Raw genomic sequence first — 72,089 nt, 5'->3', positions numbered from 1 at the left:
AGTATGAATCCGGTGCACCATGGATTTCACTAGGTTAATCATTCATAATAAAATAACCATTTTCTAGAGACTTAGGGGTCCCACACCCAAGTTGTTATCTCGAACTCCTTGTAAATTCGTGCTAATGGCCAAGAGATTAATCGTGACAAGTTGTTTCATCCTGATGATCAAATATCTAATTACTTTAAAATAACAGAGAAGCAATCTCCACTATTATTTTTAAACAACAATGTCTATAAAGAGGGGCAACTATAGACACCCTAATTTTTATTAGGCCTTTATAAAAGGACTTGGCATAATAAAGCTAACTTTAAGTCTGATTGGAGTCTCGGTTTATTTTATTGAGTCCTTTTTGAAATTCGATTCCCGTTTTTAGAATCCCAATTATTTCAAAAAATAGTTTTTCTATTTTGAGTTATGGTATTCTGGGAAATTTTTGAGTCCTTTATTATAAAAAAAAATTTTATTTTCAAAATTAATCTTTTCTTAATCCAAGGTGTCGACACCCCAATTTTAACCAGGCTACCCCGAGAAGACCCGTTACATAAAGTTGACTTCATGCCCCAGAAGTTGGAAGACCTTTCTGAGAAACCCAATCGAGTCCTGATTTGTTTTCAATGAGTCTCGTTGTTTTCACCGAATCCTGATTTTCATTTTCAATGAGTCTTGTTGTTTTTGCAGAATCCCGGTTTGGTTTTGTTGAGTCCCGATGTGTCTACTGAGTCCCATGTTGTCTTCCAAGAACCTCGGAGTTTTAATCGAGTCCCGGTGTGTCTACCGAGTCCTAATTTGTCTTCCAGGAACCTCAGAGTTTCAATCGAGTCTCGGTGTGTCTACTGAGTCCCGATTGGTCTGTCATGAGTCTCGGAGTTTCAGTTGAGTCTCAGTATGTTTTACCAACTCCCGGTTTGTCTACTGAGTCCTGGTTTGTCTTCGTCGAGTCCTATTTTGTCTTCAATGAGTCCCAATCCATTTTTGCCGAGTCTCGATGCCTCTACCGAGTTTCATTTCTTTTTCAGTGAGTCCGTTTGTTTTTACCGAGTCTTAGTGCCTTTGCCGAGTTTCGGTTCATTTTTAGTGAGTCCGGTCGTCATCGCCGAGTCTCGGTTCGTCTCCAGTGAGTCTATTTATTTTTACCGAGTCTCGGTGTCTCTACCGAGTTTCGATTCATTTTTAGTAAGTCTAGTCATTTTTACCTAGTTTTGGTTCATTTTCAGCAAGTCTGGTTGTTTTTACCGAGTCCCGGCGCATTTTGACCGAATTCCTCCGCATTTTAGGAAAATTGAGCCCGGGTCCTTCAATTTTCGGAAAATCAAGTTTCAATGTTTGGTCGAGTCTCTTTTTTCAGAGGATAGGGTCAATGAAAAAATACAAAATAAAAAAATGATAATACAAAAAAAAAGGGAAAATGCATCAAAATACAAAAATCCTTTTAGTATTAGTATATTATTATTATTATTATTATTATTATTATTACTATTATTATTAGTATATTATAACTATTACTATTAGTATTATCATTTTAGGGTAATATTATTACTATTATTATTATTATTACAAAACAAACAAACAAAAAACAAACAAAACACCAAAAACAAAACAAAAAAAACAAAAACGACCTTTAAAGGCCGTCGTTTCACGCACACAGAAGGGGGGCGCGGCACTGTTCACTCTCTTCTCCCCAGTGCCCTTTCGATTTTCTGGCAAATCTTCCCCCTTGTATCTCACTCTCCCTCTCTCTGGTATTGCCCTCTGGCTGCGAGCACCACAATCCCTCTCACTCTCATCCTCGCCCAGACCTTCACAGCTCCACCCAGCCAAGCCACACCAGATCCCGCCAGCTGCACCTGCAACTCCGACCACCACCGCAGCAACCCTCCACCACCAACAGCAGCCACTTCACGACCATCTGCACGACCCCAGCCGAGCCTCTCGCATAAACCCACAACAGCAACCCACTCCCCAACCGTGACCACCACACCAGAGGCCGTCCTCGCCCAGACCTCCATAGCTCCACCCGAGAGCTCCATCACAGCACCAGACCGCCATTAAAACTCCAGCAACCCGAACCTCTACCAAAAAGGGTCCCGAGCAGCAACCTCTCCTCTCCATCTCTCCCCTCCCTCTTTCACCATCTCCACCGCACAGCCAAACCTCCCAGCTTTCTCATACCTCCACCAACAGCTCCCCATCTCTCGACCTCACCCTGCAAGCACTCGGACCACCCTCAACCTCTCCAGCTGAGCCACCCACAGCCTCGCAGCAGAACCTCTCACCTCTCCCATGAAACACCAACCCTATTGCCAAAGCCCTCTCCACAGACCTCCCCCATTCTCCATTTCTCTTTGGCAGTACACAGATCGTGAGCCTCCTGAGTTCTGCTCCTCACCGAGGCCACCAGCTCCAACTCCCAGCTCAGCCACTCACCACCATCACCGGCCACCCGCAGCTCTTCATCTGCTCCCTCTCACTCACTCTCGCGGCCTCTCTTCTCACCACCTCTCGGTCCTAACCCACAGCTGCATACCAGAGCCACTCCACGACTCTCATCTCCCATTCTCTTTCCCTTCATTCTCCATCACCATCGACCTCCCTCACTCTCACACCTCGGATCCATCTCTCTTTCCCTCTCCCTGGTTTTTCCAGATCCACCACCTGCAAGCCCAGCAACAGCCCCCTCTGGCAACCCACACTGGCGTCCCCTTCGGTACTCACAGCATTCTTGGTGGGCTCTCCTTCTCTCCCTTTACATTTCATGGGGATGCAAGGAGGTTCTGCTCCTTATGTTGTTAGATGGTGTTGCATGTTAGGTGTTTATCAAATTGTTGTAATGAAGTTCCTGTGTTTGTGGATGATGTTCGCATGTTAGGTATTTGTCAAAACGTTTTGGTGAAGTGTGTTGGTGGTTTGTGTTTGCATGTGAGATGTTTGTGAAAATGCTTTAATGGAGTGAAGGTGTTGGTAGTTTGTGTTTGCATGTGAGATGTTTGTGAAAATTCTTTAATGTTGTGAATATGTTGGTAGTTTGTGTTTGCATGTGAGATGTTTGCGAAAATGTCTTAATGAAGTAGGTGTGATTTGATTGTGGTTACTAAAGCCCAAGACACTGCTGGCCTTCTGCAATATCAATAGAAGGTTTGGCTTCTTAAGGGCTTATATAGGCTAAATTAATGCAATGGTTGTGCCACCACAACCAAATATCATCACCATGCCTTGGTTCATCACACACCAGACACACTTCTCACACATCATGCACCCACCGTTCACACACATTTACACCCACTGTTCACACACTTTTTCACACACCTTCACATGCTAATTTACTAAGTTTTGCTAACATTTAATTTCCTACACTCTAACATTTAAATTCTAGTATACTAACTTTTAAATTCATGTATACTAACTTTTAATTTTCTGTATACTAACTTTTAAATTCCTATATACTAACTTCTAATTTTCTGTATACTAACATTTAATTTCCTGTATACTAATCTTTACTTTCTTGTATACTAACGTTTATTTTTTTCCACTTTAACTCGCATACTAACACGTGCTAACTTGCATACTAACATTTACTTACTTGTATATTATTTCCTTTACACACATTAATGCACACACATGTTACACATGTTGTATATATGCATGCATTCACATACACCCATGTCCACATGCACGCATATACACACATGCAATTTCACATGCATTCACATACACTTATACGCACATACATACACATACACATGCATTCACATATGCATGCATATACATGCACGTAACTCCACTCATTCACACAGTAACATACATGCATGCATGCATTCATGTACACTCATACACACATGCATGCATGCACTCACACCCGAGCACACATGCACGTGCACACGCATGTAATGCATATAATCAGATACTCATACACCTGCATGCTTGCAACCCACCTCATGCATTCCGATGTCACCCATGACATCATCACGCGGGTCATTGTCCATTCATGCATGCATGGCATGAGTATCCTAGTCCAGGCCTTACATCATGTCATTTTTCATGCACGCATGCATACACATGCCCATGTGTGCACCCATCCATCACATATATGCACGACCATTCGTGTCTCACACGCATACACATATTCATGCATCAGTGTCATTGTTCATTCATGAACGTAGGCACGTGCACATGCATGCAATGCACATAGTCACATGCTCATTCCCATCCATGCACACGTACACTTGAGCATTCCGATATCACCCATGACATTATCATCTAGGTTTTTGTCCATTCATGATGGTATGCATGTGCATGCTCATTCACACACCGCAGGTGTCGTTGTTCATTCATGCATGCATGCATATGCATGGTCATTCACACACCATGCATGTGCGTTCCTTCTTATCCATGAATACATATTTTCATGCGTCATGTCATCATCTAGGTCATTACTCATGCATGCACGCACGCATGTGCATACCCATTCACACACCACGCACATGCATGCTCACTCGTGCCTCACATGCTTACGCATATTCATGCGTCCGTGTCATTGTTCATCCATGCATGTAGGCACATGCACATGCTCATTCTTGCATGTACTCATTCATACACGTGCACGGTCATGCACATACTCATTCATGCATGCACGCACATTCATGCATGTACTCATTCACACGCGTGCACATTCATCCACGTACACATCATGCACACGCATACATTCGTGCGCGTGCTCGTTCATGCATGCACACACATTCATGCAGATACATTTGTACACGTGCACATCCCCGCATGCACACATATTCATGCACATGCTCATTCATGCGTGCATGCACATTCGGGCACATGCTCATTCATGCATGCACGCGCGTTCATACACGTGCTTATCCATGCATACACACGATCATGCATTCGTGATTAGACATGCATTATGCATCATTCATGCATGCTAACAAACACTTGAACATACACAGCCTACGTGTTAGGCAACGCGTGTTCATTCATGGTTCGACCAAGACCTTAAATTGGTTTTCCCCCGTATTGGTCAACATTTGACCAGTTCATTGTTCCCGGAACCGGTTCACACTGGTTTTCTCCATTTCTCTTGTATATTATTATTTAGATATCCAAAAAATTCATAAAAAATCAAAAAATTCTCAAAAAATCCAAAAAATATTTTCATACTTTGATTTTCATGGTTTTATTTTATGCTATTTTGAAGTTCTGGAAAAATCACAAAAAATCATAAAAAATGTTTTCACACTAAGAAAAAATCACAAAAATGTTTTTTAGGCACATAAAATCATTTTCATCCCGAACAAACTGCCAAAAACTCCCGGAATGGTATTTTCCTCCTTAGAAAAACCCACGGATTTTAAAACTCCCAAAAACGTATTTTGTACCCTATTTTCTTGATTTTTCATCCCGATGATTGTAACCAAGGGCATAGACTCTTCAAAGTATTGGATTGCCCTGGTTATGAGGGAATACCTATGTAGTATTCATTCTTTTGATTTTTGAAAGGGAGTAATTTTGACGGGCTTATTAGATTTATTTTGAGGATAATTTTTGATTAATCTGGTACCGATCGTAAGAACGGGCGCATAGGGGGTGCTAATACCTTCCCTTCGCGTAACTGTACTCTCGAGCCTGATTCTGGTGATGCAGGCTGATTCTACCACTAATAGGGTAATAATCAAATGTTCTAACAACACTCCAAAATGTTAGTGGCGACTCCATCACACATGTTTTCCACGAAAAAATCACTTTTTCAAAATTACACATCCATTTTTCCCAGTTCGCAGCCATACACCCATTTTTGCCAGAGAGTGGTTCTCTAGGCAAGGTCTGGGACGTCACGACACAAGGGTTATAAAGTGAACCGTGTATGTTCAAAGTCAAATCCAAATGCTAGTTATTTCCATTTTTCAAAATAAGTCCCATTGTTGGGGTTGCCACTCGAATCCCGACATTGCAAGGAAGAATTCCAAGTCATTACTAAGTCCTTTTTAAATTTAGTTGAGGTCCCATAATTTCAAGATAAAATGGTATTTTCAAAAATTGAGTCCTTTTTAATTTTCATTCTTTTAACTCTGGGGTAAATTTCAAGATTAAGTCTTGTTTTGTTCTAAATTTTTAATTAGGTCTTTTAAATTTTTAATTAGATTTTAAATTAAGTAGGCCCCTTTAATTTCAAAACCGGGTACTGTGGTCAGTCTTAAAACTACTTAATGTTGACATTGAGAATTTTGGTCAAAATTGAAAACATGCAGGATATTACATTTTATTAAAAAATGAAGGGACAAATGTCCAAGAGGTGTTATACAATGGAATTTTCGCAAAAGAGTACACGTACCAAAAATAATACATACATGAGATACAACTGAGCAAATACAGAGATAGAAAAGCAGGTACAAACATATGTTGTAGGGGAAGCAATCCGAGGGTACATGCATACAGAAAATAATAAATACCTAAAAATTACAAAAAAAAAAAATAAGATCCCATGCCCTCCATTCTTGAGGTGCCACCTGGACAAAATTCCAAACCCTCTAATCTCGTGCTGTCATCTAGAGGCTCCAAGCTTACCTGCGCACAAAGAGGAAAAATGCAAGGTAGTTAGCAACAGAAATGCCAAAATAAATAATAGAAAAAGCAATCACACGTGCATAATAAAATCAGTTACAGATCACTCCCTGCTAGCGCAGGGAATAAGGTGAGGAAATCGGTTAGAAGGAGGAAAATTGGTGCCAATTAAGACCGACATACTCCCTATAAACAGGGAGTCCAGCACTATACATAGGACAGACAATTAGGGCATCAAAAACTCTGCAAGAGAGAATACAAGAAGAGGAGTATTAGAAATATCCTACCAAATTGAGAGGAGTAAATTAGAGAAGGGGGTTTCTGCAGGATTGGAGAGAAAAAATCAGAGAGAGTTTTGGCAGAAGAGAGTTAGCAGTATCCTATTAAATTGGGAGCTTTAGAGTTTAGAAAGCTCTGATTTACAGAGCAACATTCATAGGCAAAGGTGCAAATAGATCAATAGAGAGGTACTCCTTAGTGCCTTCCTGTGTAGAACCCGGAACACGAGTTCAGGGACTCCCACCCAGAAACCCAGACCAGACATTCGAGAAGGGGAAGACCGAAGGAGAAAAGACTTGAGGTTATATTTATTAGTCCTTTCCCCCCTTCATTTGTATACTTCATGCGTAGTTTCAGTTGACTATGATCAAGTACAGGTATTTCCTCTTAGGATTCAGGTTCATATTCGAACCTGAACTTAGAGCACCCTTGATATATACCAAGCCCCCCAACCCGAACCCGAACTTGGGTTTGGATCTTTCGAAACCCAGGAGCTGAAGCCCCGAACTAGGTCTTAAACCCAAACCCTGTCTTAACCCGAAGCTCGAACCCATGGATTCCAAAATTTAAACCCAAAGTACCCCACCAAGTCCATGTTATTTTAAAAAATGTAACCAAAAATATTTTATCTTGTGAAAGTAAGATCAATAATTCGTAGCAAAAATAAATTTAATTTATATACTATATATAGAAGTATGATTAATGTAAATGAATTGTGGAAACAATCTTTATATCTAAAAAGTAACACGAAACAAAATAAATTTGTGTACTATACAGAAGTATGAATAGTATAAATCCTTTTGTGATAAAAATATCTTTATCTTTTGAACATAAGACTAAAAATATTTCTAAAACAAGTAAATTTCTATAATCTATATAGCAAGTAAGTTCAATCAAATTTAAATAAATTTACATTTAGAACATTTAGATGTTAATATTTGAACCTAAAAGAATTTTTTTTTTAAAAATAAACTAACATTATATATATACAAATCTATATTTATATTAATACTATAGAAGTGCAAATAAAATAAATATTTTGTGGAATAATATCCTTATATTTTAAAAGCAAGAAAAAAAAAACATTATAAAAAGAAAGAAAGTCAACCAAAATTAGGTTTAGTTATATTTATAAAATCTATTTTAGATAAGGTTGAATGCATGTTTGAACCTAAAGGGAAGGACACTACATATCATTTATAAAGTATGAATAGTGAAAATCATTGTTTAGATAAAAAATTATTTTTGATGAAGTATTTCTAAAAAATTTTAGTTCAATAAGAATTAGATAAATTTACATATAATTTTTTTTTTCAAAAAAGTTAAGATTTGAACATAAAAAATATATATATTTTCTTAAATCAATTAAATAAATAGAATGGTATTATCAATACAAAATGAAAAGGTATATCTCAAAATAAAATAAATAAATCCTTTGTGCATCTTCTAAAATTATTATGAAGCATCTAACATCATTTAACCTCCCCTTTGGGATACTTACAAAAAGTGCTTATATCATTTAGCACTTAAAATAAGCACTTGTATGAAAAAAAGTGGCGCGCAAAATCACCTTTTTGATAACTATTTAAGTGAATTTTGAGAAATAATAAAGATAACTTTTTGGCCACGTATAAGTGGCAGTATAAGTGGCACTATTCATAGGCGGAGTTGATTTTATAAATATAATAAAACTTACTGATTATGCTATAATTTAAAAATATATTAGAGGATAATTATAGATTATTTTATCACGTATTATAATATATTAAATGTTAATGAAACATTATTCAATTCTAGAATGAAGAAAAAGAACCATTTATTAATTTAAATTAATATTAAAAATTTTAAAAACTAATTTGATTAATAAAATTATTTTGACATAAATTAATATGATAATCATATGTAATAAATATAAATTAAGAATAAGATTACTTTAATCAAAAAAATAATATTACATTATTCTTACTTAATGAAAGTATTTAAATGTTAATTTAAAATAATAGTTAACATAATTATTAATTAAATTATTAATTAAAATTTGATCATATACTATTTTATTATACATTATAACTTATAAATTATTAATAAAATATAATTAAATTCTGAAATGAATGAAAAGGGCCATATATAAATTTAAATTAACACTAAATAAAATAAAATATTTAATTTGATTATTAATACTATTTTTAATATAAATTGAAGTGGTAATAATATGTTATAAATATGCATTAATAACAAGATTATTGTAATCAATAAATAGTATTATAATATTTTTGTTAATGGAAAATATTTAAATTTTAATTATAAAATTAATATAATTATTATTTAATTTTTATTTATAAAATATTAATATTTTATGTTAAATATATTTAAAAATACATATTCTGGATTGAAAAAAACTATTTATTAGTTTAAATTAACATTCAATAAATTAAAAATAAAATTTAATTAATTTTAATATTTTTATCATAATTTAATATGATAACAATATGTTATAAATATACATTAATAATATTATTATATTATTTTTAATAGAGAATATTTAAATTTTAGTTATAAATAATTAAAATAATTATTAATGAAATTTTTGATTAAAAATAGTAATATTTATAATTTAAAATTTGTTTAAAAATAATCATATAACACCCTATAATAAAAGTAAGTATTCAAATACCACTTATTTCAAATACAATCAAACACCACTTATAGCTTTCAATACTTTTCTAGTTCTGCATTGTGATGACCCAAAAATATATATACAATTAAAGCATAATAATAATAATGATAAAATAATAAAAATGGTCATTAAGTTAATATCAATACAGAAGTGTTTTCTATAGGATCCTTGATTTCATGTTTGATGCTTAAGAAAGACTTTATCTTAGCGAGTGCTCAGAGATCATTGCGGTTCAGTCGCTCCCTGGAGGTCGGCCTAGTCAAAATGGAATTTTATAGGATAAATAGGTTAGACACTGTTTGTATACGTAAATAAGTACATATACATAAAATAGTATTTTGATAGACATAATTTGTAAAAATACATGGTAGTATAATAATAATAATAATATAGGTATCCAATGTGGGGCCCACAAGATTATGTGGGGTCCACATGAGTCTCGAAATCGTGTGGAATTCATATGAGTCTCGAAATTATATAGGACTCATAAAATCGTGTAAACACTATTGGAGTTACGTAGAACCCACTTGAATCTCGAAGTTGTGTGAGACCCACATGAGTTTTCAAAATTCGAATTTAATTCTTTTAAAAAAATTATATACTAAAACATGACTTAAAAATATTAACAATGATAATAATAATAATAATAATAATAATAATAATTTAATTTTTTTAAAAAAACTTAATTAATTAATTAAAAATTAATTAATTAAGTATTTAATTAAAAATTAATTAAATGAGAGTGGTAACAAACACTCTCACATGACTTTCATCCTTATCACATACCTAACTCATCTCATATCCATTCTTTAATTTAAAAAAAAAATTATAATTTTACTCCTCTCTTTATATTTTTACAAATTTTATTTTTTTCTTCAAAATTTTTCTATAAATAGGAAGCTCTTAACCTTCATTTTTCATAAAAATTATCAAAAGAAGAGAAAGATTAATGAGTGAAAGAATTAATAGTGGAGGGAGAATTTTTGAGTAAGTTTTCACTCACCCACTTTTTCCAATCTCATTTCTTAGAGATAGTTATTGTATTCGTAATATAAGGTAAAAGGAGAGGTAAGTAAATTTGATTATGTTAAATTTTTATTAAAATTCATACTCGAGTTTATTTGTAAGTAAATTTCGATTATGTTAATTAGTTTCATAAAATTCTCTCGAGTTTATTTTTACGCATATTTAATTATACTAGTTTTATCTTTAATATACTTACATTTATTTTTGAGTTAAGAAATGTTTTAAACCCCTCGGGTATTTTACAGCATTAATTTTTATTTACGAAAATATTTTTAACACGAAAATTGTGTGGCATAAGTTTATTTATACGTTACATATTTCATGAAAATATGAGTAAATGAGTTGATTTTTTTTATGTTGCATATTTCACGAAAATATAAGTAAAAATGAGATTTTCATGAAATTATTTTAATTATAGAAATTATATAATAAAAATATTTTTAAAACTCCTTATGGCTCAAATGATACAGAAAATTACGAATGTTCGGTACTGCAACTTAAAGTTTAAATGGATCAGAGTGCACACACACTGTTTACAGAGTGATTTTATATGATAGTAGATTTCTTCTGAGTGCACACGTGGGTCGAATCAGCTTTAATAGGAAAAATCTCACTTAATAATGATATACATTGATTTAGTTTGACTGACCAGTCAGTTAAGTCTAGTCTTCGGACTGCACAAACCAGTCATAGGGGTAAATATGACTTACGATTAACAGGTCTAAGAGTGATTTTTACAGTATATGTATATACATATTTATTTACATGTACAAAATTATTGATGATTTGAAGGTAAAGTATAAATTTATATGAACATGACCATTATTGTGCTTAAATGATGATCTAAAGAAAACGTATAAGAAAAAGTGTATATATGTATATAATTAAAAATTATAATTACAATTTTTAAAATTAAAAGTTTAATTTAACAGTTATAGTATATGATTATAAAATTTTACTGTTGTAGTTGATGGCGAAAATTTTTACATATAAATTTTTAAATTTACATTTATTTTAAAAACATTTTTGAAGTTATAGTATTAAATATTTTTTTACGAAATTATAAAAACTCCTTTTGGTCATATACTAATAATAATCTTATTTACTTACTGAGCGTCGTCTCATCTTAATCATTATTTTACATTTCAAATCATTTTGAAGAGTGTATTAGAAATCTTACGTAACAAATGCATGAGCGAGAATAGAAAGAGTTGAGTAGAATAAAAAAATTAACATAATACAATTTAAAATATATTTGTAGATTTTTTAATTTTAGAAATTTGCATTTTAATAGTTGAGACATATATTTGTAATAAAACTAATTAGTACTTTAATAATAAAAATAATTTAAATTTATCTGTGTCCGCTGAAAAATTTATATGCAGGAACCTACTTGGGTTCAGGCCATTACATGCACTTACTAAATTCAACACTTTTTTTTTTTTTGAAAAGTATTTCTATGTAAGTTGTGCCAAAAGATTCTTTAGATAAATAATAATATAACTTCCAAAAGATAAATATTAGAAATAAAATTACACATTAGAATTATCCTCCAAATTAAAAAAAAATTATTTAAAATTATGGAAACTCTAAATCGATCATTAAGTAGACAAAGAATAACAATTAAAAGATTTTAGATAGCATATCACCACTAGAAATTGCAAGAAACATATTAATAATTTCAAGTGAAGAAGGAATATGTTGAAATTTTTTACAAAATAAAAATAATGAAAATATGTTTTATCTAAAATGTTATATCAACATTAAAACTTAATATTTCATAATAGCATCTCATCCCTATATTTGTATTTTATAATTTTTAAAAATATACTTTTTATAAGTAAGTTTGGATATTCTTTTTCGATAACCAAATAAATTTGAATATTTATACTTTAATATCTAAATTTTAATAATATATTGTTAATTTATTTAAAAATATTGTATATAAATTTTATTAAGAATTATAAATTATTTTAGACAATATTATTCATATGCAATCCAATGCATCACGTGATAACTAGGAGCAAGTAAAATGATACGAAAAAAAAAAAAAAATTTGTTGCGAAAGTAAAAAATAAAAATATGTTTTTTAAAAGTAAAAGCCCTTTCAAGAATAGGACTCTTACATTTGATTTTGGGGGATATGTGGTTGTGGTCAAAAGAGCTTGAACTTGACTCAACAATTGGAGTTTGTGATTGGAGTTGCGTAGTCACTAAGTAACAATGAATACTAAAATCATTGGAGTCGAAATGCACCCCTAATTTTAGTTTTAAAAAACTTCAATTCTTAAACATAAATTTTAATTTATTCCTATGGGGAGACCTTGTCATGCATAAGTTATGAACTTTAAATACGAAAAATCAAAGAGCATAAGAACAAGATATCCTAGCCAAGCCTATATTCTTTTTTTTTTTTTTTTTTATTATTATTATATAGAAACTCTAGCCACTAACGAGTCCTTCGGACCCACTGGTGTGGTACCAAACTTACGAATCAGCGACTTTCACACATAGGTCTTGTTAATCAGGGTAAAGTTCGAATGCGGACACGGTTTTAGTGCATCAGTTGGACGTTCGCCCAATCCGACCCTCAGAACACATCTCCATTACCATCTACAATTTCCGTTGGCTCACAGAAAACTTTCATCATTCATGGTTTCCGCTAACTCACAGAGAGAATCATCACCATACACAGTCTCCGTTAGCTTACAGAGTAAACTCTCATCATCCACATGTACCGCTGATTTCGTGAGTGTATTTGTGTTTAATTGAGCCTATTCCTATAACTTTTCATTAAACCTTAAAATGTATTAGTCCAAAAAAAAAATAATCATCAAATCATAGGCCTAATAATTTTTAATGAATTCAAAATTAAACCTAAAATTTTTTACAAAGGAAATTAATGGCAAAGTATTTTTAATGTGATTTTTAAAGAAAATCACTTTCTAAATAAATTATTATAATTTATATTAAAAATAATTTTACACTTTAATAAATTTTTTTACACTTTTATTCAATTATTTTCTTAAACTTCATCTCACAATATGATTAAAATTTTTTAATAAATGCATTATTGTATTACTCACCTTTCTTGAAAGTTCCGACCAGCTTTTTTTTTTTTTTCTAAAAAAAAAAACATCTATTCCCTCTCAAAGAAAAAAAAAAGAAAAACATCTATTGAATGCCCGCTCCATTCAATTTAGATTATATAAACTCTATGTTTGGAAAGACCTTAACTTTGAATTTATGTTGAATTAGGATAAAATGTAACATAAAATTATATTAAAATTTGTCCAAATCTAGCTAAATCTAAATCTAAGGCACAAAATCTATACTTCAAATACTACAAAACCTAAATTATCTCTTAACTCCTATCTCACTCATTTCAACCTGAATTACAAACATAGAAGTTTTATTACGGTATGTTTGATATTGTTATTGTTTTCTATTTTTTGTTTTAAATTTTTATTTCTCTACAATGAAAAAATATATTATAAAAGTGCATTTGTTTATGTTGTCAATTTTTTGTTTTTGTTGCCGATTTTCAACTGTTTGTCAAAACATTCGAACTAGATTTTATAAATAATTTTTTTGGATTAAATTATTTATTTTATACACTTTTAAATTAAAATAAAAATTAAATAATCATATGAATTTAAATATAATTGAAATATATATATATAAATTCCAAAAAATAATAATAAAACCAATTACAGATACTTTTACTATTTTTCAATTATCATATTTAATAAAATTTTTGTTGTAAAGTAAATTTTTAAAATTAAAAAATTAAATAAAATAATTATAATAAATTTTATTTTTATTATAGTAATTTTTAACGTGCATTATTTATAATTTTATTATTTTAATCATATTTTTATAATATTGTTTGATTTAAAGATGAAAATGAACATTTTTTAAAATTTGTATTAGTTTTATAAATATTAACAAAATAGATTACTAGACTAGATTTTTTTTATTTTTGATTTTTATTTCTCTAATTTTTGATAATAATACCAAACAATCAATTAATTTTTAGCTTCTTGGGTGACATAGCAATTAGGGGTGAGCATTAGATCGGTTCGGTTTAACTGAATTAACCAAAAAGTTTTGGTTAAGAAAATTCATTAACCATACCAACCAAAATTTTATATTTAACAGATCAAATCAAATTTTGGTTAAATCGATTAACCGATTTTAACTGATATAATATGTAAAAAATAAATAAATTATTAGTATATATATAATATATAAAATATTTTAATATATAATATATATAATTATTTATTATTAATTTAAAGCGAATCAATCGGACTCAAAAACTGAACTGAAAATCAACAAATAAAATTTAATGAAAATAAAAATTCGAATTCAACCAAATAAATTTTTAATAGAATCGAATTGACTGAATTTATTATTTTATTCGGTTAAATTTGGTTTTAACGGAATATTGCTCACCCCAACAACTGTACTTGTTTGAGGTGTAGTTTGAATTTCATGAGCTCAACGCGCGCACTGGAGCCCATCATCTCAGCACAGGCCCATAAAATATATTGTGCAGATATGGGCGTTTGCATTGCCCGCGTCTCTTTCTACTAAACAGCTTACCACCTGCAGCAAAGGCCATGGGGCAATTTCAGCACTTCCTGACGCTCACACTGACACCTCCTGCTAAACCCATGCCCATGCCTGTGCAAATGCCTTCTTCTTCTTCTTCTTCTTCTTCTTCTTCTTTCTTTCACCCTCGCTTTAGGCTGCTCTCGAAATCACCTTTTGCTTCCCATCCACTCGCCACACGGGCCAACAAGTTTCTTTCTCCTTCTCTCGAATCTCTCCCGGGCGCTCGATCCCGTTTCGTCTGCATGATGAATGGATCAGGTAACACCTCCCTTTTTCTTCAGTCCCAATTCATGGTTTGGCTGATTTCGTTTGTATAGTGATAAAGTTTCTGTTGGAAATATAACAAACAGTTGGTGTGCAAAGAGTTGAATTATCCTAGTGTCTTTTAAACAACATTTCCTCCGGACTTAACTCATCTAACGTATACAGGGCGTTGACCATAATTCTTATTATAATATTTGTTTTGATCGGTGGCAAATAGTTTTTGGTGTAGCCATGGTTGCTGCCTCGTCTGCAGAAGCCTGCATTGTTTGCTTACAATTTTAGAGTCATAAAAAAAATTGCACTGATTTTAGATCTTGAATTAAGAAAAATAGTAGCAAAATTTGCAGGGAAGAAGCAAGAATTTTGTTGGGCGAGGCAAAAAAAAAATAAAAATCAAAATCAAAAGAACCAATACAAGAGCAGCAACAACGATAACAACCAAGAGTTACCTCCACTAGGCGTGGGATCCAGTGCATGAATCCTTTGCTGCCAATTTGGACAATCTTGGGCAAAATCCTCTGACAATGAAGGGCTGTTATTGGCAATCTCATTCCAAGATTTGCTCGGTCTACCCCTCCTCTTCCTCAATGTCTTAAATTTCAACTTTGACTAAAATTTTGAAGCTCCAGAAGTATGAAAATTTCAATTTTATTTTCAATTCAAAAAAAAAAAAAACAATGGAAATTAGTAGTAAAACATGCAATTCTTTTTACAACCTCAAAAATGGTTAATAGACATAAAATGTAAGTTTTATGACTAATATATTACAAATTAAATATGTCTATGTTGTGTATGAGGTGCAATAGTTGTATGATAATATGTGTATTAAACATATTCAGTTACTATAAAATGAAATTCGTATATCAATCAAATATTATTTATTATACAAATTGAAGATAATTTAGACATGAATGGTTAGATATATGTTGTTGTAAGTTTAATTTTCGTATAATTTTAAAAGCCCTTGTAATAATATTTTGTTTCAATAATAAAAAAAAAAGATAAATTAAGAGAGAATTTTCACTTGCATCTAGTCTCACATTTGAATACCGAGGAAATTTCATGCTATAGTAATAATTTCGACAAGTTTTGCTAAAATTTCGAGATTTTGAAAAGTTTTGGATGATCTGTTGAAATTTTTAAGGAAATTATGCAAGACAAAAATTGACTGCCATTTCGATTTCAAGGGCGATGGAAAGTAGAAATTTCGATCAAAATTTCGACAATTTCGATGAAATTTTTAAGACCATGCTCCTCTTATTGCTAGTAACATTAAATAGATCACTCCTCTTGTGCATTATTTGGCCAACTATGGCAGGAGCCCAACCATCTCTCCATTATCTTATGTTCATGCTATGACTAACTTACGACAAACATGTCCATTCCTTAATTTATCTTTCATGTGGCATTTGGTTTGCATCACTTAAGATTCCATCCTACTTTGTAATTCTTGTTATCTTAATACACATGATATAAGTTTCTTGGGAATATGGTTCCCATGTTTGGTTGAAAGCATGTTATTGATTGATTCTTGAGCATGTTATATTTTCATGTTTAGTTTATTCCCGGAATGATGATAAAATAACTTTCTATTCCTAAATATCCTTAAGTTGGACAAGTGATACTTCAGAAAAAATGCTTCTAAATAGTACTTTTACAAAAAATTCAATGTATAAAATAAAGTTCTAAAAATTTACCCACGTTGTAATATCAAACGCAATGGCTAAAATAATATTATAAATTTGTATATAATTCAAAGGCTAATTTTATAGGGTGACTATTTTTTCAAACACAATAATAAAGATATTGATAATGACAACTAGGTATTGTTGTATTTTAAAAATATGATTGGGATTCAGGCACTTCGATGACAAGGAGACAATGGATCTTACTTCTTTGTTTAAGATTTTAATTCTTATCAATTCTCTTTTAGTTAGGACAGGAGGATTTGGTCCGTTGACAATTTTGTTGTTTTCTTTTGCAAAGCTGTCTTTAACTTTCTTGTTCAAGATCCTAATTTAAGTTACTTCTCTTTTGAAATTTGAAAGGTTAATGCTTCCTCAAAGATTCAGTCTTGTTGGTAGTGAAAAATTTGTACCAATGGCCTATTCTAGATTTAGAGATTTAATAAGTATTTGTTGAGTTTTGCATCAAATAATACCATAACAAGGAGACCACTAACCATCTTTTACTTGTATTTCATTATTTGATGGAATCTTTGGAATTTGTCATTTTGTTATTTTGGAAAGCATTTGGTTGACTTTGAAGACTATGTCAATTATCCATTTCATAGGCTTTGGGAGAGAGAGAGAGAAGAAGAGTAAACAAACCCTTCCCCAAAAATCCAGCATGTAGTGGTGGCATACTGATTCCGAGGCATTAAGAGTTGCAATCAAAGATCTCCATTTCTGTAATTTGTTTAAAATTGAGAGGTCAGCATTTTGAGAGGCAATTAAATGTATATATTTTGTTGTTTTTGGAGAAGTAAGAAGGAAAAGGTTTTGTGGCAATGTATTTGTTTTGCTATTCTTTGGGTGTTTTAAAATGAAAATAAAAAATAAAAAAATGAGAGTATCTTTCAGTATAAGATACCCCTCATTTGCTTTGTGAAGACATTGTGTTCGTATTTTTTATTTTTTATTTTGAGAAGGGTGGGGGGTGTTGTAGAGTGCTTTTGGCCCTCTTTTTTCTTATTTGAAGGATGCCCTGTCCTCCACAAATACATCTTCTTTTTCCATCAAAAAATAAATAGACACCTCCTTCGTAATGAGTAACGGAGTAACAACAATAAACAGAGAGCATCTATTGTATGATGAACCTTTCAGTGACTTTAGTTGAAAGTAAACATTAATGGTTATGAGAACCTTCATGTATGACTTATAGGGTATTAAAGATCTCCCAAATTTGCAAAGCCTCTATGGAATATGAACAAAGTGATGATGCCTATCTCCTTTTGATTTGAAATGTGTAGCCCTCCCCATTTCCCCATTTCCCTATCTCTTTTTTCTTATTTGAAGGATGCCCTGTCCTCCACAAATACATCTTCTTTTTCCATCAAAAAATAAATAGACACCTCCTTCGTAATGAGTAACGGAATAACAACAATAAACAGAGAGCATCTATTGTATGATGAACCTTTCAGTGACTTTAGTTGAAAGTAAACATTAATGGTCATGAGAACCTTCATGTATGACTTATAGGGTATTAAAGATCTCCCAAATTTGCAAAGCCTCTATGGAATATGAACAAAGTGATGATGCCTATCTCCTTTTGATTTGAAATGTGTAGCCCTCCCCATTTCCCTATTTCTTTTTTCTTATTTGAAGGATGCCTTGTCCTCCACAAATACATCTTCGTTTTCCATAAAAAAATAAATAGACACCTCCTTCGTAATGAGTAACGGAATAACAACAATAAACAGAGAGCATCTATTGTATGATGAACCTTTCAGTGACTTTAATTGAAAGTAAACATTAATGGTTATGAGAACCTTCATGTATGACTTATAGGGTATTAAAGATCTCCCAAATTTGCAAAGCCTCTATGGAATATGAGCAAAGTGATGATGCCTATCTCCTTTTTATTTGAAATGTATAGCCCTCCCCATTTCCGTACTTATAGCGTGGCTTTTTGCATTGCCTCTTATTATGTCTAAGCTTAAGCAATCTTACATTAGCATCAGTGACATCTTTTGCAATTATGGAGCAACCCTAATAGTTAATATTTATGGGAACAATATTTATAATTTGGTGTTGAATTATCAAATTTTCATTTTCACATTCATTAGTGAAATGCTTACAGATATATTTTATTTGAAATAAAAAAATGCTTTGTTTATGTCTTTCCAAGAAATTTCTATGTGAATATGATTTCTATATGTTAGGACCATGGGAGTCTTTGTGTCAGCTTGATATACATGAGTGATCACCAACTTGATCCAAAAGCTTAAGCCATTAGGTCTTGGGCCCAACTATGTATATAAGCACCCCATTGTCTACTTATTTTTCCAATGTTGGACAAACTCACAAGTCACAAGTGGAATTCTCAACAATCTCCCCTTCACTTGTGAGTTCCAACTACTCTCCATAATAAGTGAATAAGTCATTGAAAAAGTGTCTATGTGGAGTGCCTTGAAATGGACGCACTATCCCTCTCTCCCTTTTCCTCCCTCAATTCTTGGCCTTTTTTGGTTTGTGATCGATCACGGGTTTTGTTCGACCCATGAGAAGAGGAAGCTGTCATTGGACTATCAAAATCGAAGGAAAATCCTTCCGTATGCCTTTAGAGAGGGTAGGGAAGGGAGGATTCATTTTGTTGGTTGAAACAAAATCAATTATGCAATTGATGGGTTAGGGTTTCTTTGACAGCAGCTCAATGGCTTGCAGATGATTTGTCTTTGGGGTTTGGGTGGGTGGGGAGTTTTTCCCGTAAAATAAATATAGGAGGGTTCATTACCGGATGATGTTTAGATTGATAAGGAAGGGTAAGGTGCTAGGAATTGAGGTTGAGGTGGAATCGAAAAAGTCTCTCAGTTTTTGTCCCAAGTGGTGCTCACATGGTTTTAAATCGCGGTAGCGGGTAGCATATAGTAACGGTAATGGGTATAATGGGAAGCAGGAGTAGTGGATGTTTTATAATGGGAAGCGGGTGTAACGGTCGTAAATTTTTTTCAAGCACACACAACCTTATGCATATTATGATATTAGTGTATTTGCGTGTTTTAAGCTTTTAACCCTTCTTAGAAAGAGTTTGGTGTATTTTGGATCTTTTAGTTCAACTAACTAAGTTGTTTGGTAAGGGCAAGAAGCTTACATTTGTTTTAAACCACCATTGACAAAAATATTACGTGTGTGTGCGTGTATTTATACTCCTCATTGTTCTTATGCGTGATAAACTCTTATGTGTGCTAACTTAATTAATAAAACTAAACACATTATGCAAAGTATAAACTAAACACATTATGCAAAATATAGAACATAACAAGTAATCAAAATAAAATATTTTCCTAACAAGTTAGTGTTTTCAAATTGTTAATTAATGCATCTATTGTGAGTATTTAAAAAATAGTAAAATTTTTATCATTATCGTCCTCATTATAATATTTTCCCCCTTCGCCATAGTATATTGAGAATGATTAATGAAAAAAAGGATGGGGGAGGGGGGTGAGGGGAACAAAAGTGAGAAGAAAAAGTTAAAAAAATAAAATAAAAATGGCGTAACAGTCTTGTAGTGATTACGAAACAGCTGTAGCAGTCTTTATGTAACAGTTGCAGTCTGTAAAACAGTTTGTAGTGATTACGAAACGGCTATAGCAGCCTTTATGTAACAGTTGCGGTCCGTAACAGCCGCTATGGTTGTGATTTTTCTTCCCACTGATTTCACGGTGTGTAACGGTATTGGGAACCCAAAAAACTGTTACGTAACGGCATTATGTAACGGTAACGGTTGTTATTTAAAACCATGGGTGCTCATGATGAAGGCTGGCGGAGTTTTGCAAAAGCACTTTGTCTGTTGCTGGATTCAGGTAATGAATATGTTGTACGGTGAATGGAACTACTGTTACAGGGCAGCGAGCATCTTGGTTTTGGAAGGAAGTCATGTCACTGGAGACTGAGCATTTTTTTTGCAAAGTGGTGAGAATCTGCAGAAGAAGACAATCAGAGTTGATGTTAGACAATTGAGATGCCAAGCTGAAGAGATTGGTATGCGTCCTACAGCAGAGACGGCTAGGTTTTCGCAAGAGGCTATCCAAGGTTTGAAGCTGGGATGGTCTGGGCCTGGGTTTCTGACTCTCACTACAGTGTTAATTTTGGCCATTTGTTGGTTATCTGATTTCTTCTGGTTTAGCCCTGGATTGGGCTCAACTATCAGCCCAGTCGGGAGACATGGTCCTTTGTGCGGGAGATAAGTTAGAGTTAAATGGTCCTCCAATTCAGGTCCAAAATTCTAACCTATGTAACCAAGGTACTCTGCCCTATCTTAAGTTGAGGAAGGGTTCTCCAAAGCAGTCCAGTCCATCTTGGGCTTGGCAAGATTGTCCTGTCAACAATCAGGCCCAAAGCTCTCGTTAGAATTTTTTTTGGCAGCTGCCTATGGACTCATATCCTTCTCTGAAGCAGGCTCAATTCCCATCTTCTGTTTTGCAGTTAAGAGTTTTGCAGTTAGAGAAATAGCAGTTGGCTACTTCCTCTTCACAGGGAAGAGATATCAATCCAGCTAGTCTTTGAGGACAGGAGTCGAAAAATAATCAAACAATTCGGGGAATATGGTTGATGTTTCTGTATCTTTAGTGACTTAGGGATGGCTGTTGAAAAGGCAGGATTTTATGAAGGACCAAGAAGCTTGTCTGGATGAAATTCAGGGGAAAATTGATGTTTTAGGGGAGAAATCTTTTTATAGGAAACCAAAACTGGTAAGTCCAGGGCCCAAGAGGTTTATGCCACTGGAAGGTGGTGCAATTGGGCGTTGAAATGACAAAAAATCTGAAAAAATAAAATAAAATTCAAGGGTATTCTGGTGGGATAGGTCAAAAGATTTTGAGAGATACAATAGGAAATTTATGGGGAAGATCCAAATGCGCGGAAGGGTGCTAGTGCTACAAGTAAGAAGGTTAGCAAAGGTAGGGAGAATAAATGGGGCATCTCCCGGATAATGACAATGAAGTCGTTAGTCGTTAGTGAGTTTGATTATGATGGGATTATGGGATGTTGTTTTTGGATGAGATTCAAGAACAATTTGGATATGGTTCTGACTCATCTAATATACTTGCTGATATATGTGCCGCCATCTCTGATGGAAGTATTGAAGGGGATTTCTATTTTTGAGAAGGATGGAATGGATAAAAACCAAGATTGTAAGGGTGAAATTCTGCCTGTCCTGTGAAGGAGGTTTTGGGGGAGGATTTAGGAGCTCAAAGATTGATGGATAAGATGGGTTTATGGGTGTTTGATCCTATTGAGGAAACAAAGTTCGACTCAATGGTGGTAAAGGTAAGGCAAAGAAGGGCCAGAGGGAACTAGCAAATTTTAAGTGCTTGATGAAATACAATGGAAAGGGTTTAAAGAGGGGTTTTCTTGGTTAACTCTTGTCAGATTTTTACTTTTCTTTCTCTTTATTTTTCGTTTTAATTTTTTGGATTACTTCCTGTCCTCACTTAGGTTGTAATTCTCTTATTTCTTAATTAATACATCTTCTTTTCATATTAATAAAAAAATCATTGAAAGAGTTCTCCAACTTATGTTCATAGCGAACAAACACTTTGTTGCCATGTTCACTTGTGACTCCATTTCTTTTGAGTCTCCATTTTTCTCTCCTCTCCCATTTCTTTGCCCCTAGCTTATGTCTTAGTGCAAGCAAGCCTTTTTCAGATACAATGCTGTTTCCTTTCCTAATAATTTTTTTTTTGTGTGTCCTTTATGTTGTACATAATTAATCTAACAATTATGATTAATTATATGAAAACATTTCTCCAAACACTCATTAATTACTTGGCAGTAATATGAACTATCCACATGGATCCAAGTTGGTCACTCAATATTTATTAATTATTGAACTGTTAATCGACTAAAATTAATTATTTATTAGCTTCTATAGGGTCAACTGTAATATGTTCTTTAGATATGATTTCACAGCTGGAACTTGGGAAACCAGAGGAAAAACAGAAACCAAAGAAGCATGTGAATGGGATATTTTGGATCCTGCTTCTTAATCTTGGTATATATGTGGCAGATCACTTGTTTCAGGTACCAAACTATTTTGCCTTGTTTTCAGATGGTTCAACAGATAAAGAAAAAAATATTTCTGACAAAAAAGAAGAGAAGGAAACAAAGAAAACTTTTTGGGTTTACTATTTCTTTTGTGGGGTTTGGGGGGGTGGGGTCCCTTATATCAAATCAATCAATGAGCGTCTTGGTGGAATTTATTATGATGAGAAATAGATTAGGCCTGGGGAGCTGATACCCAAAACAAGAAGGAGAATGTCTTCACTAGATAGAGAAAGAGTCTGGTTTAAAATCCACCCCAAGATTTTTTATAATTTTTTTTTGAGGCCGTCAAACTGACTCTGTATTTTATGCTTTGGTTTTTTATTCACAGTTTCGGGGCATCAAAATCCTATATTTGTATCATAATTGGCCTGCATGGTACCAATTTGTGACAGCAACATTCTGCCATGCTAATTGGTGAGGAACGGCAGCTGAGTACTGTTTAAAGCTTGCACATGGAATTTCACTTCAGATATGAATATGTAATAGTTTATGGGTTAAGGAGTCACTTTATCCACTTACGTTATTGATTAGCATTTTATTTTCTTGCCGTATATCCTTTACAGGAACCATCTTTCCAGCAATCTTTTCTTCTTGTATATATTTGGTAAGGGATCCAATTTAGAGCTTATTTATTGACAAGATTTCATCTGATATAAATAGATCTTAAACTTAATTGTATCCTTCTCTGTTTTTCTTAGGAAAGCTTGTTGAAGAGGAGGAAGGAAACTTTGCTTTGTGGATTTCTTATATTCTAACAGGCGCTGGAGCAAACCTTGTTTCATGGCTGGTCCTACCAAGAAATGCTGTTTCTGTTGGAGCCTCTGGCGCCGTTTTTGGATTGTTTGCAGTTAGTGTCCTTGTTAAGGTAATATAATTGTACAATACAGTTACCAAATAACACTTTCACCCTAGCAGACTGCAAATTGGTATGAACACTCCAAAACATTGTATATTTTCGTTCCAAGATGCTGAATCTGGCAACCCAAAGTGTCAATTCAATATTTTTTCACATGACATGCATTTTTTAGTAGAAGCAGTGAATTTTTGCATTATAATTCTATTTTTAGTCATTATTGATCTATTCACAAAAGAAAATCTCTTCTTGACATGGAAGCAAGTCAACATTATCTTTGAAAGACACAAATGCCTACACATATTTCACCAATATATCTATATGATTATACCTATGATGTACAACATTTTAGAGCATGTGTTGCACTGCAAAGCTCATTCCCAGTACTGCAAATCCCATTTCCATTCCACAAAAGAAAACATTTGGCTCTTGGTAACATTATGTAACTTATAAACCTCATTGTGAATCCAATCTGCACTAACTATTCCAACCCTTTTGACATATTCAGATGTCTTGGGACTGGAGGAAGATTCTTGAAGTGCTTATATTAGGCCAATTTGTTATAGAGAAGGTACGCAAGTCAAGATTTCTCATAATTAAGCTACATTCTGACTCATGAGACAAAAGCAAAAGCATGTGGCTGTTTTTTCTTTACCCTGCAGATGCTTGCTTGGCAACATTGCTACTGTATGTCAGCTTTATTACAATTTATGGGCATCTTTGTTGGAAAACAAGGCCATGAGCCTTCTTACTTTGTTGCATCTTGCATGAGATAATTCATTGTTGAATTCTGTCCTAGTCACAAAATATTTGTGTATCTTGTTACAATCATTCTCAACTTTATTTTGATTAACATAGATTTCCAATTTAGCTCAATAAGATCTTCAGATGTTTGTGGCATGTGTATCTATGTGAATATAGGTGTACTCGTGTTTTTTCACCCCTCCCTCATCTGATGCAGGACCAATTGAAAAAAGAGAAAACAACAGGAAAATAAAAGAAAATAAAGAGAAATTAAATGAGAAAATGAATAAAAAATTAAAGGGAAAAGGGAAAGTGAGGTAAAAACACAATTAGGGTTCTTAATTTCAATGACACAAGCCATCCCAACTTTTACATGAGGGAACTTTTGTATGAGCTTTTCTCCCAAAAACTAAATCAGGAAACAATATAAAATACCTAAAAACTCAGTACAAAATAGATCCAACAACAAAATCCTAGATTGCACTTACGCCTATGATAAACACAAAAATTTTGTTGAGGATGTTCTCGTCATTTCCTTTAGGATGAGGAAAACTTGCCTTTGATGAGGAAAGGCAGATCTATTGTTCCAAGATATTTGGATCAACTCATCCATAGTCAAAAGTAGGGCGATCAATCAATTTCTAGTTAGGTTCTCTATTCCAAAACTGAGTTCTTAAATGATATCCAAAACTCTATTGAAATGAACTCTCCCACAATGAACCTCTTTGCTGAAAAGCTCCACTGATCCTAAACTCCACTTCCTTCTACTTTGGGATATGCCTGCAATATCCTTCACTAGAGATCTGTTGAACAGAGAGGAATAATAGAAAGAAAAAATGGGCAGAGAAATAGAAAGAAAAGAAAGGAAGGAGTTAGAGAGAGAGAGAACAGAGGAGAAAGAAGAATATACGAGGTGGAAACACACATAACTTCTCAATCTCAAATTCAAAAATTGCCTTTACATAAATACACACTAATTTATATGAAAGATTGAAATATAAGAAATTTACAAATAAAACTTGAAGGACATGTCTATTGAAAAACCAACCCCACATACACATATGCCTAACTAATAGTTGAACTAAACTTAGCAATCCTTTGACCCCCTTCTTTGAGGTCAGCCTCCAAATCAGGTCAAAATGATCCATTCAACAATTGCTTCCCATTATATACCGAGATGATACTCATGTGCTTCCATGCCTTAAGAGTCTACTAGAGTGGCTACTATACACTTTATGAGATTAATACAACCATTGGGATCCTCTTGTTCACACTCCTCATTGGAGTTAGGAAGGTCCAAGGGCTTATATATGTAATTATTGCCATTGTTTTAGAATTCCTGATCTTCAAGCTCCACGGTTAGGGTATAGTGATTAGTGAGGGTATTGTGCAGCTGTGTACTTTAGCATGACAATGATGACAATGGATGGATTAATTGGCAGATAAATGATAGGAGCTGGTCTTATTTCCATAGAAGTGGAGGGGCGGTGGTGTCAAAATATTGTGTGAATGGCCGAATGATTTGGCCTTGAGTTCTGTATATTATATATAGACTTTACAAGAATGCTGTACATGGAAAGTAAATAAGTTCTAGCATGATTCTAGCCCTATACATGTAACTATAATCTATGCTAATTGGACAAAATAAGGAAATAATTGTGGGCTGAAGTAAGGAAAGAAATCTTTTGCTTTGCTGTTTGCTGTTCCGTTGACAGCCCCCCTCAAATTGATGCGGGTTGATAAAAAAGCATCAATTTGCTACTTAGGAAGCAATGTCGATGACGAGTGAGAGCCTTGGTGAAGATATCCACAATTTGTAATTTAGTGGAAATATGTGAAAGAGTGATAACACAAGCTTCAAATGTTTCACGGATAGAGTGACAATCGACTTCAATATGCTTCGTGTGCTCATGATAGACAGGATTGGCCGTGATCTGCTTAGCACTCGTATTATCGGCATGTAGAGGTGTAGGATCGGCCTCAAAAAAATCTAGCTTAGCAAGCAAACCTTGAAGCCAAATAATTTCAGAACAAGCAAGAGACATCTCTCGGTATTCAGATTCCGTCGATGACTTAAAAACTCTATCTTACTTCTTACTCTTCCAAGAGATCAATGCATCACCTAAGAACACACACCAACCAATGATGGAGCGACGTTTATCTGCACAACTAGCCCAATCAACATCACTATAAACAGCAAGGTGAGTAGAATTGCCTGCAGGGAAGAATAAACCACAGGCAGAAGTGCCTTGAACATAGTGTATGATCCAATGGACAACAGCCAAATGAAGATGACGAGGAGTCTGAAGAAACTGGCTGACTTACTGTATAGCAAAAGAATATCTAGTCTAGTAATGGTGAGATATACAGGACTACCCACCAACTTCCAGTATAAACTGGGATCAGCAAGTAAGTCACCCTCCTCCTTGCGAAGCTTGACATTTAATTCCATGGGAGTATCAACAAAAGTGCCCTTCTGAAGGCCAGCTGTGGCCACCAAGTCACTCAGCCATAAAAATACCGAAAGAACAGAGAACAAGAAAATTCCAGAAGAGAGAAAAAAAAAAAAACCACAACAGCCACAAAAACGAGAGACGCCTTCGAAACCGAAAAGACAAAAAATCGAAGGGGAAAAAAAACTTAGCAATCGGCTGGCTCTGATACCATGTCAAAGTATTGTGTGAATGGCCGAATGATTTGGCCTTGAGTTCTGTATATTATATATAGACTTTAAAAGAATGCTATACATGGAAAGTAAATAAGTTCTAGCATGATTCTAGCTCTATACATGTAAACTATAATCTATGCTAATAGTACAAAATAATGAATTGAGAAATAAGGAAATAATTAAGGGCTAAAGTAAGGAAAGAAATCTTTTGCTTTGCTGTTTGCTTTTCCGTTGACAGGTGGTGGATACTTCAACTACCTACTCAAGCAGATAGAACGGGGTTATAAGAGTTCCTAGATGCAACAAGAACAAACGAAGTTTGTGAACCCCTTCTTGTCCTATCAAAATACACTCCAATTCTCTCACAAGTATACTAAAAACATGCATGAGCCCACAACAAAGAATTTTTGAAACCATCTTGTTGAACATAGGTAGTCTTCAAAAAGTGGCGAGTCTAGGACCTTTGATTAGTAGTGACTGTCCTATGCATGGTCCATTTCTTGAACTCCCTTTTTTCTTTTTCTAAATAGTGGCAACTTGAGTAGGTTCATTTAAAATAAAATAATAATATTAAATAAATAAACATTGCTTACACGCAGACACTGCAACATCGTCATAGGCATATTCATCACCTATTGGCTTGTCTATAAAATCAAAAACTCTAAGTTCACTAACCTTGAGAGGACCCATTACTATTTTCATGATTTGCAATGTAGATCTGCCATTACTTGGTCCTTCTCCCAAGGTTGCTACGGTTAGAATCCTAAGGACGTGGAAGATTCAATTGTTGTTGAATTGCCCCGTGTCATGAGCCAAGCTTGTTCAGGGCATTATGCTTGTCTATGACCACTTATCTTGTGTGCATAGGATGGGTTACCATCATATAAATAGTAGTATAGGTTTTATGCTTTGTGTAGGTGTAATAATTAGTGTAAAAGGGGAGCATAACTCCTCGAACAATTTGATGTTTCTTAGTTCCGAAGCTAAAATAGCATATAAAGCTCTTTAGGAGAGGGTGGGTGTTCATCAGTATTATAAAACTCACTAGTTTTTATAAATGTATTTAGCCTACTTGCCTCCCTCGCTAAACACATGTTGATTAGGAAGGTGTTGTTAATGAATTACATTGCTTCAATGTTTACCACTTGCCATTTGCTTTCATGAATTACTTACTACTTCTGCTTACTTTTTATTCAACTACCGTGGATGCATTTTTGTCGTAAAATGTGGTAATCGTTGGCTGGCTCATTAAGTAAGACTAAGAGTGCTTCTGTTGGCTCCTCATGACCTTCACGGCGTGCGAAATATCCAACTTGTGAAATTTTTTATTAGAGCTTGGTTACTTGCTACGTGAATTCAATTGCCTTTGCTGTGAGATTGTGTTAAGCATTGGTAAAAGACTATGCAACCAATACCGAGAGAACTGAAGCGCTGGAGGTACATGTTGATGCAGCCAACAATGTGACCATAGAGATGGTCAAACTTGCTAAACATGTTGATGCTTTGGAGGGATCATAGAAACATCAATAGAGTTCTATGGTGGAGAAGTCAGAGGACCTCCACCATACGGTAGAAACTTTACAGATTCAAATGGTGGAGCTGATTGTAAAAATAAATCTGATGGTTCTTGCTATGGGAAACTCCAATACTATGGAGTATAGAAGAACCAAGGTGCCAGAACTCAGAATGTTTAGGGGTGCCCATGATGGTAAGGAGTCGAAGAACTTATTAGATATTGAGCAATACTTTTGCGCGATGAGCACCGACTTAGAGTAGGTGAAAGTAACCATGGAAACTGTTATTTGTGACTTTTATACTTTTGTTTTGATAAGCAAAGAAGGAAGGAGGAAAAACATGAAGGGGGCAGCACAACAGGATTTGTCGACGAGGAGCCTATGCTCGTTTACAAGGGAACAACAGAGGTTCGTCGACGAAGGTTCTGAAGCTCGTCGACGAACAATTACCGAGAGTAGAAAACTTTCAGATTTCTGGCATCGTTGACGAGAGCCCTGTATTCGTTGACGAAGGGTCTTCTTGGTCTCGTCGACGAGGCCATGTGTTTGTTGACGAGAGGCGCCTGGGCTGCGGCAATTTTTCTGAATTTTGAATTTTTTGAACGTTGGGTGGTTGGGCAAACGGGGGGAAACTTCCGTGGAACTTCTATATATGTCATATGGGCATATTTTGAGAGTAGAGATGATCATTAGAGAAGTGTATTGAGTACATTTTGATTTCCTTAGTGAAATTTGTGTGCCATTGCTTTCGTGGATGTAGGCTTTGCCGAACCACGTAAATTTTTGTGTTGATCTTGTTCTGATTGTGTGTGTTATTTACGTTTACTTTTTGTTGTTTATTCCGCTGCGTATCTTTATTATACAATCCATATCGCAACAAATTGGTATCAAAGCAAAGTTGTTATGGCATCGGTATCATCTTCTGCAAGATTTGACATTGTCAAATTTGATGGAACTGAAAACTTCGGTTTATGGTAGAGGAGAGTGAAAGATATTCTAGTGTAATAAGGAATGACTAAAGTATTGCTTGATACTCAACCGGAAGAAATGGATGAGACAACATGGGTAGATTTGAAAGAAAACGCAGTGTCGACAATACGCTTGTGTTTGGCCGACGAAGTTCTCTATCAGGTGATGGAGGAGGATTCTCCAACGGCTATCTAGCGAAAGTTAGAAAGTCGGTACATGTCTAAATCCCTCAATAACAAACTTTTTCTTAAGTAGCGTTCATATTGGCTTAAGATGGTAGAAGGATCTAGTCTAGATCAACACATCAATGCGTTTAATCAAATCATAAGTGATCTTATGAGAGTTGATGTGAATTTTGATGATGATGATAAGACTTTGATGCTGTTAAATTCTTTGCCCTCAACTCATACCTATGAAAATCTTGTGACCACTCTTATGTGGGGAAAAGAAACACTTGATTTGGAAAAAGTAACAAGTGCCTTGTTAAATTTTCATCAAAGGTTGAAAATATGTGATGAAGTAGAAGGACCTGTGGTAAAGGGCATTAATGAGCGAGGCAAAGGAAAGTTTAAAAATGGGTCTAATCAGAAATTCCGAAATCAATCCAAGAAGAAGAAAGAAATCCGGTGTTATAAATGCGGTAAAAAGGGGCATGTGAAACCGGAGTGTCCAGATTAGAAGAAGGGAAATGCTAATAAGCATGAGGGGATTTCTAAATCTGTAAATGTTGTTCAAGAAGAGGATTCAATGGATGGTGATGTTCTATCAGTTTCAGCGGAGTCGGATAATCTAACAAACTCTTAGATACTTGACTCGGTATGTTCTTATCACATGACTCCAAACAAGGAGTGGTTCAGCACTTACAGGTTAGTAAATTCTGTATCAGTTCTTATGGGTAATGATACTTCTTGCAAGATCGTTGGCATAGGAAATGTAAAGATAAAGATGTTTAATGGTGCTGTAAGAACATTGTGTAATGTAAAACATATACCTGAGTTGAGAAAAAGTTTGATATCTCTTGTTACTTTGGATTGTAATGACTTTAATTACGAGTCCAAAGGTGGAGTCTTGACGGTATGGAAAGGTAATCTGACTGTGATGAAAGGGCAGAAGCTGGATGGGAATATTTACACGTTGCAGGGAACTACCGTTGCAGGTGGAGTTGCAGTCGTGGATACTGAATCAGATGAGACCGTCTTGTGGCATATGCGTCTTGGGCATATGGGAGAACATGGCATGAAAGAACTGTACAAGAGAAAATTATTGAAAGGTTTAAAATCATGTCAGTTGGAATTTTGCAGATTTTGTATTCTTGGAAAACAGAACAAGACAAAATTCAGTTCAGCTACTCACAAGACGAAAGGAATTCTTGACTATGTACATTCAGATGTTTGGTGCCTAGTAAGAGTTGCATCAAAGGGTGGACATGTGTACTATGTGAGTTTCATTGATGATTACTCACGAAAAGTTTGGATTTACTTCATGCGTCACAAATCTAGTACGTTTGCCAAATTTAAGATTTGGAAGGCTGAAGTGGAAAACCTGACAGGGAGGAGAATTAAATATTTAAGGTCGGATAATGGGACCGAGTACGCTGATTCTCGGTTTATGGAGTTTTGCGTAGAGCAGTGCATTAAGAGATATTTTACAGTTCGCCGGACACCTCAGCAAAATAGTGTGGCAGAACGGATGAATTGGACTCTTGTTGATAGTGCTCGGTGTCTCAGATTGAATGCACGACTACCGAAGAACTTCTGGGCCAAGGCAGTTAGTATGGCTTGTTTTCTGGTTAACCGATCACTAAGGGCATTACTAGTGGGTAAAGTGGCGGAAGAGGTTTGGACAGGAAATGCAATAGACTACTCCGAATTGAAGGTATTCGGGTGTCCAGCCTATGTGCACGTGTCTAGTGAAGAGAGGTCTAAACTTGACCCGAAATCTCGTCATTGCATCTTCTTGGGATATCCAGAGGGTATGAAGGGGTATAAGCTGTGGGATCTAGTGGCAAACAAGGTGATTATCAGTAGAGATGTAGTCTTTGATGAAAAGGCTATGGCGAAGCATACTCAAGAGTTTGATGAACAGAAACAAGAGTCAGAAAGTTGGGGCAGTGATGAACATGTTGTGCAGGTGGAGTTGGAAGCTCAGAGCAACGAAAATGATCATGGTCCCATGGTTGCAGGGAGCTCTAGCTCGGGAAACTAGCAAGTCGATGATATTCCTATATAGAGATTCAGATGCACTATCAGGCCTCCATCAAGGTATGGTTTTGATGAGTTAGTATCTTATGCTTTCCTTACTTGTTGCAACAATTCAACTTCTTTTTGAGAGGCAGTGCATGGCCAGGAGAAAGTTAGGTGGATGGGAGCGATGATTGAAGAGATGGAATCATTACATAAGAACCTAACTTGGGATTTAGTGGAGATTTCAGATGGGAAGAGACCGATAGGTTGCAAATGGGTGTATAGTAAGAAGGAGGCAATTTCAGAAAGGGAAGGAGAGAAATTCAAGTCACGGTTGGTGGCAAAAGGATACTCACAAAAGAAGGGGATAGATTATGATGAGATCTTTTCTCCAGTGATTCGACATACTTCTATCAGAGTTGTGTTGGGGTTGGTAGCTTATTACGATCTTCATTTGGAACAAATGAATGTGAAGACAACGTTTTTTCACGGTGACTTAGAAGAACAAATCTACATGGTACAGCCAGAGGAATTCATTGAACTAGGAAAAGAAAATTTTGTTTGCTGGTTGAAGAAATCTCTTTATGGGCTGAAACAGTTTCCAAGGCAATGGTATAAAAAGTTTGATTCATACATGATGAAGATTGGTTACAAACGGTGTGAGTATGATTGCTGCGTTTATGTGAATAAACTTGAGGATGATTCTCTTGCTTTCTTGTTATTGTACGTCGATGACATGTTGATAGCTGCAAGAGATTTAACTGAGGTGAATTAGTTAAAGGACCTGTTGCATAAGGAATTTGACATGAAGGATCTTGGTTCAGCCAAGAAAATACTTGGGATGGAGATTCGCCGAGATAGGACTGTAGAGAGATTATGGCTATCTCAAGGCAGTTATGTTCAGAAGGTGTTAGAGAGGTTTAGCATGGCTGATGCAAGACCGGTGTATATACCTCTAGCGAATCATTTCAAGTTGTCTACTACAGATTGCCCAAGTTCGGATGAAAAAATTCGAGACATGTCAAAGGTCCCCTATGCTAGTGCTGTGGGGAGTTTAATGTATGTCATGGTATGTACGAGACCAGATTTGGCACATGCGGTAAGCGTGGTGAGCAAGTTCCTCTCTAATCCAGGAAGGTAGCATTGGGAAGCCGTCAAATGGATACTTAGATACTTGTGGGGTACATCGGGGATATGGCATCATGTTCAGCAAGCAACAGGGTTGTCCTTCAGTTATGGGGTTTGTTTATGCAGATTATGCTGGAGATATGGATGACAGAAGGTCTACAACAGGATATGTGTTTACCCTTGTAGGAGGACTGGTATGTTGGAGATCCATGGTACAATCTCTGGTTGCATTGTCCACGACTGAGACGGAGTATATGGCAGTTGCTGAAGCTGCAAATGAAGCCTTATGGCTTACTGGTTTAGTCAGAGAGCTGGGGTTACAGCAAGATGGTGTGGTGCTGTATTATGATAGTCAGAGTGTCTTTACTTGGCGAAAAATCAGGTATACCATGCTAGGACCAAGCACATCGATGTGAGGTTCCACAGGGTTCGGGAATTGATTGCTTCGGGTGAACTTGTGTTGGAGAAAGTTCACATATCTGATAATGCAGTAGGTATTCTGACCAAATCAGTTACTTCAGAGAAGTTCAAGCATTGCTTGGACTTACTCCATGTCTCCAAGTGATAGAAGGGAGATATACCTAACCAAGCGTTTTTAAAGTTCAAAGTGAGGCAGTTCATGTTTTTTTGAGATTCTCCTAAGGGGCGTATAATCGCCAAGGTGGAGATTGCTATTTGTGGCTCTTATACTTCTGTTCTGATAAGCAAAGAAGGAAGGAGGAAAAACATGAAGGGGGCGGCACAGCAGGATTCATCGACGAGGAGCCTATGCTCGTCAACGAGGGAACAGCAAAGGTTCGTCGACGAAGGTTCTAGAGCTCATCGACAAACAATTACCGAGAATAGAAAACTTTCAAATTTCTGGCATCGTCGATGAGAGCCCTATATTCGTCGACGAAGGGTCTTCTTGGTCTCGTCGAAGAGGCCCTATGTTCGTCTACGAGAGGCGCTTGGGCTGCGGCAGTTTTTTTTGAATTTTGAATTTTTTGAACGTTGGGTGGTTGGGCAAACGGGGGGAACCTCTGTGGAACTTCTATATATGTCATCTGGGCATATTTTGAGAGTAGAGATGATCATTAGAGAAGTGTATTGTGTACATTTTGATTTTCTTAGTGAAATTTGTGTGCCATTGCTTCCGTGGATGTAGGCTTTGCCGAACCACGTAAATCTTTGCGTTGATCTTGTTTTGATCGTGTGTGTTATTTATATTTACTTTTTGTTGTTTATTCCGTTGTGTATCTTCATTATACGATCCATAGCACAATAGAAACAATGTTTTTGGGTGGCGACGCTAAGTTGTGGTGGTGTACAAAATACGACGAAATTGAGAATGGACGTTTTGTAGTTGATTGTTGGGTGGACTTGAAGATAGAGCTCTAGGCTCAATTCATTTTTGAGAATGTTGAATGCGATGCTTGACGTAAACTAAGATACTTTAAGCACAATGGTTCAATTAGGGAGTATGTGAAACAATTTTCTGCTTTGATTTTGGATATACTAGACATGTCAAAGAAAGACAAGTTGTTCTATTTTCTTAAGAGGTTGAAATCGTGGGCTAGGATAGAACTTTTTTGGCAAAGAGTTCAAGACTTGCCTTTTACACAAGTTGTCGTGGAATGCTTGACTAACTTTGTTGGAAAGAGTTCCACAACATCCAAAGAGAGTGGCATGGGTGGAAATAGCGAAAAGTCTCTTAAGAAGTGCAAACCCAAAAGTGGAGAAGTTGACTCCAATGCATCAACTTTGAAAGAAGTTTTGTTATCTCAATCATTCGACACATTCAATGGTAGGGGTAAGGTGGCATACTTTATATGTTAAGGCTCTTGCAGGGTTGCCAAGTGCCCTCACAAGTCATCACTCAATCCCTTGCAAGCTTCCATTGTGGAGGGGGCACTACAAAATAAGGATGAGGAGGAAACTCTGAGGATGCGTGTAATGTGATTAGTTAATGCGTTGGAGAGGCAGATGAAAAAGAAAAGTTACCTTGGCTAAAGGGTTAATGTTTATGGATCTACGAATTAATAAGAAGTGCGCACGTGCTATATCGGGGCCCCATAGTTTTGTTTCACAAGAAGAAGCATAGAGACTCAACTTATCCTTAAAGAAGGATTGAGGACACATGAAAGCAGTTAACTCCACAACTTAGCCTACTTTAACCATAGCCAAGAGAATGTGAAGCTTTGACATTGGGTGGGACATGTAAATTTCACGGCCATGTTGATTGCCAAGTGATTCTTGGGATGGAATTCTTGAGGGAGACTAAGGTGGTACCGATGTTGTTTTCTAATTCCCTTTGTTTGATGGGAGACCACCCTTGCATGGTGCAAGTTGTTGCGAGAAAAAAGAGATGATGAAAAGTTCCTTTCTGCCATGCAACTCAAGAAAGGATTTAAGATGATTAAGGAGGGATGAGCAGACATATCTTGCCACACTAGTGGTAGATGAAGAAGTAGGCCAAGGGCATGTGCCTACTACCATGCTTGCTGTGTTGGATGAGTATAAAATTATCATGCTAGACAAGTCACCTCATAGCTTCCCTCCATGAGCATATGAAATTGGGTTGTTACTAAGAGTGAAGCTACTTGCAAAAGGGTTATATCGTATGGTGTCTCTAGAGTTTGCTAAGTTAAGGAAACAACTTGATGAACTGTTGGAAGCGGGTTATATATGTCCTTCCAAAGCATCATTGAAAGTATTGGTGTTGTTTTAGAGGAAACATGATGGGAGCACGCGAGTGTGTGTGGACTACTGTGAGCTTAACAAGGTGACTGTGTGCAACAAGTACCCTATTCCACTAATTGTTGATTTATTTGATTAGTTAACTCATGCAAATTACTTCACCAAACTTGACCTGCAATCAGGCTACCATCAGGTGAGGAAAGCAGATGGGGATGTATCAAAGATGACTTGTGTGACACGTATGGGGCATATGAATTCGTGGTGATGTTATTCAGTTGATTAATGCGCCAACTACATTTTTCACCTTGAAGAACTGTGTATCTCTTGAGTACCTTGACAAGTTTGTTGTAGTACATGTGGGTAACATTGTTGTCGATAGTTCCACTTTGGAGAAACATAAAAAGCATCTATGAAAGGTGTTTGAAGGTTGAAGGGGAAAAGTCTTTATGTGGAGAAAGATAAATGCTCTTTTGCTCAGCGGAGCATCAAATTCCTTGGTCATGTGATTGAGCAAGGTCAAATTTAGATGGATGTAGAGAAGGTGAGAGCTATTCAAGATTAGAAGATCCATACGACAATGAAGAGTTGTATTCCTTTCTTGGACTTGCTAACCATTATAGAAAGTTTGTGGAGGGGTATTCCAGGTGAATTGCTTCTTTGACAGAATTGTTGAAGAAGGATTATGGGAGGAACTAGACAAAGAAGTGCCAAGGGGTCTTTGACAACTTGAAGGATTCCATCATGAGATGTTTAGTACTTGCTTTTTCTAACATCATTAAACCCTTCAAGTTACAGACAGATGCATCATACTATGCTGCCAGGGGATTCATGTTATAAGATGGGGATCCTATTGTATATGAGAATCGTAAGCTTAGTAAAGGTAAATAGAAGTACTTTACTCAAGAGAAGATGTTAGTGGTGATACATTGTCTTGTACGTGGCGGCATTACCTACTTGAGTCGAAGTTTGTGGTGAAAATAGATAACTTGATTGTTAGTCACTTTTTTATGCAACCAAAGTTATCACCCAAGCAGGGTAGTTGTAGTTTGTGGCAAGAAATCTTGACAAAGTTTGATTTCTTATTTGAGCTCAACTTGGGGCGGATGAAACAAGTTGTAGATTCACTAAGTTGGAAGGCCAAGCTTGGGGCCTTACAAATGGTAACACACTTGACAATAAGTAAGATTACCATAACAGTACAAGAGCGCATTAAAGAGAATTTTGGCAAAGATCCAATTGCCCAAAACCTTACAAAGTTAGTGGATGTGGGCAAAGTGCACCCAGTTTTGGCTAGAACACGGATTGCTGATGACACATGGTCATCGTCTCTTTGTGCCTTGAGGTTTTGGGCAACTGGATCTTTGGCAAGGTTCTCCTTAATGTGTTCTCATATTTTGTGGTAATCTTACTTATTGTGAAGTGTGTTACCATGTGTAAAGCTGTAAGTTTGGCCTTCCTGCTTAGTGCATCTGCAACTTGGTTTATCTGCCTTGCCTTGTGCTCAAATAAGAGATCAAACTCCGCTAGGAATTCTTGCTAACAACCCTACTTGGGTGATAACTTTGGTTGTGAAAAGAAGTGACTGATAGTCAAGTTTTCTAGTTTTTACCACAAACTTTGACTAAGTAGGAAATGCTGCCACACACGAAAGATATCACCACTAGCATCTCTTTCTTTTGAATTGTGTACCTTCGTTCGGTTTCATTAAGCTTATAGCTCTCGTATGCATGAGGATGCCCATTTTGTAACAAAATTTCCCCAAAGCCATAGTCTAATGCATCTATCTATACCTCGAAGGGTTTCATGATGGCCGGAAGAGCAAGTACCTGATCTCTCATCATGGCATCCTTCAAGTTGTTAAAGGCTCTCTAGCACTACTTTGTCCAATTCCACCCATGACCCTTCTTCCGAAATTTTGCCACGGAGTAGTTCTTCTCAAGAACCTCTTCGCGAACTTTCTGTATTGAAAAGTCAAAGAAAGCAACGCAGCTCGTTCACTGTCATTGGGATCTTCTATAGTCTCAAATAGCTCTTAACTTCTCCATATTCATCCGAATATGTCCTTGCTTGATCACGTGACAAGGAATTTGATGCTCCGTTGAGCGAAAAAAAAACACCTCTCTTCACATATAGACTATTCTCCTTCAATTTGATGCTCCACTGAACCAAAAAAACACCACTCTAATTTCTTTAGAGTGGAATTGTAGACAATAATGTCATTTAAGTATACCTCGACAAACTTGTGGAGGTATTTATGAAATACTAGGTTCATCAAGATGCAGAATGTCATCAGCGCATTCGTCAACCTGAATGGCATCACCTAAAATTCATGTCCTATACCTTGTCACACAAGTTATCTTCGGTACATCCCCATGTGCTATTCTCACCTAATAGTAGCCTAACTGCAAGTTAAGTATGGTGAAATATTTATTATAACGTAGCTGATAAAGTAAATCAACAATTAGCTGAATAAGGTACTTGTTGTGCGTAGCCACCTTGTTGAGGGTGTCGTAATCCACACACATCCGCATGCTCCCACCATGATTCCTCTAAAAGAACACTGGTACTCCGAATGGTGCTTTGGAAGGACTTATATAGCCCGCTTCCAATAGTTTATCAAGTTATTTCCTTAACTCTATTAATTTTGGAGGCACCATCCGATTGGCCTTCAACAAATGATTTCACTCATAACAACTCAATTTTATGCTCCACACCCCATCGTGGAGGCTAATTGTGAGGTAGCTTGTTTGGGATCACAACTTTGTACTCATCCAACATGATGGTAGTAGGCATTGCTTTTGCTCTATGTCTTCATCTACCACCAACGTGGCAAGATATGTCTATTCACCCTTCAATCCTTTCTTGAGCTACATAGTAGAAAGGAACTTCTCATCGTTTCCTTTCTTCACAACGGTTTGTGCTATGCAAGAGATGCCTCCCATTAGACGAAGGTAATTGGCAAACGACATTGGTACCGCCGTAGTCTCCCTCAAGAATTCCATTCCAATAATCACTTGGAAATCATCCAATGACACAAATATGAAATTTATATGTCTTGCCTACTGTTCAAGCTTTACAGTCACTTGCTTGGTTAATCCCACAGTAAGCTAAGCTACAAAGTTAACCAAATTTATGCATCTTGAATCCTTCTCAAAGGTCAATTTCAATCTATACGCCTCTTCCTGTGAAACAAAATTTTGAGTAGCCTCAGTGTCAACTATAGCATGGGTGCTTGTCCCATTGATTCATTAGTCTACAAACATTAACCCTTTAGATTGGGTAACTTCTACCTCTTTTGCCTACCTCTCCAACACATTAACAAACCTGCATTGCACTCATCCTCAGGGTGCCCCCTATGCAATGGAAGCTTGTTAGGCAATGAGAAATGACTTGTGAGGGCACTTAGCAACTCTGTAAGGGCCTCAACATAAGAAGCATGTCATCTTACCCTTACCATTGAGTGTATTTAATTATCATGATGATGAAGCTTCTTTTGGGTTTGCCCTTGAAAGAATTTTCGTTGTTTCCATGCTCGCCACTCTCTGTGGATGTTGTGGAACTCTCTCTAGCATTGTCAGTAAAGTGCTTTGCAATAGCCTATGCAGGGTAAGCAAGTCTAAAACTCTTTTTTGATGAAGTTATGTCCTTCCCCACTGTTTTAACTCAAGAAACTAGAACAACTTGTTTTTATTTTAACATGCCCCGAATATCCAACATCAAAGAAAAAAACTTCACATACTCCTTGATTGAACCATTGAGTTTAAGGATTCTTAGTTTATGTCAACCATTATACTAAACATTCTTAGGAAAGAATTGGACAATTGGGCCTTGAGCTCTGTCTTCAAGTCCACCCAACAAACAACTACACAATGTCCATTCTTAATTTCATCGTACTTGGTACACCACCACAGCTTAGCATCACCAACCAAGTACATTGTTGACGTGGTTGCTTTCACTTATTTTCAGTTTGTCCTCATCGCACCAAAGTATTGTTTCATATCAAATAAAAAATTTTCCAACTCCTTAGCATCATGACACCCCCAATCGTTCTGGGTTTTAGCATCTTTGTTCCTCTATAGTCTATAGTATTAGAGTTCCCCTCAGCAAGAACCATCAAGTTCATCTTTGCAATCTACTCCCTCATCTGAGCGTGTAAATTTTTTACCATCACATGGAGGTCATGGTTTTAAATAGCATCTGCAATCGTTACATAAAGCCATTGCATAACGGTTTTTTGGGTCCCCGATACCATTATGCCCTCATAAATTGGTGGGAAGAAAAATCACACCCATAACGACTGTTGTGGACTTCTTCTATTACATAATGGCTGTTATATTACCGTTACAAGACCCTTATGGCAATTTTTTTTTTTTTTACTTTTTCTTCTCATTTTTATTTTTCCCTTTTCATAACTTGTTCTCAATAAGCTATGTGGAGGGGGGTGGGGGGTTATAATGAGAATTATAATGATACAAACACTATTTTGTTAAAATATTTATTTTGATAATAATTTAATTTTTCTTTTCTATATTTTTCAATTCCAAGCTTCCTTTCTTTCCTAGTTTTTACCTTGTTCAAGTTATTACTTGTTAGTAACTTAGTACATTATTTATTTAATGATAAATTTTTTGATTATATATCATAGTGTTAAAGTGTAGGTTATAGTTGCACAATAGAACTTGTTAGTCTAAAATTATTAGATTTTTATTAATTTAACAAATATAATAGTAGAATTTTTTTTTTTAAATTACTATGTTGTTTATATGTTGTATGTGTCTAATAGATTAGTAATGTGTATAATGAATTATGTCTTATTACTTAATTAATCAAGCATGTGATTAGTGAAAAATTGAAGAAATATATATATATAATTTTTCTATCAATAGTGATTTAAAACAAACGTAAAATTTTCCCCTTACTAAACAATGTTAGTAAGTTGAACTAAAGGATCCAAAATACTACAGAACTCTTTTTAAGAAGAGTTTAGAGCTTAAAACATGCAAATTTACCAATATACATAAGGTTGTGTGTGTGCTTGAAAAAAATTCATGGCCATTACACCCACTGACCATTATGTAACATCCGCTACTCCTGCGCCCCACTACACTCGTGATTGTTGCGTTACGCTACTTGCAACCACTATTTAATACCATCGTGGAAGTCCTCTGGCATCTCCACCATAGAACTCTATTGATGTTTTTGTGATCCCTCCAAAGCATCAACACATTCAACATGTTTGACCATTTCCATGGCCACATTGTTGGTTGTATTAGCTTGCGCCTTTAGCGCTTCAATTCTCTTGATATTGGTTGGCATGTTCTCTTACCAATGCTTAACACAATTCAACAATAAAGGCAACTGAATGCACATAGCAAGTAACCAAGCTCTAGTACCAACTGAAGGGCCAAATATTTCATACCTTGTGAAGGGCCATACAACACTAGCTAAGTCACTTTTGCTTAACTAGTCAGTCAAAGATTACTGTGGTTTATCGTAGAAACACATTCACAGCAATTGAATGAAAAGTAAGCGGAAGCAGTAAGCAATTCACAAAAGCAAATTGCAAACAAGCCATAAATATTGAAGCAACATAATTCATTAACAACACCTTTGTAAGCAATGTGCATTTGGCGAGGGGGGCAAGTAGGCTAAACATGGTTGACAGATGCTAGTGAGCTTTACAAGACTAACGAACACTTACCCTCCCCTATAAAGAGCTTTATATACTATTTTAGCTCTGACACTAGGAAACATCAAATTGTCTGAGGAGTCGTACACCCCTTTACACTTTAAGTCTCTTACCTACTCAAAACATAAAACCTATACTACTATTTACATGATGGTAACCCATACCATGCACACAAGTGGTCAGAGCCAGGAGTAATACCTTGAACAAGTTTGGCTCGTGACAACAGGGGCTGTTTTCAGAATGTTTGGGTTCGAGATCAAGATGATAGATGGATGGCCGAGTAGGGGAAGGATATGGGTGAGGATAGCAAGGATGCAAGAGGGGTGTATGACTCCTCGAACAATTTGATGCAAGGATTGAATCAAAGCTCTGATACTAATTGATGCAAGACTGATTGGCAAAAGAGAAAATGATGACGGGGAAAAGAGGGAGAGAGGGAGAGAGAGAGAGAGAGAGAGTTAAGGGGAAAAGGGAAAGGTAGGCAAAACACAGTTATGGTTTTCAGTAATGCAAGCTATTCCAAACATTACAAGATGCAGCCTTCATATAGATTTTTCTCCTAAGAACTAAATAAGGAAACAAAATTAGGAAATATTATCATATCCCTGAAAACTAAATATTACAGAATAAAGTCCAACTAATAATCCTAAATTATGCCTGCGCCATTAAGCATGACAAACCTGCTGAGCCTGCTCCCCATCACTCCCAACCCCCAAAAAATTATGAACAGGAAAGGGCTAAACGGTAAAATATATTTTACTATGGCTTTGGTATGCATGTCTGAAACATGTCACGGAGTTTAAGATAGATAATGTCGTTGATTTATAACATAGGGTATACATCACCTTTGATCAGCTGGCTTTAGTTTCATCATTTTTGACACTAATGCATGAATTGCTCAGAGGGACAAGAGTTAGGCCGCCAGCTTCTAAAAGCATGCCATTTTGAACATTACCGACTACCAGCTCAGTCTGTTGACTATGCAGATTTTATTTTATTTTTCCTGTATAAGTGAACACAGGGTTGCTTTGAACATATGATTGAACCAGTGCTGATTGCTTTCTCATGGTCATCTTGAGCTCATTAGGTGATGGAAGCAGCCCAAGCATCAACTGGATTGTCAGCCCCTTTTGCCTTGCAGAGTGTAAATCACATTGCGCATCTCTCTGGAGCTCTTATTGGGGTAGTTTTGGTATGGCTTCTCAGCAGAATTCCTTCTCAACCCTCGGACCAAGAAATCTCAACAATACATAGAAAAACAAAGAAATTTTAGACACATTTAGGTTTATTTATTGAAGCAACGAGTCTATATTGAAGGATCTGCTATTTTATTTGCATGCAATGTGTAACTTGTTCAAATTTCTACCTAATGTGTAAATTGTTCAAATCTTGTATCTCAAGGTATAAGTGGCTCCATAAAATGGCCTACTTAGAGTTTCTGATAAACTTGTAATCAAGTGGAAGTTGCAAAGGCGATGATGAAACAGAGACGAGTTTATGACTTTCATTTGAATTCTTAAGAGGTGGTGATACCCATCTGAAAGGGCGACGAGTGGGTTTTTTTAATCATTCTCTCCCTAAACAAGGTAACTGTAGTCAGTTATGACACCAAGGTAAACATATTTCAGATGATTTCCGAAGGAATTTGCACCTAAATTGCCGGACTGATGCAGAATATCTGCATAAGGTAGCTTCTGAGATGCAATACTAGGGCGGGCCATTTTCTTCCATTTCTGAGATGCAATTCAAGGTAGTTTCCGCTGGTTTGGATTTTATATTTTTTTTCGTTCTTTGTATTCTTGATTTTTAGTAGGCTAGAATGGATTAGGAGTGAAATGGAATAGAAAATTATATGACAAATATATAAGATTATAAAGACAAATCATTAGTTTATTTATCACAAGCAGCTGCTAGTTCATGCTTTGATGGTCCAAAATATTCTTCATTTAGGACTTGTTTAGTTGTAAAAAACATCTTTTGTTTTTCATTTTTCAGTTTTCCAAAGAAATATAAGGTTTTTAACCTTTTTTTTTTAAGTTTCTTGAGATTCATATTTAAAAAGTAGAAAAAAATTTGTTTGAATGTGCAAAATATTTTTACTTTAAATTTTTAGATTTCAAAATAATTACAAAAAAGACAATTTGCTTTTTAATTTTACAAAATTTATATAAGGAAATATTTGAGATCATGGATTTTGTACCTTCAATTTGAATATGTGAATTTAGAAGAACTCTAAAATTAATCAATGCAAATTAAAATCCAAAATTCTAATTATATGCTTTTTAATATGTAATGTAAGAGTTTGAAATGTAAACATTTAACATTTTTTTAATTGGTTGTATAAATATAAAAAATTTAAAAATTAGATGACATTTTTTTGTAATTATTTAAAAATTATAAATAGAAAATAAAACTATTTTTGCAATCAAATAGCGTCAACTATGTTTATGTAGTTGATTTATTTTATGTATATGTAAAAATAAAAAATTTGTTAACTTTTTACAGATTTTTGAAAATTAAAATAAAAAATAAAAGCCGCTTTCCTCAAAACAGGCCTAGTTTTTTCATTCTTGGTGATTAGTAATGATTCTCCCAGTTTCAACCTAATGTTTTGCTTCGAAGAGCAAAAGGATACGGCTGTGATGAGTTGCCTTTTGGACTATTGCATCCTTTGATCTTGCAAAATGACAATTATCAAAACCAAATTTATAGTGCTCAAATTACACAGCCAAGAGAGAGCTAGTTAAGTAGTACACATTACAAGATGAAATAATACAAATAGAACCACTATAGCTGTACAGGCACCCGCGCAAATCAGTAATCAAAAATTCTGGGCTCTTAAGTGCTAAGCATTTATGAAAATATCTTCCCACCTGCTCCGCTGTGTTCAATCTGCAGAGAGATTAATAACACAGGTTTATAACTGCATATTTTCTGTTCAGTACCAATGCAGTGTGACATATTGGGTGGGTCAACATTGCACAATCAGAAAATCCACTAAGAAATGGGGGGGCTCGCATTAAAATCTCGCAACAAATGAACTCCTTTTGACTATCTACATCATCTGTATACCAACCCCCATCTTTTCTTTAGTGAAATATAACGCAGCAGTTCTTTCCTTCAATTCAAGAACACCACCGTACACGAATTTGCAAGTTGACCACACATGGTAAGCTTTCCCTGTGCTTGCTTCTGGCAAATGATAGGCAATCTTGCCCCAAATCTACAGGTTTGAGTTATAAGATGCATGGATTTAGTAGCTGTCCACGGGCACTCTGACAAAAAATCAGCATCCTTCAACACTATCCGCCTTCTTTTAAGAGTACCTGGCCCTTTTTGGTCATTTACATTTTCACTCTGTAAATGTAACAAATTGGAATAAGAGGCAGCCATTCTTTGCTTCTGATAGATTTTCTCTAAGTTCTCCACTGGTGCCTGATCACCCATCACTCTTCCATTAGTCATTTCCAGAGCTTTTCCAGCGCCCAGCACTCTATTTGCATCTTTTGTTAATCCGATGGTGTGCCAGGCTTCAGCAATGAGCAAGATAGTGGATTTCTCAGGTTGAATCTTAAATTCTTCCATTGTTTTGAGCATTTCTTCTGCTTTCCATGGCTTCTTTGCTTCTGCATACCCCCAAATTAGCGTCTCAAATGTCTTCAAATTGGGAGAGATTCCATACTCGCACATTCTATCAAAGACCCTCATTGCAAATTCCATTCTGCCAGCACTGCACCATCCACTGATGACAGTTGTGTAGATCACAACATTGGGATGGAAACTTGATTCAATCATTGTATTCAGGAGTTCTTCAGCTTTCTCAGGCTCTTGTGCACATACATAACCTTTAGCAAGAATGCTGTACGCATGAGCATCAGGTTCTATACCAGCCTTAACCATGTCATCAAAAATTTCTCTACATTTGTCCATGAATCCTGCAGCACTCCAAGCATTCATGATGGTGCTAAATGTTATCACATCTGGTTTGATTCCAAATTCTCCCATCAATTTCAGAACCTGCCAGATTGATACAAAGAGTATGTTTCCTGATTAGAGGAAAACAAATCACTTGAGAACACAATGTGGATTCTCAATGATTAGATTATTAGAGATTTTAAATTCTCTTTTTTTTTTCTTTAACCTTGAGAATCTTAATGAGTGATATTAGAGTGGTTCTTAAAGATTTTAGTTTTTCTTTCTATCTTCTCCAGAACCATATGGAACAATAAAAAAGTGCAAACTACACCACAAGCCCCTGAAGTTTTACTGCATAGCAGATCACTCCCTAAAGTTTTAATTGCAACTTTTTGATCCTTAAGGTTCTACTTTCAGCTTTGATTGATCCAAACTAGCCTAAAAAACTACCACAATTAAGCAGTAAGATTTATCTTGGTCAGGTAGCGGAGCAGGTGGATGTTAACGGTCAAAAAAGGGATTTGAAAGAAAAGGATATTAAAGGCAAGGAGAAAAAGCAATGCCAGATATGTCAGGATGAAAATGATGTCGATAGCAAGTTTGCACGTGATGATGGTCTGTTATTGGATGAAAATCAGGAACAGCGGCGGTATATGTCATCTGATTTACTTGGGGATCTATCGTATCTGCTACCATCTACATTCTATGATGCAGGGCAAGGGAATTTGTATACTTTGGGGAAATGACCTTGGAAAAGGGCAGTAAGTTGTGGACAAGATGGGGTTACGGTTGTCTGTTCCTGAAGGAAATGACGTTCGTCAAGGGCGTTGCTGTAAAGGTGAAGAAAGGCCAGCAGGAATTAGCAAACTTAGTCTTTTATTAATTATGATGGCAGTGGATTAAAGAAGGGTTTTCTTAGTTTGGTTCTGTTATTTTTTCCCCCTTCTCTCTGTTTTTTTTTTTTTTTCTTTATTTGGCTTTTTTTTTTTTTTTTTTATAAAGAATTTCTTGTCCTCTCCCTTATATTGTAATTTCTCTTTTCTTCCTTAATATATTTCTTTTTTATATTAGAAAAGAAACTACCACAGTTAAAAACTTCAGGGAATAAAGTGCAACTCAATGAAACTTCAGGGGCTTATGGTTGTAATTTACCCATACAAAAATGATATGGTGTCAACAGGAAAAAGTTAAATATGCTTACTTATAACCAAGAAAGCAGATATTGCCTAGATTCAAAACTGTGTTCAGAAAGGTATTTATAACCAAAAAGTTCTATGAAAATATTAATGATTAAATAAATCCATATTAAGTTCAAAACAAAAATGTAAATTATTCTACAAAAAAGAGAGAATATATTATCATTCTTAGCACAATAATGTCAAGACTTAGTGGTGCATGCATGGTCACGAATTGCCACATGGGTGGGATTTGTTCACTCGTTAGATTACCACTTTACCTAAAAACTTAAGCTATTATGTTGTGGGCTAAAGATGTATATCAAGCCTTAACACTCCATTGCACATGCAGTCCGACAGCAAGTGGAGAGATAAACACACGATAGATAATAGCCATTACAAGGAATACAATATTTTTTTTAAAACACCACATAATAAATGTGGGCGACAAGACTATAAACCAGGGCCTCCTGATAGCCAGTTCTGATACCATGTCAGATTCCATTTTACCTAAAAGCTTTAACTATTAGGTTGAGAGCTAACAATGGAAATCAAGCCTTAACAGCTCTAAAGCATCAATGAATGAATACTCATTCTCCAGTAAAAACACAAGCATTTCCTGCACCATTGGATTTAATGGAGCGACATTTTCCTTGGAAAGTATGGACTTTACTAAATAAGATTTTAATGATTTAAAGTGAAGATTGTAAAACCATCATGAAAGGTGAGAACCCGGGATCCAAGATGAGAGACAATTTTCTCTAGCCTCCAGCAGAAATACACCCTCCCATTTTACGGTTTAGAAATGAGCAAGCAATAATTTTTTTCTTGTTACTCTACCAGCAGTGGTAAGGCTGTGTAAACAAATATTGACTAATATAGATGTATTAGTTCTTGTTAAAGCTTGATATACATTGTTGGCCCACAACCTAACAGTTTAAGCTTTTAGAAAAAATGGTAATCTAACATGGTATCAGAACTGGTTACCAGGAGGTCCTCGGATCTAGTTTTGTTGCCCGCAATTTAAAAAGAAAAAATATTGTATTCCTTATTATGGGTGTTATTTATCATGTGTTTATCTCTCCACATGCTGTCGGGCTGCACGTGCGGGGGAGTGTTAAACCTTGATATACATTGTTGGCCCACAACCTAACAGCTTAAGCTTTTAGGTAAAGTGTTAATCTAACAGTTCTTCCACAAGCTAAGCAAAAAAACAAGCAGAAAGCATCCAAAAAGACAGCACTCCTGTTCTCATAAAAGAAAGCTAAGACCAAATGAGATTCCCCAAAATCCATGGCTCATGTGCCACTTAAGGCGAAAACTGACAAGATTCTGCTCCTGTTAACATATTAGCAAGTGTTTAATAAACAATCACATATCAGAATTCTGTGAACATGCATATTAGCAAGTGTTTAATAAACAATCAGATCAGGATTCTGAGAGCAGCCATTAAGACACAACCCAGTAGCCACATCAATGGGGATTGGATATGTGTGCAGACAATAATAAAAAACCAAGAAACGGATTTATTACAGTTCATGCTATTCCAGCATAGTTAGTGTCCATTCTGCTGTAGCATCCTAGATCTTTTAAGTTATTTACAGGTATCTGAGTCATTTTTTCTATTTCATTCATTTATTGTCTATAGCTGGGTACAGTTTGAATAGAGGGTTGTACTTTATTGTTGCTAGGGCTTCGAGGGACTGATATAATAGTAAATAGAAGCTTATGAATCATTCAACTCAACTTGACATTTATTAAATTTTAAGTGTTTTGGCTCTTAAATTTCCTGAAGAACTTAGGTTATGTTTGCTTCGTGGAATATCAATTCCTAGGAACAATGATCTCACACTCTTTAGTATAAAGATAACTAACAAAGAAAAAAAAAATTATCATAAAGCAAAATGACAATGCAAAAAGATATGTTATTCCAACAAGCATAGAATAGGAGGAATAGATATTCCCATGGTGAAACTTTTGAATAATAATTCCTTGTCTATTTCATGCTGCAGATTAATAAAAAATCTTTGTATTATTATTTGCTTTGAGAATAATCCTCGTCTATTTCATGCTATGAATTAATAAAATTTTTTGCATTGTTATTTGCTTTGGGAATAATCATTCTTTGTTTATTTCATTCTGTGGATTACTAAAAATTTTCATATTGTCATTTGCTGTGGGAATAATAATTCCTTGTCTATTCCATGCTATGGATTAATAAAATAAAAATTAATGCCATTTGCTTTATGATGATGACACTTTCTTTTGCAAACTACAAAATTCCTATACCATAACCACTTTATTCCTAAGAATAGACATACTCAAAACTAAATGTAAAATTAGATTTTCCGGGTTACAAACCCAAGAAAACTAGGCTTGGATGATAATCAAAGTAAACCCCTGTCTCGCAGCACTTATGACCATGGTTTTAAATAACGGTAATAGTCTGCATAACAGTAACAGTCGCAGGGTAATGATCATGCCCATCGTGGATAACGGGTAATGGCCACCGCATCCTTGAATTCATTTTTTTGCATTAGCAAACTTCTTAATAACATATATATTTACTTGTTTTGATCCTAAAATCCTATATACTAATGCTTTGAATAATTTTTAGCAAATTTTAATCAATTTAAATGTAACATATCCTTCAAGTATTGGATGTCATCTCAGTTGTTTTAGTTGCTATTGACAAGAAGCAGCATGCATATGCTACTTTTCACTATTTTACTGATTATAAGTGAAATTCAAACTAAGAAATCATAAATATAAAGAAATATAAAATATATAATGCCATTTTTTGTACTCTACTAGTCTTTAATGGAATTTTTGTTATCGAAAAAATAAAATATAGAATGTTCATATGTTAAACAAGAAAAAAATGCATACAATAGAGTGCATTTGAGTCTCCAACTAGGTGTAAGAAAAACAAAAAATAAAATAAAATTGAAAGAACTTAAAATACAAACATATGTAATTCAATAAAGAGAAAAAGTTCGGTTTATTTTTAAAAAAGTTTTTTTATTGAAAAAATACAAACTAAAAATGTCAAGGGAAATAAACAAAAAAAAATGAATTTTCATTTTATAAAAAAAAAAATACCAACTAAATAAACCAACTTAAGATTGAGTTTTTAAGCTTCAATAAAGGGAAAAGAGGGGGGCCGGGGGGTGGGGAAGACGAAAAACCTATTCTTTAGTCAATCATAGTTAGTTTGTGACTGTAACCGTCTGTGATGGCCCATAACATTCCATAATGGCTATTACACTACCGTAATGGACTATAACAGCCGTTATGGTTGTGAATTAGCATACCTCTAAGATATGCCTTGAAATGATCTTGAAAGTCATCGATGCTATTACATAACATCCAAAATGACCGCTAGGCCCTGATTTTTTAAAACTATGATCATGACTGCTTCAGTTGACGATTGAAGTAAATTATTGTCTCACTCTACTCTTGACTGCATCAAGCGGTATTATAAAGGCTAAATATGGTTCCCAACTTTGCATTAAAATAGAATGCAAAAGCTAAGAGATTGAATTGAAGGTGGAAGACCTAGACTCTAGAAAGTGAATTTTTAACCCTTGGACATTAAGCAGGAACAAGTCGTTTGTATTAATATTAAGAGTCAAAGTCCAAAAGAATGAGGCTGATAGCCTTAAAAGGTCTCCTTACCCATAATCTGTAATAAGTCATTTGCATTAATTATGTTAAGAGTCAAAGTCCAATGAAGGCCATGATCTTAAAGGGAACCTTAGCCGTCCAAATAACATTAATTTATGGAAAAGAAGAGGAAATTAAAGGTTTTATTAGATGTAGAAAGAAATAATTAATAGGACAAAGCGCCCGAAGAATCCCCTAATCAAACCCTAGAATTCTAGGAAAGAAAAATATCCAAAACATTTAGTAAAACAATGAGTTCATCAACCTCTCTTTCCTCGAGATTCCTTAGGAAGTAGAAATTCCAAGTGAGAGCACCCTCTATGAAGAATAAAAAGAAGAGATTAGAGAATTATCAATTGAAGATAATCTGAATGAGGCATCAAGGCCTCTAAGGTGACACCCCCCCCCCCCCTCTCCCCCAAAATTCTTCCTGAAACTAAATCAAATAGCCATAACTTGTTTAAGAAGCCCCTCAACACTATACTTATTTCTAGTGACCTTGCACAAAAGAAAATTCATCTCTAATGGGAATCTCCATAAACATTTCCCGACTAAAGAAATGTTCTAAGAAACCACATTTCCAAGCCCCAAATTCCGTTCGAGACTTAGGTCTCCTAACCACATCCTAACTAACATAGTGAGCCCTCTTATTTTCTCGTGTGCTAGACCATAAGAAGTCTTTTATAAGTGTCTTCAAAACACTCACTACCCTCATAGCAACTCTAGAAAGGGATAAAAAATAAATAAATAAATATGGGTATTAGAAAACGAAACAATGATAAGTGTTATACAGCCCCTAGAAATATATGTGCCCTCTTCCACCTTCCAATCTCTCACCACTCCCAACCACTAGATACTAAAAGCCAATTGAGGCAAGATTACTCCCTAGAGTAAGGTCTAAGGAAGACAGAGGCCAAGCAAAACACTTGCATCCAACTAAAGCCTTGAAACCATCCAAAATATCGTGATCCATATTAATACAAGTCACCCAACTCTTTGCCAATGTTGATCTTCACTCACAAAATCTTCTAAAAAATTTTCACCTATATACTTTTTAGAATTTCCCAACAATATCCTTGATGAAAAGAAAAATAGTATCATCTACAAACATGAGACACCTCCATCGCCTCCCTTCCTGTCATAAGACCTCTTGATAGCTCCCAGGCCCTAAGCATGAATAATCTTTCTACTTAACCCATCAGCGCCACTAGGATAAACAAAAAAGGAGAGAAATTGGAGAGGAGAATGTTGTCCAAGTAGTGTGTGATAATGAAGGCGGGAAGGAAATTATTAATGTAGAAGAGGCACAATCTCTATCGAACAACATGTGCAGCTCATTGCATAGACCTTATTCTTGAAGATATTGGTAAGAAAAGTAACGTGAAGAAGGCCTTAGAAGATACAAAAACAATAACCTTATTTATTTACAACCACACATGGACAGTAAATTTCATGAAAAAATTCACAAATAATAGAGAGTTACTTCGTCCTACCATCACTCGATTTGCCGCCAACTTCATTGCATTGGAGACTATTGTTAGGCATAAACAAGCATTAAAGGAAATGTTTATATCTGATGCTTGGAAAAACTCAAGGTTTGGGATAGCAAAATCAGACCCAGCATATGATTTGAAGAAGATTTATCTTAGTCAAAGAGTTTTGGCAAAAGGCCTCTAATATAATTAAAGTGCAGGAACCTTTAGTGAAAGTTCTTAAATTGGTTGATGGTGATGAAAAATCAACCACGTGTTTCATATACGAAGCCATAGATAGGGCAAAGTTGGTTATTTAAAAAGATTGTCGATCCTACAAAGACTATTGGAAAATTATCGACAATCGGTGGAGTTTTCAATTGCACCAAGATTTGCACGCTGCTGGTAAGTGTAAATCAAATACAATTTCTTATTATTTTAACTTTTAAATTTTGCATAGTTGCATTAAAAAACTATTGATTAATATGTTTCTAAATTTAATTTTAGGGTATTTTTTGAAACCAAAATTTCTTTATGGTGCCCCACCCTCCTGAAGTTGCTAAAGAAGTCATGGATAGGGTTAAAAAAGTGATAACCAAGTTGGTACCTGATATAGATACTCAAATTCAGGCTATTAATCAAGTAAGTATTAGTTCTATTAAATTGGATAATGAATTGTTTTAGTATTCTATAATACTTTCTAGAATAATTATTAATACATCTAATTAATTAATTATATTTCACAATCATCCTTTTTTAGTTGTTTCTATATCGAGATAGGCAGGAGACATTTGGAACCCCGTTGGCTTAAAGGGCAGTGAAACAAACAAATCATAGTAAATATAGCTAAATAATGGATGAATGACTCTATTTTCTCTCTTTATGTTCAAATTTGACTCTTGAAAAATACGTTATACTGACATAAAACTCTCTTTAATTATTCATGCAGTCGAATGGTGGATTCATCATGGCTTGTGTGCTCCTGAGCTCCAAAGAATAGCAATCAGAGTTCTCAACCAAACCACATTAGCTTTGAACTGTGAGCATAATTGGAGCACCTTTAGCCTCATACATATGAAAACAAGAACTAGATTAAAGTACATGAGACTACAAAAACTTGTTTTCATACATTACAACATGAGGTTAAAGTTAAAACATACAATGAGAAGAAGTCAATAGGAAATTGAAGATGGTTTCAATCCTATAAATTTGGACTACATTATCAAAGAAGATAATCCTTTGATTCCGTGGTTAGAGGAGAGAGAGACACCACTACTCGACGGTTAGGACAATTCAAATTAGTTAAATGACGAGATTGGTGGTACTGCAGAAGAAGGTAATCAACCACCAATAAACGTGCATGATTTAAGTTCAAGCCCTGAACATACACAAAGTGATGACAATCTTGGTTTGAACCCACCAAGTGATGATAATAGTGGTAGTGGTACAGGAGCTGGGGTTGGGGGGGTGGTAGTGGTGGTGGTGGTGGTGGCGGCGGTGTAAAATATGATTATAAATATGACACAGGGACATCATTTGTACGGGATATATATCCTTCTAGTCATTATGGACTACATGATATACCTGAAAATTATGACTTGGGTATTCCTCCAGGGAACCAATCTTCACAACCCAAAATGAGTGCTAGTGGTGACCCTAATGATTTTGTTAAAGATTCATATGGTGTAGTTCGTAGTTTTGGCGACTTTGGTTTAGATGATTGATCATCACAATCATATGGATCTCATCCAGCATATCCACATGATGCATCTCGTGACTCACGTTTTTATCATAGTGGATCAGAAATCTCAGGATCTAGTGAGTCTTCTTCTACACACTACCCAGAGCCAGCCCTAGGCCCAACTTATGGATATTATTTAGGATATGGTCAAGGAGGAGATTATGCACCTCCTATATTAATTGGATCTTCTTCACCACTAGTACATTTTCAGGAGCAACAACAAAATGACGTAAACATGAGTTTATTCAGTTATGTATTTCCACAAGGGTGGAGAGATAATTCTCAATCCAATCTCAAGATAGAGATGCAAATTATGAAGACCCTCCAGGTCATTCATTTTGGTGGCGACATGTGCTATGTTATAAATTTGTAAAATTATATTCATGTATTCAACTATTGATATTTGATACCAATCAATTTTCAAATTCATGTATGTGTATATTAAGTGTTGACTTATTTTTAGTAACTTTATGTCTTTAATTAATTGATTCTTCATTTTAATTACATTTCTACATTTTTTTACTCATTAAGTAATGCAAACTATAAAAAAATATGCCTTTTTTTGTAAACAGCGTACTAAAATTAATATAAAAATCATATTACCTATTAAAAAGCATTTGTAAGTTGAATCAAAGCCATCAAAATTCATTAAAAATCATGCATTAATGAATTTCATGCTTATTTGGCATGGTTGTGCACGCGTGAAAAATTTTCACAACCGTTACCCTCGCTTCCCGTTACGTAACACCTGCGTCTCCTACGTCCCACAACACCCGCAACCATTACGCAACATTACCCGCAACTACAATTTCAAACCATGCCTAGAACATGGGTATTCAATATCCAACTCTCCCTTAGGTAAGATAACCATAGGAATTCAAGTTCAAGCACTAAGATATATGTTAATAGTTATTCTAGTCTTTTAGTATTATTATTAAGTGTGTTAGTGTTATGTTAATTACTGCGAGTTAGTAAGGGTATTATGGTCACTAGAATGTATTTGATTTAATAGAGGGGGAGACCTATCTTCGAGTTAGGTCGTTCATTTTGTCAAAATTTCAACATTGTTACATAGCGTGATCCAATCTAAACCCTATCGCACTCGGCGACCATCGAAAAACACTCTCCCATCACTGCCCTTCTTAGGACCACCACAACCCTTCATTATTTCACAAAACCAACCATATAGCCAAAAACATAAGCCTCTGACATAACCCAACAAAATCCCATTGTCGAAAACTCCACCACACACCCCCACACACCGGCTAATTGCCAGTAGTCCCAACGCCACATGCCAGTGCATGAGAGTGATTCTAGCCACCTTTTTTCTTCCAACATGTTTTGATTCCTTCCCTAGACCATATTATCAAGCTATTGAGCATGCTTTTTTGCTCAAAGATACAACCTATTTTTACCATGCACTCTTGGTAATCTGTTAGTTGTTGTTCAATGTTCATAAAGGCTTTTTGTGAGTTTCTTGGAGCAGTGGCAATGTTCATAAGTTGAATTGTGAGGTTGTGGAAGTGTTTTATTAGTGTGTAGGTGGTTCACCTTGTCCATGGTAGTTTTAGTAGTTCACCTCATTTTTGGTTGTCCCAATTAGTTTTGATTCTTCTTATTTGATAGTGGTGTGGTTGCTGGTTTGTGAGTGCTCAGATGGAGTCTATGAATCTCAAAAACATGTTTCCTTCATCACCGCCACAAAATAACAACTAAAAATTTGGATAGAAAGAATTATGTTCAATGGTCTAGTGTTGTTCGTGTTTATTTAGCAAAACTAAAAAAATTTGTCCACTTGCTCCAATCAGGTCCTTCTAATGAGAAGAGAAAAGAAGTGCGGATTCAGGAAAATGCATTGATTGTTTCCCTTTATGGAATTCGATGGAACAGCCCCAGATTGCATAGATGTGCATGCATCTAGATACATGCAAGGAGATTTGGGATTATGCCAAGCTTCTATACTCTAGTAACATTACATGTATGTATGATTTATCCCAGGAGTACTTTCAATTATAGTAGGGAGATAAAAGCATTACAAAATATTTTTAAGAGATGAAACATATTCATGAGGAGCTTAACAATGTGTAACCCATAACTACCGATGTTCAAGAGATGCAAAAGCAGAGGGAGCAGATAATAGTTTTTCGAGTTCTAGTGAGTTTGAAACCTGAGTTTGAGGCAATCCGATCCTAGATTCTTAGTGATGCAGAGTTTCCATAATTTGCCGCTGTTTATTCTCGTGTCCTTTGTACTTCCTTTACTCTTGCATCTGGCTCTGAGAGGACAACCTTTGTCACACTTGGTACCAAACAACTACAAAAGTTACCAAGGTGGTTCAAGCGGTTGTGGTGGTAGATATGGACGAGGTACGGGCACTCCTTGCAAGTGCACTCATTGTGGATGAGGTAATCATACTATTAAGCGGTATTGGGATCACCACAATAGATCTTCATGTGTTGCTAATGTAACCACCACCAACTCCACACCTTTGGGGCCAAGTGTGGGGGAACGTAATATATCTGTGTCAGAGTAAGAGTATTCCAAGTTCAAACAGTATCAAGCGTCGCAGCAAGCTTCTCTTCCCATTGCATCTCTTGCCCAAATAGGTAATCCCACAGTATGCCTGTTATCCGGTACTCCTTGTTCTAGTCCTTGGGTTATAGACTCCGTTGCACTGATCAAACCAAAGGTATACTAAATTTCTTCTCTGCTCTTCCAGTATCCCAAAAACTTACCTTGTGTCACTCTTAATGATGGATCTACCACTACCATTGAGGGAATTGGGACTGTAAATCCCACTTTGGTTTAGTATTTCCCAAGTTTCCCTTCAACCTTATGTCTGTTAGCAAGATTACCAAATCCATGAATTGCTCAATAACATTCTTCCCTGATTCTGTGGTTATTTAGGATTTGAAGACAAGGAAGACAATTGGCAAAGGGTGTGAAGCTGGTGGACTTTATCACTTTGAGCTACTATATCCTTCTACCACGTGCACTGCTACTACCACACCTCTCCAAATTCATTATCACTTTGGTTATCCTTTGTTGGAAAAGTTGAAACGTCTAGTTCCTGATTTGAGTTTTGTGTCTAGTCTTGTTAGTTGGGAAAGCATCATCGTGTCACTTTTGCTTCCCGAGTCAATAAATGAGTTGCAAGTCCTTTCATGTTAGTCCATTTTGATGTTTAGGGTCCTAGTAGAGTTGTGTCCAAGTTGGGTTTTTGATACTTCGTAACCTTGGTGGATGATTATTAAAGGATGACTTGACTATATTTAATAAAAGATCGTTCAAAATTATTTCATATATTTTGTGCCTTCTGTTCTAAAATAAAGACTCAATTTGGTTTGCCAGCTCCAACACTTTAGGGTGATAATGCTAGAGAGTATCTTAATACTCAATTCACTACTTATATGACTCAGTTTGGTATAGTTCATCAATCATCCTGTGGTCACACTCCTTAACAAAATGGGTTTGCAGAAAGGAAAAATAGACATATCCTTGAAATCACTCACACTTTACTTTATTAAATGCATGTAGTTAAAGTGTTTTGGAGTGATGTTGTACTTACTACTTACTATCTTATCAATAGAATGTCATCCTCTATTCTTAATAGTAAAATTCCCTACTCCATTCTCTTTCTTAATTCACCTCTATTCTCTCTACCTCCTCGAATATTCAAGTGTGTGTCCTTTGTTTATCAACTAACTCCCAAGGTGGATAAGTTGGATCCTCGAGCTATAAAATGTGTCTTTCTGGGCTACTCATAAACTCAAAATGGATATCATTGTTATAGGCCTATCCTGCATTGCTTCTTTTGCAGATGTTAGCTTCTTTGAGTCCACACCTTACTACACTCCGTCCCTGAGAGAATCTCAATGAGTCTCTTCCTCTGCCTAATCTTCCAAATTCTAGTTTGTTGACCTTACACAATCAACCACCTGTGTCTCTATGTAGTTTGAGTCCTTCTCATCGTCTCGATCTTCCTAATTTGCAGGTGTATTCATGATGGCAGCTCCAAGGAAGAGAGTACCCTCTAGCTTCTACTACCTCACCTTTGGTTTCCTCTTTTGATGATCAGATTTCCTATGATGTTGATCCTCTCATTGCTGTCCGGAAAGGTAAAGTACACAACATCCCATCTCCAACTATGTTTGCTATGACTTCTTATCACCCTCCTATTATTATTTTGTTACTACTCTATCATCTACTGCTCTTCCTAAATCTACTTTAAAAGCTTTAGCTCTCTCTGGTTGAGGAATGCCATGGTTGAAGAGATGAATTTTTTATAGGACAATGATACTTGGGACTTAGTATCTCTTCCTCCCGACAAATCTATGATTAGTTGTGGAAGTTAACCTTAATGATTATGTGGCTCAACTGAAGGTACATCTTGTTGCTAAGGGGTATACTTAGGTGTATGGTTTAGATTATTTCAACACTTTCCAATTGCCAAACTTAAATCAATACATTTGTTCATCTTCTTGCCTACCATTTGTCACTAACATCTACATTAGTTAGATGCGAAGAATGTCTTCTTGCATGCTGATCTTGAGGAGGTCTATATGGAGCAACCACCTGGGTTTGTTGCTCACGGGGAGTCAGGCTTACTGTGTTGGCTCAAGAAGGCACTATATGGTTGAAAATAGTCTCGTAGAGCATGGTTTGGCCGATTCAATGTTGTACTACTTGAGTTTAGCATTCAACAGTGTGCAGCAAATCACTTTATGTTTTATCTTCATACTTCATTGGGTAGGATGCTTCTTATCGTGTATGTGGACGAAATTGTTATTACAGATAATGATGATCACGATATTCAAAGCCTTAAAAATTTTCTACATACTAAGTTTAAACCAAAGATTTGTGACTGTTGAAATACTTTTTGCATATAGAAGTAACCAAATCTCATATGAAAACTATGTTATCATAGAGGAAGTATGGTCTTGATCTATTGGATGAGACTGGGTTGTTGGGATTCAAACCAATTGATACACCCATGGATCCTAACAACAAATGAGTATTAGATATGGGTGATTTGTGGCCTAATCTTGGACGATACCGGAGACTTGTTGGAAAGTTGAATTATCTCAAAATCACTTGGCTGGGCATATCTTTCGCAACAAGTATAGTGAGTCAATTACTGGATTCTCGAGGACAAGTCACTAGGATGCAATAATTTGATCTTGAGATATCTCAAAGGTGCACCTAGGAGAGGTATTTTATATCAAGATTAAAGTCACACTTATATTTTGGGATATATAGACGCAGATTGGGCCAAGTCACCCTCTGACCGAAGATCCACAACCGGGTACTATATCTTGGTTGGTGGTAATTTGATTTCTTAGAAGAGTAAGAAACAAACTATGGTGACTAGGTCAATTGCTTAGTCAAAGTATGGAGCTACGGCTTACACTACGTGTGAACTTGTTTGGTTGAAGAACATGTTGGAAGAATTGGGTTTTCCACATTCTCAGTTTATGCAGTTGATGTGTGATAATCAAGCTGCTGTTCATATATCCTCCAATGCAGTCTTCCATGGGCAAACGAAACACATTGAGGTTGATTGCCATTTTTGTTCGGGAGAAACTTGTGCAAAAGCTCATTATTACGACTTATGTGAAGTTCAATATGTAGCTTGCAAATTTGTTTACCAAAGCTTTGAGGGGTGCTTATGTTAAATTTATTTATAACAAGCTAGGAGCATATGATATTTATGCTCTACCTTGAGGGGGAGTGATAATGGTTATTTTGATCTTTTAGTATTATTGAATGTGTCCGTGTTATGTAGTAAGGGTATTATGGTCATTAGAAATGTATTTGATTTGTATTATAAATCGAGGGAGAGACCTATCTTTGAGTTAGGTCATTCATTTAATCAAAACCTCAACAATAGCCATGAATCGAAGTAAATTCTTGTTTCATCACAATTTTGCAACCAATGGATTAGACAACAGAGTAATAGTAGCTATCAATTGTAAACAGCCAAGTATCATCATGTTATATATAATACGATTGTTACAGTGTTAGAAACAGAATAGCATTAAGGGCAGGACAGCTGCTGCATCATTGCTTTAGTGTTGCTAACATTTTTAATATTAGCAGTTGGAAATTTTTTAGAAATTAATAATCACAATAACAATAAATAATAACCAAGGATCCATATAGTATACCCAATATTAGTTCAAATAAAAAGTAAAACTCTTGGATGCATTTAGATACAGTTAAAAGCCATAGCAGAAGCAACAAATATATCATATCAAACAACAATAATCGATAGAAACTCACCTCATCAACCCCATCTCTATCTGTTATGTCAAGAAAACCTTTGATAAGTGAGTTGAAAACAACAAGATTAGGATGCACTCCAAGATTCTTCATCTTGTACACAAACCTCAGGGCATCCTTTATTTTGCCTTCCTTACAGTAACCACTTATGATGATGCCACAAGTTCGCTCATTCGGCTGCACATTACTGCTTTGCATATGTGAAATCATTCCTTCAGCCTTATCTGTCTTACCACTCCGAGCATAAGCTGTTGCTATTGTGTTGTACGTAACAACATCAGGTTGAAAACCAGAAGCTACCATCTTATATACCATACTCCATGCCTGTGTAATGTTCTTGTTGCACCATGCTCTGACAAGTACATTATATGTTTTGATATTGGGCTTCACATTTTCCTCCATGGACATGAGCTCTAGAAGTTTCAGAGATTCTTCAGGCTTTCCAGCAATCCCATACCCTTTAATCAGTGTATTGAAAGTGCTCGTAGTGGGTCTTAATCCTCTCTCCTTCATCTTCCAGAAGCTTTCCACAGCTTCCTCTATGTTCCCAGACTCAGAAAAAGCATTTATCACGGCATTAAAGAATATTGAATCAGGCTTCATTCCATTTTCTTCCACCTGAGAGATGATCATTCTTATGGAATGAAAGCGCTTCTGGAGGGTTAAGGCAGCCAAGAGGGTGGTGTATGCTATCAGGGATGGTTTGTGTCCTCCTTCAATTAAACTTTTGAAAATTGACTCAGCTTCCTGCGGCTTCCCTCTTTCTATCAGAATGTTCATTAGTTTCGTCCTCGATCGCACAGTTTGACAGCCATGTTTGCTAAAACAGAGAATGCAACAGGGTTGATTTTGGGCATTAGCAGCATTTGTGACTGGATATAATCTGTTATCATCATCAATATCTCTCTTCTGCATTTTAAACATTAGAATTATTAGAACCCACCCGACAAAAGGTCCATCTAAACTTCCATGGAGATGGAACATATAATCGTATTTTCAGCTCCACTTATTCAAAAACTACTGGAAAAGCAACACAGTTGACTTTCCAGCTATGCTAAAGAGGCCTATGTTCCAAATTGACAATTAGACAATGCATCTGATTATTGAAGTTGCCCATAAAAACCTCAAGCCAGCTCAATAAGGAGGTTTCTAATAATCAGGAGAACCTATGCAGAGTAAACTCTTTGACATGTATTCTAGCCTTCAAGGACATCTCTCTAAAATTCTTCATCTCTTACTTAATTTCTTCCTCATTTCTTGAGTTAGTCTTTTTACATCCCTAACCAACAAAAAACATAAGGATAATGTAATAAACATGAAGCTAGTACGTGGAAACCAATGCTTTAACATGAAGCCTAGCTAAAAACATTCGTTAGGAATGAACCATTCTTACCAAAAATGCATGAACTATGAGTAAACTGCCTGCACAGATACTTCCTAGTTACGACCTACAACTTGTTCCATCAGCCATTATCTATTTATTTTTCAATTTTTAGCCCAAAAAATTAAGGAAAAGAAGAGGACAAATGAGGGGAACTAGTGGCATAACTGAAGAATGAAATTTAACCAAATTGCAAGATACCATGGTAGGATTGCAGAGAAAGAGAAAGTAACCTCTAAAAAAATGAGGAAAGAGAGGAGATTGGCAAACAACAGTAGTCCCTAAATTAACCCCAACACAATGTAATGAGCTCAGACAAATAGCAATAAAAATATTCCTAATAGAAAGATAAGAAAATAAGTTTCTTCTTTTTCTTTTCTTTATTGATTTATTTATATATATTTTTTATTTTTTATTTTTTGAAGAAGAAAAAGGAGCGAAGACTAAGAGGGCATCACCAATCAACAGCAGTTCCTAACAGGTCCTATTATATTTTGTTTAACAGGTCCTATTATATTTGTTTACAAACATGAAAATTTCAACATAAGGCAATGAGTTCACAGAGAAATAAAAACAAAACAAACGATCAAGATAGGGCTATGTCTGCTATGATTGGTTTCGTGTTTCCTTTTGTTGTTTGGTGCCACACATAACAGATAAAACTACTTTCAACAGAAAGCCACTGTAGAATTAGATCACCGAGAACCTTGTGATCAGGTCTACCTTACCCACCTACTATAACTAATATCTTCCATCCAAGAGTTAAAAAAAACTTCCTCAGAGAAAGAAAATTAAGGAAAGACTACCTTTTTTCTTGGAAAATAGAAAACTATGAAAAATATTTTCAGTCCAACCAAACAGAGCCAAAAAGTGAAATACGAAGTCCCTCTAACTAATCAATCAAATATTGCCTTAGCCAAACATGGGATTGACAACATGAACCCTCTTACACAGCCATATCTTTAGTTACAGAAAGATAAATTTCTTCCAGCTAAATCTATCAAACTACATTAAGGCTTGCTTTATAATGTCAACTCTCAAGACATTCATGTCTAATATTACCTTTCATAATCTTTTCCAGTATCATATCATCCTTATTGCAGCTACAGTTGTTTGACTAAAATGCTGTTTCTTGGTAGCCCAACATTATCCTCCACAACAATTTGTACAATGGTATTACATATAATCATCCCTTCACTAGTAGTCTAGTATAACACTGGACTCTACCCTACCAGCAAAAGAAACAGAGGGAGAAAATAAATGAGTAGATAAACAATCAGCAATAGGTGAGATATCATTGACTACCTTGACAGAACCACATTATAATACAGATAAATATTCTAACTGATTTAATAATAGGATTTTACAGTGCACAGAACCATGTTAACAAGCGACTCTAATATAGGAAGGGTAAATCCTGCGCATTTTAAAGTCACTGACATTAAATATGATTCCTAGACTCACACTGGATACAATTTACAGCACAGCAGAAAAATGATATAGCAAAGACAATTATGTAATAGTTCGTAGAACAATACCTTGATTGTCCCTTGATGTTCACCTGTGTTTCCAGAATGAGCCCTTTCTTTGGCGGATTCTTCCATACAGTCCTCTTAACCCGTCTATGCTTCGTAGGACCTGACTTCACAAGGATGGCCTGAAACTGGATCCCAATCTAGGTTCACATTCACTCACTGAAGTTCCTGTGAAAAAGTTTATGATCAAAACTAACAAGAAAAACCCAAAGAATTTTGTGTCCACTGATTTTCTAAAATACATTGGAAAAGTAATTTGAAAAACATAAAACATAAGAAAGGATAACTGAGGGTAAGCAGATTTAAATACAGGGGTGCAATAGATACTGCGCAATAGGTACATTTTAAGCTTCAATTACTTAAGAAGTAAATTGAAGAGTTTGAAACATACAAACAGTCAATACAACAATCGGCAAGCAATTGTTCTATGGTAACCAATACACCCTATTAAGCATTTTCCACAAAACCAAATTAAATTTTTGAAAGTAGAAACTCAGCCACTTATACATGAAGAGTATGTAGGAGTCATCAGGATGAAGAACTCAATTGCCTTGCCTGGATAAGTCCAAATCTTAAAGCCCCTATAACTAGCCAGAATGTTAAATGGAAAATTACAGAGCACACGTTAGGATGCAACTCAAAAGCAACCCAATTCTCATATCCCCCACAATAGAGCTTTAAACTATGTTCACTCTTGCCATTTGGTTTTTGAATCAATTATAGCCCTGCCTAGTATCCTATGCAATCATCACTGTTTTTATAAGACTTCTTGAGTGCAAAAGCAAAAAAGACAATGCATACTAGGTGAGTTCAAGGGAAACTGAAAGAAATTGTGCAAAATTTAGGTTGGAATTTCAGAATCAATGAAAACTTCCACAAAAAGTAACATGTTGAACCAAACAATATTGATCTTGTCACAAATAGCCTATAGGTGATCACGCAACGAAGTGTTATTCTTAATAATTTTTTTAATATGTTCAATATGGGAAATGCCATCTTCATGGATAAAGACTCAGATAAAAAATTGCAAATATGATGTGCAATGGCAGTCTTACAAATAGTCATCTAGATTTGAAATGAATTGAGAAGTGAATATCCACGTCCATGTGGTATTCATGAATGCTTTTATTAATTTAATAACTGGAGAAGTAGTAAAGTGTAACATAACTAAGCAGTAAAAACTTAAATCTGCTGGATCACCAAAAATTGAGAGAAGAATAACACAACCAACAAGCATAACCCTACTAGGTTTGCCTGATGACTTTTGTCTAGAGATTGCTAATGCATAGAAAAAAGCAATTGTAGCCAAATATATATTGGCAGGAGAAGAATTTAAAATTCATATGACTAGGAGATATAATTTGCCTCAGTCCAAATCTCAACAATGGAAAATATCAGAACAACAAAGAATCACAAAACCAAAACAAATGCAATAAACCTGTGTGCTCCTACATAGCATTAATTGATTTTTAAGTACACATAATGTAAAGTAATGATTTTAAAAAATGAAGAAGGCATAATTGGCATAATATTTATAATAATTGACATTTGACAATTTCAAAAAATGAGAGGTGCCCCCCCCGGCTTTTGGGGGGAGGGGGGGGGGGTGGTTGATAGTAGATTGAAACACTTGTTTGGAAAAGCAGTACAAATCAAAAGCTGTTTCTAGTTTTGGTGCAAATGAAAAAAATAAACTGCATTAAATTTTAAAATTTGCTAACAATTTGAAAGGCAGTTTTTTTTCCTGAACAACTAAACGAGAGCCTTTTCAGTTTTTAAAGAAACATTTAGAATTTCAGTTCTCTGAAAATAAAAAATGCTGCTTTCGTATTTAAAAGCTAACTTTTGATTTGCATCCTTGCAAGGCTACTGCATAAGCAGAAAGGCTAATGAGGTGAATGAATTGTTGGAGATGAACTTCATAGAATTCGGGTTCAATGAATTTAGGCATTTGGGAAGGGGGTCTTTTTACATAAATTTTCAAAAACAGTTTCCAATTCTAAAAACTAGGGGGGGGGGGGGGAAAGAACCTTCAGAAATTGTTTTTTGCCATATTTCCACTTCATCTGCGTCAGAAAATCCCCTAAAAATTTTTAAATAAGCGTTGAAAACAAGAACCAATACCCATAGAACCGTTACAGAAACCCACCTCAAACATGAAAAAATCAGTAGCTCGAATGCGACAACCTAATAAAAATAATCCCTACTAGGATTCTTATTGTTTTCACAATTTCATCGCTGGAATGCCTGGAAACGCATAAAAATCAATTATTAGAGAACGTCATGAAATTCGATGCATCTACGAAATTTCCAACAATAGACGTGACATTGTAACCAAAAAATGAAACAAGTCTTCCACGAAACCAATTTTTTTCAACAGAGCAGACCGAGTGTTTCGGATCGGAGCAAAACTGACCTCAAAAACCAATGCCAAGACAAAATAAAACCAAACCAGTTGCAGGATATGAATTCCGGTGCCCTGCAATCAAAGTGGGAAACCCCAGAAATGAATTCCGATGTTGCGGAAGAGAGTGGAAATCGAAAATGAAAGCAATGTCAAGTAATTAGGGGAAGGAAAGGGGGCTGTGTACTGGGGAGAGGAGAACCTAACCTGCAGTGCTGAGCTGAAAGAGGCAGTGGCAGGCGTAAGGAAGTATGGGAGCTGGAATCATGTGACATTTGAAAATCTTATCCGGAGGTCATCTGAATGAGTGGGACAAAGAAGGGATAAGAGAAACAAAGTGAGAGGCTACAGCTACAAATGTCCGTATGTAATAATAGTATATGAGACCCATTAAATATTGGATTAAATCATTAGAATAATAAATTATTTTTATCTTTATCCACTTAAATATAAAGGCATTGTCGTCGAAGTTACGTAATTAAGTATTTAAATGCATTAATTAAGTGTTACTATTTTAATTAAATACTTGATTATGTCCTGTATTTTAATATTGAGCTCATTCGATAATTCTAAGATAATTATTCTATTTTTACTGTAAATTTACGAATATTCATGTTTTATTATTGTAGGGTAATTTTAGGACATTAAAGTCAAAATTAAAATATACGTAGGTTGTGCGTGAAAGAAACTGTGCACGTGAGCCATGCACATGACCGTACCATGCACACATTTGTTTGAAGTCGTGTGCATGTGTAAAGTTGAAGAGATCAAGCATGCATGTGTGAGCATTAAAGAGCTACTTAAGGTTGGAAGCACATGCATGCAGTGACAAGACCACATAAGTTTTGGAGGAGCAAAAGAGTGGCCGAGAAGTGGGTTGCCATGACAAGACTGTGCCATGCAAAATGGGTTGCAAATGCATGTTTGTGGAGTTCTCCTTGGGAGCTGAGTCGTGCACGTGCATGGGCCATGTGGGGTTGAGCCTCGTGCATGGGCAGCGCATCCACCACGTGAAGAGGCTGGCCTGGGGGGAATTAAATGGGCACTAGCTGCCATTCATGAACTAAGGCAATGAGCATGGAGTTTTAAAAGTTGGGCTGCCAACGAAAGGAGAGATGAGCAGGCCCATGCAGCTGGTAAAGAAGGCCATGCACATGAAGCCTTGAACCATGAGCAGTTGGGCCATTCATGTGGACAGGGAACCATAGCTCAGTGTCACGAGCTAAGCTTGTTCAAGGCATTATGCTTGCCTATGATCGCTTATCTCGTGTGCTTGGGATGGGTTTCCATCATGTAAATACTAGTGTAGGGTTATTTTCTGCTAGTAATGTCTTTGTATGCCAAATAAGGCAGTATGACTCCTCGGTCACTTTTATGTTTCCTAGTGCCAAGATGATAATTACATAAAAACCTCTTTAGGGGAGGGTGAGTGTTCATCAGTCATTGTAAAACTCACTAGTTTTTGTCAACGTGTTTAGTCTACTTGCCTCCCTCGCTAAGCACACGATGTCAACGAAAGTGTTGTTAATGAATTACATTTGCTTCAATGTTTACTGCTTGCTTGCCACGGCTTTCATGAGTTGATTACTGTTTCTGCTTCTATTTGAATGAATGTTAATGAAAGTGCTTCGTGGATGAATGTTGGTAAACGATAGGATGGCTAGTTAAGCAAGAGTGCTTTAGCTAGCGTCGCACGACCCTTCACAAGGGTGTGAAAATAGTCGGACCGTGACATTTGGTATCAGAGCCAAGGCTCAATTGCTACGAGAATTCAGTTACCTTCATTGTGGAATTTGGGAAGCTTTGATAAGTAACCATGGCACCAAACAATGCTGAAAGAATCAGTGTACTAGAAGCACAGGTTGAAGAGACAACCAACAATATGGCCAACGAGTTGGCCCAACTGAGGGGACTTGTTGATGAAGTGATGGGATCACACCAGCATCAAGCAAGTTTGACAAGTGAAATGTCAGAGGACTTTCACCACACTGTGGAAAACTTTCCAGGCCCGGATGGCTGATCTAGATGCAAAGGTGAATCTGATGGTTCTTGCTATGGTGAACTCCAACACTTTAGGAGTTAGCAAGACCAAGGTTCCTAAACCCAGGACGTATGGGGGTGCCCATGATGCTAAGGAGTTAGAGAACTTATTATTTGATATGGAACAGTATTTTCGCGCTGTGAGGATGGCCTCGGAATAGGTGAAAGTGGATACTGCAACTATGTACTTGGTTGGTGACGCCAAACTGTGGTGGCATGCTAAGTACAATGACATTGAAAATGGAAACTATGTAATTGATAGTTGGGCAGACTTGAAAAGAGAGCTTGAGGCCCAATTCTTTCTTGAGAATGTTGAGTATAATGCAAGGAGAAAATTAAGAGACCTCAAGCATACGGGGTTGATCAGGGAATATGCGAAACAATTTTCTACTTTAATGTTGGATATTCGGGATATGTCGGAGAAGGATAAGTTGTTCTATTTTCTTGAGGGGATGAAACCGTGGGCAAGAACTGAACTTCATAGGCAAAGGGTTCAAGACTTGTCAACTGCACAAGCTGCTACAGAACGCTTGACTGGCTACACTGGTGATGATGTCGCTTCGTCCAAATAGTTTGGCGGAGAGGGAAACAGTGAAAAGTCTTTCAAGAATGGCAAACCCAAGAGTGGCGGAGCCGACTCCAAATCATCAACCTCAAAGGAAGCTTCGTCGTCTCAAGGGTTCAACACACCCAATGAAAAGGGGAAGAGTAAAATTACACCCAATGAAAAGGGGAAGAGCAAAATTTCGTGCTACTTGTGTGGTGGATCTCACAAAGTGAGTAAGTGTCAACATAAGAGATTACTCAATTCCTTACAAGCTTCCACTTCAGGAAAAGAGTTGGAAAGCGAGGAGGAAGAGGATAATGCCCCGAGGGTGGGTTTAGTGCGGCTGGTGAGCACATTGGAAAAGCAGGCAAAAACACCAAAAGTTACATGAGCAAAAGGGTTAATGTTTGTGGACTTGAGGATAAATGGGAAGAGTACCCGCGCTATGGTGGATACAGAGGCTACTCATAATTTTGTTTCGCAATTGGAAGCATGGAGACTCAACTTATCCTTAGAAAAGGATACAGGATGCATGAAAGCAGTTAACTCTGTAGCCCAGCCTACTTTGGGAGTAGCCAAGCAAGTGGCTATAAAGCTTGGACAGTGGGAAGGTCATGCGAATTTCACAGCGATGCCATTGGATGACTTTCTAGTCATTCTAGGAATGGAGTTCCTAAGGGGGACGAGGGCAGTGCTGATGCCTTTGGCTGGTTCCCTGTGTCTGATGGGAGATCACTCGTGCATGGTGCAAGTCGTTGCAATGAAAGGAGACGACGGGAAGTCCCTTTCAGCCATATAACTCAATGAAGGATTGGGTCAGGGTGAGTAGACACGTCTAGCCACGGTGGTGGTAGACAAATAAGTAGGCCAAGAGTTGGAGCCTACGACCATCCAAGCGGTGTTAGATAAGGATAAGGAGGTGTTGCCGGATAAGCTGCCTCACAATTTTCCTTCACAACGAACTGTGGAGCATGAGATTGAGTTGTTATCAGGAGTGAAACCACCTACTAAAGGGCTATGTCGGATTGTGCCTCGAGAGATAGTAGAGTTAGGAAAACAGCTTGATGAATTGGATGCGGGATGTGTTCGACCTTCCAAAACACCGTTGGGAGCATCGATGTTGTTTCAGAGGAAACATAAAGAGCATCTACAGAAGGTATTCGACAAGTTGAGGGGAAACAGTCTTGATATGAAGAAAGAGAAGTGTTCTTTCGCTCAATGGAGCAACTTCCTTGGTCATGTGGTTGAACAAGGTCATATCCGGAGGGGTATGGAGAAGGTAAGGATGATTCAAGAATGGAAGATCCCCACAACAGTGAAGGAGTTGTGTTCCTTTCTTGGCCTTACTAGATATTGCAGGAAGTTCATTGAGGGGTATTAGCGGAAAATGACTCCAATAACAAGACTACTGGGGAGGTATTATTGGTCGCACACATAGGATGATGTGGTTGATTATACCAACTTGTCTCATTTGCCAACAAGACAAGGGGGAGTAGAAGAGGTATGATACTTTCAGGGCTGCACCAAAAAACTGTTTGGCAGGGGAGACGACACAATTATTCCTTGTAACTTCTGTGAAACATTGGGGTGTTCCCCAAGTTATTATTTGTAACCAATACTTAATGTTCACTGACAACTTCTTCACAAAGTTTTTCAGGATATTCAGGTCACATCTTGACATCTCTTCTAGTTATCACTGACGAACAGATGGACAGATGAAGAGATTCAGAGAGCTACTAGATGAGTACTTGTGCCATTTTGTCAATGACAACCAGAAGAATGGCGTGCAACTACTTGATGTGGCTCCGTTCTGTGGCGATGCTCAAAGGAGCTCAACAACCAACAAGAGCCCTTTTGAGCTTGTTACAGGTCAGTTGCCGCTGTTACCTCACACAGTGGGTGAGCCGTAAAGACAAATGAGTCTTAGGACGTACATCTTCACCAGTGAATGGAGACAGAATGTAGAGTTTTCCCGAGCCTATCTAAAGAAAGCTTCTAAGCAGATGAAGAAGTGGGCAGATCAGGGGAGAAGATCGCAGTTTCATGTCAGCTACCTCAAGCCGTTTAACGCCAACACCAATGACCTGAGCAGAAGTCAGTCCAACAGAGTAGAGTTTAAGATAGTGCAACCTAACATATGTGAAGTTGAAGAGATCCTTGCAGACGGAAAGTTCATATCCTCAAGGAAGAAGCGGCAAAAGTTCCTAGTGGAGTGGAAATGCCTTGATGACAAAGAAATCAACTGGATTTCTGCAGAAGATAGTCAACCATTGTACCTACCGCCAGAGTCTATGAGGACATCGACCGCATAAGTGGGGGAGAATGTCACGAGCTAAGCTTGTTTAGGACATTATGCTTGCATGTGACCGCTTATCTCGTGTGCTTGGGATGGGTTTCCATTATGTAAATACTAGTGTAGGATTATTTTCTGCTAGTAGTGTCTTTGTATGCCAAATAAGGCAGTATGACTCCTTGGTCACTTTGATGTTTCCTAGTGCCAGGATGATAATTACATAAAAACCTCATTAGGGGAGGGTGAGTGTTCATCAGTCATTGTAAAACTCACTAGCTTTTGTCAATGTGTTTAGCCTACTTGCCTCCCTTGCTAAGCACACGATATCAACGGAGGTGTTGTTAATGAATTACATTTGCTTCAATGTTTACTGCTTGCTTGCCACGACTTTCATAAGTTGATTACTGTTTCCGCTTCTATTTGAATGAATGTTAATGAAAGTGCTTCGTGGATGAATGTTGGTAAACGATAGGCTGGCTAGTTAAGTAAAAGTGCTTTAGCTAGCGTCGCATGACCCTTCACAAGGGTGTGAAAATAGTTGGATCGTGAAACTCGGGTATGTGTGGGCGTTGGGGTCTCTTTGGGCTTGTTGTATAGCTGAAATGAAGAGAGGCCCATGCACATTGATGTGACCACATGGGAGTTGGGGGTGCCTCTTGAAAGAACCGACCATGCGGTGGTTTAGAAGACCCGAGATTCGTGCCTGGGGGGAATTTAAAAAGGGGTTTTAAAGGTTGCTTTTGCTAGGGTTTGGGGGTGTGTGTTTTTGGGGGCTTCTCGAGGTTCCTGTGCCACACAGTGGGAGTATTCTCCCTTGGAAACCGTGGGCAATTAGGAGACACACCTCACGACCAGTCCATTGCTCGCTCTCTCTCTATCTCTCTCTCTCTCTCTCTGCTTATTTAATTTTTTACTTTATTGTTAATTTAAAATTACTTTGTCAAGTTTATTTTTTTAGCACTCACATATTTAGTTTTTATCTTTTTGTGACTTGTTTTCCTTAGTTGTTATTTCCGCACTTGTTTAATGTTTGGTTTGAAGTTATTATTTGTTGAGAGCATTTGTGTTCATGCCATTGTTAAGTAGGGAATTAATTTGGGTTACACCATTATTGAGTTTTATTTTGTTTAAGGTATTGATGGGATTGATTTTCTTTTAAGGTATTAAGTAGAGTTATTATTGTGTTAGGAGTATTTTATTGTTGCAATGAGTTATTGTGGAATTAATTTAATCCGAAAATTTTTGATTGCAAACATGAGTGGCTAAGTTCTTCAACTTGGGTTGCTTTCTATGATTTATTAGTTTTCCTTTGATGTTATTATTAAACTTTTATTTAGTTAAAATCAAAAATTGATGGCATCATTGATAAATCGCTTGCTCTTATTTCTTGTTTTGTTGTTGACGTTAGGCACAACAAAACCATGATTTAATCTAGGATTTTCATCAATTAATTTTTACATGAATTTCGGTTGATGATTAGTGAGTGTATTTATTTTTTCCGTTTGGATGTGACAAATTTACTCGAGCTTAGGTTTGAAAATTTCATCTTATTAATGTCTTGATTAGATTAACAAGAAGAGGAGTAAAACCTAGGATATTAGTAAATGGTGGAAGCAAAAGGACGTTGAACCAATAACCCAACTATTTTATAAATTATTTCAGTGAATTTATTTTGTTTTTGTAACGCCCCGAACCCGAAAACTAGGGTCCGAAGTATTATTTGAAATATACCTTTGATACGATCTGGTGACACCCCAAACCCGCCTAGTGGGTCCCGAGTGCCACGTGTTCCATTTACCTAAACCTGGCTCTAAATCAATTACACAGTGGAAATAATAACAATTCTTCTATAATATACCAGAGTTTCTACATCTATATACATCTCAAAAGCATAACCCAACATCCAGTATTATCAAACATCCATAAATATATCTAAAAACATAAATATATTATAACCCCAAAATTATAACCAAAGTTTATACCCTCTATCTCAAAAGTGCTACAATAGGCCC

The 72,089-nt window shown here is 36.0% G+C and overlaps 2 protein-coding genes across 10 annotated transcripts; one reads left to right on the top strand and one right to left on the bottom strand.

The window, feature by feature from the left end:
• Positions 1–15,076: 15,076 nt before the first annotated feature.
• Positions 15,077–43,133, top strand: LOC131150901 (rhomboid-like protein 11, chloroplastic). Of its 4 annotated transcripts, none has more exons than XM_058101971.1 (7): positions 15,077–15,427; positions 23,051–23,175; positions 23,528–23,613; positions 23,763–23,803; positions 23,898–24,064; positions 24,561–24,623; positions 42,714–43,133. In XM_058101971.1, exons 1-7 carry the CDS (start codon positions 15,175–15,177, stop codon positions 42,897–42,899), a joined length of 921 nt encoding a protein of 306 aa, XP_057957954.1. In that variant the 5' UTR covers positions 15,077–15,174; the 3' UTR covers positions 42,900–43,133. The 4 variants fall into 4 exon arrangements, with proteins under 4 accessions (XP_057957954.1, XP_057957953.1, XP_057957957.1 ...); XM_058101970.1 differs by having other exon boundaries at positions 15,124–15,427; positions 23,027–23,175; XM_058101972.1 differs by having other exon boundaries at positions 15,132–15,427; positions 23,065–23,175.
• Positions 43,134–44,317: 1,184 nt separating this feature from the next.
• LOC131150899 (pentatricopeptide repeat-containing protein At5g25630) lies at positions 44,318–65,562 on the bottom strand. 6 transcript variants are annotated; one of them, XM_058101965.1, is made up of 6 exons: positions 65,405–65,562; positions 65,210–65,272; positions 64,943–65,040; positions 62,797–62,961; positions 59,878–60,786; positions 44,318–45,643 (listed from the first exon to the last, which is right to left on the bottom strand). In XM_058101965.1, the coding sequence occupies exons 4-6, from the start codon at positions 62,860–62,862 to the stop codon at positions 44,747–44,749; spliced, it is 1,872 nt and encodes a 623-aa protein (XP_057957948.1). In that variant the 5' UTR covers positions 62,863–62,961; positions 64,943–65,040; positions 65,210–65,272; positions 65,405–65,562; the 3' UTR covers positions 44,318–44,746. The 6 variants fall into 6 exon arrangements, with proteins under 6 accessions (XP_057957948.1, XP_057957947.1, XP_057957951.1 ...); XM_058101964.1 differs by lacking the exon at positions 64,943–65,040; XM_058101968.1 differs by lacking the exons at positions 64,943–65,040; positions 65,405–65,562 and having other exon boundaries at positions 59,878–60,697; positions 65,210–65,369.
• Positions 65,563–72,089: the final 6,527 nt, after the last annotated feature.

This window comes from Malania oleifera, chromosome 3 (genome assembly GCF_029873635.1).
Source record: "Malania oleifera isolate guangnan ecotype guangnan chromosome 3, ASM2987363v1, whole genome shotgun sequence".
In the NCBI taxonomy this organism is placed as follows: Eukaryota; Viridiplantae; Streptophyta; class Magnoliopsida; order Santalales; family Ximeniaceae; genus Malania; species Malania oleifera.
Note: the sequence above shows the minus strand (reverse complement) of the source record. Positions and strands in the feature narration are given on the sequence as shown.

Bases quoted from the DNA above. Each gene is read 5' to 3' on its own strand.
- LOC131150901 (XM_058101970.1), top strand. From the start codon at position 15,175: ATGGGGCAATTTCAGCACTTCCTGACGCTCACACTGACACCTCCTGCT. The intron at 23,614-23,762 runs GTGAGGAACGGC...TATCCTTTACAG, and splicing joins ACATTCTGCCATGCTAATTG to GAACCATCTTTCCAGCAATC. The intron at 24,624-42,713 runs GTACGCAAGTCA...TGAGCTCATTAG, and splicing joins GCCAATTTGTTATAGAGAAG to GTGATGGAAGCAGCCCAAGC.
- LOC131150899 (XM_058101965.1), bottom strand. From the start codon at position 62,862: ATGGAAGAATCCGCCAAAGAAAGGGCTCATTCTGGAAACACAGGTGAA. The intron at 60,787-62,796 runs GTATTGTTCTAC...TTTAAAATGCAG, and splicing joins AACATCAAGGGACAATCAAG to AAGAGAGATATTGATGATGA. The intron at 45,644-59,877 runs GTGAGTTTCTAT...TCAATCTGGCAG, and splicing joins ATAGAGATGGGGTTGATGAG to GTTCTGAAATTGATGGGAGA.